Consider the following 72,089-nt stretch of genomic DNA (forward strand, 5'->3'; position numbering starts at 1 on the left):
ATGTATGGAATGTAGGTGATGGCAAAATTATAAATAACTAATATTAGTGAAAATAGAGAGACCAATAGATTTTATTTTTTTTTGTAAAAAATGAAATATTCTAGACATTAATGTAATATATATCTATTCTTAAAGCCTTTTATGTAGAAATTCCATAAAGCAATAATGCAAAACTTTTATTTCTACTAAAATTACAAATTAAGATATTAAGGGAAAAAAGCCACCAACGTATTTAGCAATAGTGATCCTTTATGCCAATTTTTCTATAGGAACTAATAATATTGTGAATGAGTGTTGTGCTTATGCCCATGTTTTCGAATTAAAATTAGAATACTTTTAACTCATTTAATAAAGTATATTTTAAAAAATAAATTTCATTAATATTGATATTAAAGGACTTTACTAATTTCAATAGTATTTATTGTTGAAGTTAGTAAATTTATCGAGAAATTATATCTTATCCTTTTATTCTCTTTTTCCCTTCAATATTTCCAATGACTCCACGATCACCATCGACAACCAACTCTAATGACAGTCATCATCAATGACATATACCAATGGACACCTCCAATACTCAACTTTGACAATAATCATTGTGGGCAACTACTATCTCCACACTCTGACGATTTACTTTGACGATCGAGACCAACCAACAACCAATTACGTTGACAACCACCTTCGGCGATGACCACCTTTGACAATCATTTCTAGTGACTACCTCTGACGTTCAACTCCACGTGATTAACACCTCTGGCAGCCAATTTTAATGATCTCCTCTGGTGACCAATTCTATTGATGATCTTCAACAACTAACTTTAATAATATTTTGTCTACCTCAAGTACAATAGTTAGATATAAAAAAAAAAATTGTAAAATATATGTAAAAATTTTAAGTTGACATCTCAATTGAGTATTAAAAATTTGAACAAATATGCATGTAATGGAAGGATTAAAGAAAAAGTTAAACAAATAAAAATAATCACAAAAAATTTATATTTTTTTGGATTATAAAAAAAAATTGCTTAATAACACAATTATGGATCCCAAATAAACTTTTTAACTCAACAATTTTATTACACCAAATTTCAAAACTGAACGCAGCATTTCAAGCCGTCCTTTAAAAAGCTTAAAAAAAACCTCTAATTTTAGAGAAAACTACTGAAAAAAAAAACACTACGGGTATAAAAAATTTTCAAGAAAAAGATGCTTTGGTTTTAGAAAAATGGAAGGTAAAAAAAAGAAATAATAAAACAGTACAAATGAGAATAAAATACAAATGAAAAGATAAAACATTATTAAATAAATTATAGAAAATATTAGACTTCTGTTTCTATTCTTAGAAGAGATTTTTATGCAAAAGAAAAAAAAAATCCTCTTTTACACCTTATATTTTACAAATATTTTTAAAATTTGAATTATTTCATTTTGAGTTTTTACCTATAATTTTGGATAAAATTAACATGTTCATTTTATTTTTTAAGAATTCAAAATTTATTTTTTTTCCTTACATCAGTCCGATTCTTTACTTTCTAAAGTGGTATTTATTAAATTCAATTTATATTCCATTAATACAAGATATTCCATAATACCATTACCTTGATTTTAAGAGTTTTTTTCAAGGACATATTTTTTATAATCAGTTACAAATTTTTCTTTTTTTTTTTTTTTTTCAGATTTCAAATTTAAATTAAATTTAAATTTAAAATTTTCAAAGGATTACATTTACTGCATAATTATGATTACAAATTTAATTTGCATCTATATTTCGTTTCGTAGGTATATATATATATATATATGAGGTTTATTCCAAATATAAATAGAACAAGTATAAATTTAAGATTGATATATAATATATACTCCATATTTTAATTTAATCTTGTTTCCATTGAGATATATATTTAACATATTTTGTCTTGTATACATATGTATATAAATTAAGATAGATGACATCTTTAGATTATTTGAATTAAACTCATATATATTTGAAATTGAAAGCAAAACATAGAAATAAACCTTATATACTATGTACTGTAGTAATTTGGATTTTAAAGATAAAACGGTTTTGGAAAGTCATTTAAGGCATGTGAATATGACATTTTTTACATATGTGTGGTTTAGTTGAGGTTTAAAATGTGGATTACAATGAAAATATCGAAGTCTTAATTTTACGTTGATGGAAATTTAAAACAAAAATTAAAAAATAAACTTAGATTAATAAATAAACATTTTATGATCTTTAAACAAATTAACATGTCTATTATTTATATTATAATTATATTAGTGATATTTTGTTGCTTATTTTTTCATGTTTTATGAATTTTCTACGACATAATGGAAATAGCAATACGTCGATGGAAATTTAATACTATAGTTTTAGCATTTCTAATTTTTTACTATTATTAAAAAGGGTCTTAAATTGGTGGAGGATGATATAGACATTTGCACCAGATTATTGTGTAATATTTTCACCCGTTGGGCCATTTGTGAGAAAATAAAGAGTATAAAACATTTTTGTAATTATGCCAATTTAATATTAGATGGTTTGGTGGGCCAAGCCCATTTTATAGCTCAAATGGATCACTGAAGCTTGGTAGGTCCAAGACCTTTTTTCACTAGGAGTTGGGCCTTCTAGACTGGAAATATAAAATGGGCTTTTGACATAAAAGGCCTTAAAATTAAGGGCTATTATGGATCTTAAATATTTCACTTTTTTACAAAAAAAAAAAAAAAAAAAAAAAAAAGGAAGGAAAGAAAAAGAAAAAGGAAAAAAAAAAAAAGAAAAGGTCTATTGAACTCTATCCATTAATGTTAGTGGTTATTTACAATTTGGTCCTACAAACAAGCATGCACACACCCGTGCGTGCACAAGCAAAGATATATATATATATATATATATATTTCATTCTCTCTCCCTCATGTATATATTCTGTCTCTCCCCCATGCTTGACGGCCATTTCTTCCTCCTCCTTCTATTTTCTCCTTCCTCTTCCCTCTCTTTTCTCCTTTCGGCGATGTGAGTTGCAGGGGAGAGACAGACGATGTGGGACAAGAAAATCCGATGACGTGAGAAGACGAGCATGAGGTGAATTGATGGCCTAACACGGGATGGCACAAACGGCATGGGACATATCAATGACGCGGACGGTGTGGGGAAAATCAACGGCGACGGGGCGAGCAAATTCGATCGACGGCACGGCGGGGTGAATAAATCTGATCGGCGGCGATAGTGCAAGCAAATCCGACTGACAGCGATGAGGTGAGCAAACTCCATCAACGGCATGGCGGGATGAGTAGATTCGGTCGACGGCGCGACAGGCTAAGTAGATTCGGTCGATGGCAGGCGGGGCAAGGCGAGTAGATATATATATATATATATATATTGTGGTATATATAACTGTTTATTTTATATAAACGAGGATGATTTTGTATTAGATTTCTTGTTTTATGATATGTACAAATGTATATGTTCTTTACTGAAATATACCATAGTTTATATTGTATTGTCATATGATACAATTATCTATTTTAGTATAATTTCATATATTGGTTAGTATATACAATGTTCTAAGGTATATTTAAAAATAACCATGAATTCGCTAGAAAAACCAATAAGTTGCCATGAAATCAGAGTTATATTTGAGTACATATCAAATATATTTACTGGTATATTTCATATATTTGTTGAAACATTTCCAAACAAACGATGGAATACATTATAGGCATGCAATATATGATATAATACTCAAAATAAACAATGGAATATAAAACATAATATCAAATATTAACATGAAAAATGAATAAAATCATATTAAATGTTATTTTCTCTCTCCAAATGAAAATGGAAAAAACTATATTAAATACATTTTCTCTCTCTAATTGAAAATGGAAAGAACTTTATTAAATACTTTTTATCTCCCATAATAAATATATTTCTCTCTCCATCATTAAGGGACTTTGAAAATAGGGAAAATAGATATAAAAAACGAATATAAATAAATGGAGAAAAAGGTATTTCTCTCTTATATTTATATTTTATGATATATACACTTATATATATGTTCTTTATTGAAATATACGTGGTTTTTATTGTAATGTCATATGAATACAATTATCTATTTCAGTATATTTAAATTTTATATATTGAATAGTATATATAATGTTCTAAGTTATATTTAAAAATAACCATGAATTCGTTAGAAAAACCAACAAGTTGCTATGAAACTAGAATTTTATTTGAGTATACATAAAAAATATTTATCAGTATATTTCAAATATTTGTTAGAACATTTCCAAATAAACGATGAAATATATTACATGTAGACGATATATCACCTAATACTCAAAAGAAACAATGAAATATATCACATAATATAAAAAATCAACATGAAAAACGAAATGAAAAATAAAATCATATTAAATGTCATTTTATGTTTTCAAATGAAAATGAAAAAAAATTATATTAAATGGATTTTCTCTCTCCAATTGAAAATGAGAAAAAAACCATATTAAGTTCATTTTCTCCATCCATAATAAATGTATTTCTCTGTTTATCATTAAGAGTATCAAAAATAGGAAAAATAAATATAAAAAACAAATTTAAATAAATGGAAAAAGTGTATTCATCTCTCCATAATAAATATATTTCTCACTTCATCATTATTGGAGCTTCGATAGGAAAAAATAATGTTATTTTAATATTTATTGACAAAAATAGGGTTGTTTTGAAAGTATTGACTAAAATAGGATTGTAAAATCGTAAATGAGATCCATGAGTATCGAATCAACAGATAAGTCGTCTACCTAATCCACGATTTAAGGTTAAATCATGAATGAGATTTGACTATTTTGGAAGGGACATTAATAAAAAGAAATAAATAGAAAAAAAATTAATATTTAAAAATTATTAATATCAAGCCATCTTAGCTCAGTGGTAGAGCGCGTGGTTTTTAACCACGTAGTCGTCGTGGGTTCGATCCCCACAGATGGCGCCCCATTGTTCTATATGACTTTGTTCAATTTCTGGTTCTTACCATTTAAAATAAACTAACATGAAATCAAGTTTTTTTTTCTTTTTTTTTAAGTAACAACCTGAATATAATGTTACATTAACAAATTCATTGGGTGAAGCAAATTTTAATTTTCGGACCTGAACAAAGATTGAATCTTTTGTTTCCAAAATTTCACCTCAAGATTTTTTTCATTCAATATATTATATATCTTTCATTAACATTTCATTTAATGCATATTAATATAATAGCGACATGTAATTAATCAAAATTTTCTCGAATTTTTTTATAAGGTAACTTATTAATATGAGAAATTATGAAAAAAAATAAAAAAATGGAAATCGTGGACCCCGTCCACGAGTTTAGTTTCAAATTTTTTATATGGAAACTTATTAATATGGGAAATTATGAAAATAATTAAAAAAAATAAAAAAAATGAAAATCGTGGATCCCATCCACAAGTTTGGTCTTCATTAACCAAGTCACATGTTGATATGGAGGTCACATGCCACAACAATAATCGTGTTCCGAGTACACGATTTTGCTACCATATCTTTGTCAATACTTTTCTCTTCCACCTTAGTTTTGTAATTTTTTTTCTGTATACACTATTTTTATCATTACTTTAAAAAATTACATTATTCTTAAACTTAATCATTTTTAAACATATGAAAAAAATGATTGTTTTCAAATCTCTATTATATGTATAAAAAAGCAAAGTGGAAAGAATGTTTACATTCACATTTTACTCCTCATTTTTAAACACATATCACATCTTTTACTTTAATGGTGAGTTAAAAAATCTATTTAAACTTTGCCATCAAAACCTTTCAAAACCTTCCCATAAATGACACATTTTCGATGAAGCATCGTTGTAGTAAAACACACGTTTTCATAAAAAAAAAACCCTATACTTCTATAAATATTTAATTAATGTGAATGGAGAGATTAGAGATTTTTGGGAGAGTCCATCTCTTCTCCAAATCGAAGGTAATCATCATTGATACATGTTTGTGTTTTTTCTCTTACTTTTTGTTTTTATTTTTGTCCGTTCTTTTCTAATTGTGCTTTTACTCGTAACATCTCCGAAGCATTTTCAATAAAATATTGTAAGTGCTTTTTTAAAAGCTTTATCTTCATCGATATATTTATGTTTATGACAATCATTTCTTCTTCAAAACCAAGATAATTATCATTGACATGTGTGTGTTTTTTCTTCTAATATAGGAAAATGAGTCTAACTTATTTACAAATATAAATATAGCAAAATGTCAATGATCAGTGACAATTTGTTATATTTAAAAATATTCCTAGAAGTTCTACCATTTAAAACAATTACCTAAAAAAAACTTATTATCTTTTTTAACAAACATTTTTTCATGGCTCCATAACTAAATTACTCATTCATCAACAATAATAACACCTATGAAAAGTTTGAAAAGTTGAGAACATACTATTACAGGGTTACAACTCTACTTTTGAGAATATGATTACAATTTTAGAAAATAATACCAGTTCTCGAATCGATCATATCGAACCGGAGTTTCGAGCTCGGTCCTGTGTTTCATGGTGGGGCAACTGGATGTTGATCTATCAAGTCAAAAAGTTCATCTCCAATCCCAAACCCAAGCATCCTAGCCATATTAGCTGTTTTCAATCTTGGCTTTGGAATCTCATGTTCCTTCAACCATGAATACACAATAAAAACTTTCTTCATCACAAACAACTCCAAAGCCTCAGGATTGAACACAATTCCCATTCTCATACTTATCTGCAATAGAAAAGATCCCAAAAAGTCAGTCTCTCACTCCTTAACATCAACATTTTCATAGCATTTCATCACTAGCATCACCTGGTGAGGGATGAGCATGGCTGCGTATCGAGCGAGCTCTCCCGCTCTCCAGTCCAACAGAACAGGTAGCCATGGATAGACTGAATCAAGCCTCACAAACCACAGCCTTATGTCAGGGTATTCGGATAATTCACGTCGATCGTAAGGATCTTCTCGGGTATAATTAATAGTAAAACCAATTGTACTTTCAAGGAATTGTTTTGGCTCAGCTGTAACAATACTAGGAAAGAGAACTCATCAGGGATCACAGAACTAATTTCAAAACGCTGATATAAACATATCAACCAACCCAAAAACTTACTAGCTAAAGGTGAAATTATTCCGGTTGTTTTCTGAAACGATGATAAGTCTAGACGACGAATTGCATCGTTATCTATAACCACGTCGAATCGACCTTCAGTGGGTGGCATTGGAGGTGCAACTTTAGGAGAATCTGTTCTTAACAATCAGTTAAAACTCATCAAAATTTCAAGAACTCCCTAGATATATATATATATAACCACCACAATTGTTCTTCCTTTTCTCTTGTTTCCATACCATTTCAAGGGAAAGTTAAGTAAAATCTTCCCTAACAGTTTATACTATCATTTTCTCCAAAGGACAGCAATGAATTTGAATATCATGATTCATCATCAAGAAGATGGCAGCTGAGCAACAAAGAACAGGGAAATTCTCTTTGAATGACTAATTAAAGCCCTATTCAAACAATCGAACTAGGCAATTTCATTCAATGGTGATAGATTGAAAATAAAATTTCCCCTCCCTTTCCCTTTTCCTCAATCCTCACAATTCTTATTTGAACTAACTCTGGAATGAACAAATCGAAATGGGTACAGAACAAATCTAGAAACTGAAGTAAGGGATAGTTTGAGGAGTTACCATCATCATCATCTTGCAAAGAGAGGTCGAAATTTCCGGAAGGATTGAAGGCAACGGAGGCGGATACTTGTCGTCGATGGCGAGAAGAGGTGGAAATAGGGAAAGAAGGCGAAGAATCTGAAATGGGTCTGCAAAAACTCCATGAAATGGGTGAGCGAGATGGGTGATTGAAGGAAGGAGGAAGTGGAAGTGAAGGTTTAATGGCGGAAGTGGACATGGAAACGATACCAAATGGTGGGAGGCGGAGGCGTTGTCTGGTTTATCTTCTTGCACCATCTTGTCTTACTTATCCAATTTAGTTCCAAGTTTTACTTCCTTTATTTTTTCAAAATTAGAGATAATTATATACAAGCCCTAGATAAGAGTCCAAAATGGATTTTATTCCCATCTTTAAAATTTAACAGCTATTTGGTATTTAATTTTTTTCTTTTTTTTGGAAAATTAAGCCTATAAACACTACTTCTAACTTTAAATTTTCTTTATTTGTTATCTATTTTTCTTATTAATGGTTTACAAAACTAAGCTGAATTTTGAAAACTAATAAAATAGCTTTTAAAAATTTGTTTAGTTTTTGGAATTTAGTTAAGAATTCAACCATTGTACTTAACAAAGAAGCTATTGTAAGAAATTTGAAGAAAATAGACTTAATTTTAAAAAATCAAAAGCCAAAAATGAAATCATTGCCAAATAGGGCCTAATTTTTTTTTTTTTTTCTCTTTGTTTACTTCATCATTACGAAAATACTCTTAATTTAATTTTGTTTGTAGTGGATGATTTTGGGCCTTTGACCCATAGCAAAAAGAAGAGAGAGAGAGAGAAAGTGGTAAGTTGTTCTACGTTGGAAGATTTTAATATGACTTTTATATACCAAGACTTACAAGGGAGCTTCCAAATTGTGGTTGGGGTAGAGTAGAAACTTTTCCCATATGGGTGAAAAAAATAACTTTTTATTACCTTTCTCTTTATCTTTTTAACCATTTTATTACCATTTTAAAATTAATTTATAAAATTAATTAGCAAATTTGAATTAATTATTGAATTAATCTTAGATGTAAAATGATTTCCTTTCCTTCTTCACAAGCTTTCAAAAATTTTGGTTTTGGGAGGAAACATTCATCTTCTTTCTGTCTTGATATATGTTTTTTGAGCATTTTTTTTCCGATTTCAATCCATTATCTGACGAGTGAACGTCTGACATCGAAAGTTGTGTTAATCTTAGAGAGCAACCGACTTCTGACATTTTAACATCAAGATTATACGGATTTTACTTTCAAGGCATGACACAACAATAGAAATCCAGAATTGATCTGTTCTACATTCCGTTTTATAATTTAAAAGTAAAATTTCGGAAGGTCCCTTTTCTGGAAATGACGAGAGAACCTTCATGACAGAGGGTACTACAGAACAGAAGCTTAAGCTCCACTCCACTCTAATCAAAATTGTCAGGAGATTTTTCCAACCATCTTGGGCTCTTCTCAATCATTTCATCTATGAAGGAGAGCTTCGTAAGCATTACAAATGAATAATGAGAGTTCCATTTATTGATTGTACTTTTGTTGATTCAAATGGTTGATTTGATTTGATTCGATTTTTTTATGAATTTAAAAGGTAACATGCGATTGAATTACTTTATTATTAGTCTACTTCGAATTTTTATTTCTTAGTCTCTAGCATATAACTATAACATAAATGGAATGTTCGGACACTATAGGAAAAAAGACCTACGATAGCTTTGAAAAAAACGCTATGATAGGTCTTTTATAATGTTTTATGCAAAGTCATGACAACCCACAATATAAAAAGTTTGGGGTTTTTTACGGTGTTTTTAAAACGCTAAAGAAAAGTTTGACTTTTTATAGCATTTTATTACATGCTATAAAAAGCATTCCTTCTATAGTAGTTAAACGATATGAAATGTGTAACTCTTTTTATAGCGTTTTGTAAATGCTATAAATACAATATTTGAAATAGCATATTTAATCTTTGTAAAATGTAAGATAGCATTTTAAAAAAGCTATAGAAGTATTTTTATAACAAGAATATGTGGTTGTCATATGTCTATTATAATATTTATTTATTGCTATAATTATTTATTTAAGGAAAGCTATAATAAACCTACAAATTTTTATAGCATTTTGTGTTAATAGCATTTATAAACTTTTTTATAACTTTAATGAATGTTATTATTACATCTTTTATAGCTTCTCAAATACGTTCATAATGTCATTGTTGTGTTTCATGCTACAAATTAGAAGTGATATAATCCACAAAATAAATATAATCAAAATGTATATATATCTAAATAAGCATTCATACAAGATTCATATGGTCTAATAAAAGAGACATGTAGTAATGAGTATTAGACTTGGAGATGAAACAAAATACAAACTTTATAAATTACAAAATATGTCTATATCAAAAATCTAAATAACTCCAACTTAATTGTGTTTGTGGTCAAGACATTGCATACATTGGTAATCCATCAACCTACAAAAAAAAAAGAAAAATATCAAGTAGAATAAAAACCTCAACTAAAATTATTGAAATAAAAAGATAAAGAAATAAAATAATCGATAGATCGATCTACGTACTAATTAAAATTTTATCACAAGGCCATGTAACTATACTACTGATCGTTAATTAGTAAGAAACTAGGCATGGGGTAGTTTAAATTCTTCCCTTCTCTGCAAGTTCATAATAAGAACTCATTTTTATAACTTTTAAATGTTGAAAATATGAAAGGCTTGAGATACCAAAACGGTAAAATCAAAGGCAACTATAAATATTATGGAGCTATCTAAAGGAAGTTTGTCTATTTTGGCTAGGTACAAACAACATTAAAATAAAATATCCAAACTAGCCAACATTAAATCCATGAACCTTTTAACATAATAATACTATCAAATGGTAACATTTTCATATGCTAGAGAGTAACAATAGACAATTTTCTTTCAAAAACAAAAGGGAAACATGTAGCACTTCAACACCATGGACCGTCCAACTAGAAACTGAAGACACATTACACACCAATCTTGTACAAAGAACTTCCAAACACATAAAAAATAGCATATGGAAAAAAACATCAAATCTCCAAATGAGGAAAAAAACACTCACCAAGACTGAAAAATAGCAACACTATAGAGTGACTAGCTAAATATTGAAGACATATTACATACCAATCTTGCTCAAAAAACATAGGAATACATAGATTGTTGGAGCTAGCATTCAATTAGTGGAAGCAATTATGATCTTAAACACTCTAATTTGATCAATTTTAGCATAGAAACATGCAAGTCCATAAACTAAAAATAGGGTTTTGAAGATATACCTTTGAAAAACTCTTCAATTTTCAAATCTAGCTTGAATCTTCACTCCAAATACTCCACCACTTGATCTTCCCTACCATCCTCTAGGACCTTAGATTAGATTGTGGGATGCAAAATGAGTTTGAATTCAAGGGAATTTTTATGGAGGAAAAGTGGTTTTTGTTCAAGTGATGAATAACTTCTTCGACCAAAAACTAGAAAATTCCAATTGCATGGCTTGAAATCTCAGTTGAATTTGACTCAGTTTTATTCAAGTCTCTCATACAATCTGATTGTATAATAGATTGACACCAAGTAGCTCAACCTATAGTGGGAATTTGAGTGTTTAAAGTGGGATAAATCCACAAAAATTGAAAATTTGATTTAAAATCAATTTTATTCAAATTTCATTTAAAAATCAATTTTTCATATTGTAATTTAGATTCCCAAAACTTAAATTAAAAAAAAATTGATTTTATTATTTCAATTTTCACAAAATTCAAAATTTCAATTTTAAGTAAAATTAATTCAAACAATTAATTCTAAATAAAATTTATTTAATTAATTAAAATAATTCAATATCTAATATTAAGATATTAAAACACCAGATCCATAACTATGAATTTCTATTCATGTATTTAATATTTAAATCAAATTTAAATATTACCTAATTCTCCAATTTCATTTAATTCGATAATTAAACGTGTAATTATATCATATATAGTTACTGATTCCCTAAATTTGAATTTGAACACTTTAAATTTACTCATCACAATATTCTAAGGTTTAATCCATTTGTGAACTAGTAAGGGGACCTAATGAACCTATAGATCATGGGCTCCAACAATCCTAGATTAACCGACTAAACTCTTTAACCTAATTAACCAACGTTCGTTAACTACCAGGTCACTCCACTAAAGTCTAGTAGTTGCATTCCCCTCATTGTAGATATATTTTTGTCTACTCGATATAACCATAATCAATAAGTCGACCATTCACAAGTTGTTTGTAATAATAGCTGGGTCAAAAGTTATTTTAACAGCTGGGTCAAAAGTTGTTTTACCCCCAAGATTACATCTTGTTCCTTAAGTCTCATTGATCCTTTAATGAACAATTAGTTTGTGATTCAATCACTAAACCGAGCCCCTCTCGAACCAATAAGAGGGTAAGACCTCTTGTTCAAGACCCGGAGTTAGCACTTAAGGGAACGACCTCTCTATTATCCCTAAAAGGGGTAGGAGTGAATTTCGTCTTGCACCCTATGTCCTCAGTAACTACTCGATCTTACCCTTGAAAATGGGAGGCTTACTGAGCCGACACTGTTAAGTCAACCCTCACTCATGCAAATCTAAGTATAATCCCAAATAAACAGGAGTTCATAGTTAGCTCAAAATTAAGATCAAGTTATCTAGGTCATCACTTTAAAATAGTCAGTCTTAAACAGTAAACAACGTTATAAAGTAAGAGTGACTTATTTCTTGGCCTAGTTTTATACAAACTCTTTCCATAGGACACCCTCACTCGCATGTCTCCACATGAACGAATCAGTATCACATTGTTTGTACTAAATACAAAGTGGGCCATCCGATAGTGTCCCCATAATAAGGTACCCACCATTATCCGTATACTATAGACTATTTTGGCTATCTACTCGAACTTGATCCACCTTACGTCTCCACATAAAGTCAAAGTACTCATGTAATAGTCATGGATCTTAGTTTATTAGATTTAGGTTTTTTCTAAAATGAAATGAGCAAATCATATATTTAATAATAACTTTATTGAATAACAGAATAAGTTTATTGTTTACAAACCATGAATTTTAGGACATAAAACTCAACATAAAAGATAACAGATGAGGAAGCATCGTTGTAAAGAGATGTAGAATATCAAAGCTTGCTATTCCAAAACTTTATTAGTAGTTATAAATTACATTTATCTTCCAAAGTTTACCAAAGCTTGCTAGAAATATAGAAAATAAGTCAAAGTTGTAAAGAGAAAATTATAATGAATCAATACCACAAGATCAAACAGAACGATCCAAAACCAAAACTAGTGACTACCAATCAAGATTCCACTTCCCATTCTCTTATAGCCAAACAAGTTAAGCACCAGTCATGGAGATTAAAAAAAACAAAGAAAGAAAATCAACTGAAAAAAAGATTCCATGGGTTAGGAACAAACCTAAAAAACACGTCGAATTAGAACAATGTTGTTGGAAGAGTATCCGAATATGTTTGAATCAATCAGAACCTACAAAGAAAGGTGTTTTCAAGATTATAGCCTAAGCTACAACACTTGAAAGTTTCCAAGAGAAATTTATAGCACTTTTGCCCACTGGATCTTACTCAAATGAGCTCAAATCCTTGCTGGAATGTGTCAAATATGCTTAATCTTGCAATAGTTAACAAAGTTAGGGATTGAGTAATGTAAATTTGAGGCTGCTAAATAGGGACGAGTCACTGCCAAACCTCACTTAAGAAGAAGATAGGGGTGTTTAACAACATTCTATATTGGATGATGAAAGTTGGCCATTGTCAACTTCAATTAAGTTTGCACCCAGACTTTAAAATTCTTTGTTCTAAAGAATCAACTTATCACCATTACAACACTTCATGAGATAGTAAGAAATGGCATATCAATTGTCATAAATGTCTGCAACTTGAAATTAATTTAGCTACAAATGTTAGATGAACATAAACCTTGAAGAAAATTGAACACAAGGATTTCCATGAGCAGTGAAATGAACTTTCCAAATTTCAATTATATGTAAACTTTACAATTACAATCACAAACAGAAACATGCGGTTATGCATAAAATAGAAATTACAACATTCTTTACTATAGATCAAGGGAAGAATCAACAAACTTTTGCAGACTCATCTTCAAGTTCCTTGATCATGAACACTCGATCACAGCAACACATGAACGTTTGTCCAACACGATTGCTACACTGCACGAACACCACGCACTCGAACTAAGCGATCGCCAAGGTCACGAACACCCTAAACACCACGAATGGCCTCCACAGAACCTCGACAGTGTCGAGTTGAGTATGACACGACCAAGAAGGTTACCTTGGTATTCTCAGTGTGAGGATCCAGAGGGTGGACTCTGTGTGGACTTGGTTTGAGGTAGAAAATCGGAGGTACCACAATCGTGTAAACAATTGAGCAAGTGGGAGATGGAACAACCTATCGTATAGGTCGATGCCCAATCGTTTAGGAAAAGCTATGCGATCATCTAGCAAAAGCTATGCAATCGTTTAGCTCATCGTTTAGCTGAGTGTCTATCGTGTAAGAACACTCCACGATTGTTTAGCTAACTCCAAGTTGTCGCTTAGTAAATCTAAATTACTTGACAACTATCCATGAGAATTTTCCAAGAATGGAATTTTCAAATTAACATTTTTCTCTTTCTTACTAAAATTAGGAAAATATTTTTCTTTTTATCACACGGTTACTATGAAACCTGTTGGGATTGGTGTCATAGTTCTCCCAGAGTCTCGTTATTTGTAATGATACATATTGTTTATGAATAAAATAATTGTTATTTCATTCTGGCATTTATTCATATCCAATAACTGTTATTTCACATTGGGCATTGACCTATACGATAGGTTCTTCAATCTCTCACTGGCTCAATCGCTTAAACGATTGTGGTTTCCTTTGTTTTTCTACCTCAAACCAAGTCCACACAGAGCCCACCCATTGGATTCTCACACCGAGAATACCAAGGTAGCCTTCTTGTTGGTGTCATACTCAACTCGACATTGGCGAGGTTCTGTGAAGACCGTTCGTGGTGTTCGGGGTGTTCATGACCTTGGCGATCACTTAGTTTGAGTGTGCGGTGTTCGTGCAGTGTAGTGGTCGTGTTAGACGAGCGTTCGTATGTTGCTGTGTAGCTGTGATCGAGCGTTCATGATCAAGGAGCTTGAAGATGAATCGACAAAAGTGTGTTGATTCTTGTCCTTGATTTTTTGTATAGCATGCTGAAATTTATGTATTTTAGCATAACCGTATATTTACGTTTGTGATTGTAATTGTAAAGTTCATATGCGATTGTAATTTGGAAGGATCCTTCCGCTGCTCATAGAAATCCTCATTTTTTATTTCCATCAATTGGTATTAGAGACAGGTTACGATCCTGTGACCTGTGGGTTATGGGCCCATCGAATCGCTACATGGATTTGACTGAAGCCCAAAACGTCATTTCGAATGATGGGGTCAAAGATCCGTTGTCTTTTAAGAAAGCAATGGAGGATGTTGACGAGGATGAATGGGTTAAAGCCATGAACCAGGAAATGTTCAATAACGTCTGGGAGCTTGTTGATCCGCTTGAGGGGGTAAGATCTATTGGGTGTAAGTGGATCTATAAGCGAAAGAGAGGTGTAGATGGAAAGGTGTAAACCTTTAAGGCTAGACTCGTAGTAAAGGGTTAAGATCTATTGGGTGTAAATGGATCTATAAGCGAAAGAAAGGTGTACCTTGAAGGCTAAACTCGTGGAAAAGGGTTATACCCAGGTTGAGGGAGTTGACTATGAGGAAACTTTCTCACATGTTGTCATGCTCAAGTCTATCCGGATACTCCTGTCCATAGCCACATTTTATGATTATGAAATATGGCAAATGGACGTCAAAACTGCCTTTCTTAATGGTAATCTTGAGGAGACCATCTATATGACTCAACTAGAGGGTTCATTGTTTCAGATCAAGAGCAAAAAGTTTGTAAGCTTAATAGGTCCATTTATGGGCTGAAACAAACATCTAGATCATGGAACATTTGGTCAAGTCGTTTGGCTTTGATTAGAACATTGATGAGCCTTGTGTCTACAAGAAAATCATCAACAACTCAGTAGCTTTCCTGGTACTGTATGTGGATGATATCCTTCTTATTGGGAATGATGTAGGATATGTGACTGATATTAAGAAATGGCTAGCTGCCTAATTCCAAATGAAAGATTTGTGTGAAACCCGGATTTCCATTATTCCTATTTAAGCAGGTGTTAAAAGGAACTAACTAAGTGAAAGTTAAATCCTATGTTGAAGTGAAGGAAATTTCTAAGTGTTAAGTAGATTTTCCTTGAGTAGCTTTGAGTTCAGCTTTAATTGATGAAAATTGACTAAGTGTTGGACTAGGCATTGCTATGCATTGGCCATAAGATCTTGGAGAGATTACTTGGGCAAAGGGAGAAGTTGAAGTAAAAGTGATGCATGCACTGCTCTTAGAGGTTAGACCAACGCATAGGCATGATGGATGAGTTGCATACGTTGGACGCGGTGGAATACGTTCATACGACTGAAGGAAGACAGCCAAGGGTGATGCGTTGGTATGGCGCGAGGGCACGAGGATGTGCACTGACGCGAGGGTCACGTTGGCCCCGATGGACGCGTTGGACTAGCCGACCGTCCTATGCGTCGATGCGGCCAAGCATCCCATGTGTCAATGCCTTGCGGTCGAGTGACCCATGCATCGATGCCTTGCGGTCGAGCGACCTATGCGTCGATGATGAGTGAGCTATATGTTGATGCTAAGCAACCGTCCTATACGTCGAGGCCGTGCGACCTTTCTATGCGTTGGAGGTTGACGATGGCTTGTGCGATGGATACGTTGGACATAGGCCATGCGATGAGCTAGGTTGGACGCATGGTGGTTGGCTCTTGCGGTTGTTAAGGCTTGCGATGACTGAGTAAGTTAGGTTGCTATGATGCTAAATTAAAAACCAAGGGGAAATAAGGGTTGCTATGCGTTGATAACCTACTATGCGTTGATGATTACACTATGCGTTGATACCTGAGGCTTGCAGTATGCATTAGGAAGGATTGTTGGTCATCACCCTAGTGAACGCATATTGAGTAGGATGGACGCATATGAGGGATGAGCTCATATGGGGGACGCCATCAGACATGTGGCTTGCTAGGAAGAAGTCTTAAGCCTTAAGGATTTGAGGTGAGTGCACGAGAAGACATGCAAAATTAAGCCCCATGCGTTGGCTATGTAGGAGAAGGACACTCAAAGTTGCGTTGATCAAAAGTTGCGTTGATGGTGTAAGGAAGAGACACTTGGACATGCGGCTAAGTAGGAGGTGTCGGTCTTAGAGCAATCTTGGACGCCTATAAATAGGGCCAAGGACTTCAGATGAGAACTCAATTCTCTTCAAAGGACATAAAGAAGAGTGTATTGGGAGGAGGCTATGCGTTGATGGTAAGACCATGCGTTGGTCAAGAGATTCCAAGAGGGGAGATGCTGTCGGATAGAAAGGTCAGAAAGTAGCTTCAACTTGGGAAGAAGAGTTCTCCCAAAATACTCGTGCATTTGATGTGATTCTAAAGCCATATGAAATCTAAAAGAGTCTAGTTTTCATGGTGAAGCTGCCGGAGAAGAAGCTCCAAGGAATCGGGCTGGAGAAGGAGGACAAGACCGATGGGTCGAGCTGTCGAATAAGCTAGTCTTGATGTTTTGATGTTTCCGGACAAACCACGAGGAGCTATGAGCTAAGATTTTGAGGTGAGCTTCCTGAGACATTTTAGAGCATATTTGTAAAAGAAAGTAACTCGAGATAAAGTATAGAACTATGAGTAATCTGAGCTTTAATATGAATCTGGACTTTAGGGTTTAAAAGAGGAGCCCGGGAAGATCAAGGAACTTCTAGAGAGAAAAGTTCCTAAACGACCAAGGTGAGTGGTACTTTCCTTTAAGTCTTAAAGCATATCTTTTAGAGTAAATTGTATATGCTTATGTTATGAATGAGTATCTAGCATGAGAATTAGATTATGTGATCGGGATGGTCAGGGGGTCAATAGACCTAGTTCCTGAGCCCGTAAACAAAACCTCACGGGATGGTTAGTGGGACACGAGAAGTTTAGTACCTGAGCCTGTGAGATAGAGAATCCTTGAAATGGGATAGTCAGGGGGTCTAAGGACCTAGAACTTGAGCCCAGAATGAATTCTCATAGGATGGTCAGGGGACTGAGGAGTCTAGTGCCTGAGCCTGTGGGATAGAGAATCCTTGAAATGGGTTGGTCAGAGGGCCGATGGGCCTAGTTTCTGAGCCCATTATAGGAAGAGCTATGTGTACATAGGCTGATGTTATGGTTATGATATTGTATGTTAAACATCTACCGTGTGTGTAGGTAGATAGCATATTCATTCTAGTTAGTTATCAGTTTAGCTATCTACCGTGCACGTAGATAGAAGTTGAGGCCATACTCGTTTAAGGTTGAGGTTTGATTGTAACCTCGTATTTGTGATATGCTTGTTATTTATGAGTTGAAATAGACTCTAGAAGTTGCTTACCACTCACTGAGCTTTGTGAAGCTCATTATATTATTTCATGTTTTTCTTCCCAGGTAGCGAAAGGGGAGGAGTTCCAGGGTGCTACTAAGGTCAAGGTCTGCCACGTGCCATAGTTACACTTCTGGAGGGTTTTATAGTTGTTGTTGTAGACTTTATTGTTAAGTCTTGGAGTTGTATAAATGTTACATTGTTGTAATTAAATGGACCTACTTAATCAGTTATTGTTTGCCTCCTCGACTTAATCAGTTGATTGTTGAATTTGTTCATTGGTATCAGAGTTATTTCCGCAAGAGTTATTAGGCAGTAAGTGTCAACAAAAGGGTTGATAACTGATGCAGTCACGCCCTTTCTCAGACTCAGAAGATAGTCTGGGATGGGGTGTGACAATTTGGGTGAGGCATAGTATGTTCTAGGATTCCAAATCATTTAGGAACATAAGAACAAACGGCTAGCCTTGTCTCAGGCATCGTACATCGATCAAATGTTGATCAGGTACAGAATGCATGATTCCAAGAGGGGTTTGTTACCCTTCAGGCATGGAATCGTTTTGTCTAAGGATTAATGTCCAAAGATACCTCAAGAGGTTGAGGAGATGAGACAGATTCCCTATGCTTCAGTTGTAGGAAGCTTAATGTATGCAATGTTGTGTACCAGACCTGACATTTGCTATGCAGTATAGATTATCAGTTGGTATTAGTCCAATCTAGGATTTGATCACTGGACGGCGGTCAAGACGATCCTCAGGTATCTTCGGAGAATGAAGGACTACATGCTCGTGTATGGAGATAAGGATCTGATCCTTACAAGATACACGAACTCTGACTTTCAAATCGATAGAGATTCTCGCAAATCGACATCGGGTTCAGTGTTCACTCTGAATGGAGAGGCTGTAGTGTGCGAAGTATCAAGTAAGGATGTATCACAGACTCCACTATGGAAGCCAAATACGTAGCCGCTTGTGAAGCAGCTAAGAAGACTGTTTAGTTGAGGAAATTTCTTTCAGATTTGGAAGTTGTTCCTGTTGGGGTTGATGCCCTAAAGTCTCGTGACCTATAGTTTGTAAACAGTTTGTATGAACACTTGTGATGTATAATATATGATATTTTATTTCACTTATTGATTTTGCTCAGTTGAATGTTTTATTTGCTTTACCACAAACCAATAAACTAAAATCCTTGGTTATCTTGATGTAACTTAAGCATGTATGTGGTGACATATAGGTGGATCATGTCTTAAGGGATAACCAAAATGGTCTGTAGTATATGGATATAGGAGGGAAACCTTATCCTGGTAAAGCTACGGATGCGGCCTACTTTGTGGAATAGTTACAAGTGTTGTAACTTGTCACAGATAGTCTGATCCTGATCATTCGTGTAGGGGACATGCGAGCGAGGGCGTCCTATACAAAGAGTCTGTATAAGACCTGACCACGAAGTGTTAATGTCTCGTTATATAACACCGTTCATGAGAGAGACTTCACTTCACTAGGATGACCATAGGTAACATGACCTCAATCCTGAGTGAGTTGGGAACTCCTGCCATTGGGGGCGGTTCTTTGATTTGCATGGGTGCGAGTGTCCAGTTCGCCGACTCAAACCTACCATTTTGTGGATTCGTCTGATTTGGGAGCTAGGAACTCAGCTACACAAGATGGAATTCACTCCTTCCTCGAAGCAAGGATAAGTAGATAGATAGCTCTCTTTAGGGCTGATTCCAAGGCTTGAACGATGTGGCACCACACACCTTCTCTTGGCCCGAGAGGTGTTCACACATAGTTGGACTATGTTGTATTGTTCATTAGAGGAATCAGTGGTACTTAAAGAGTGAGATGTAACTACAGGGGCAAAACGATAAATTGGTCCAACTCTACTCACGAGCATCTGTGAAGGGTCATTGTACTCATGATTGGTTATATCCCATGGACACAGAAATATATCTGTGGTACGAAGAGTTCAGCTATTGGTCTTTAGTGGAATGCCTGGCAGTTAACAGATGGTGGATCTTGTGGCTAAAGAATTTAATCAGTTATTCAAGTACTGTTGGAGCTTCAAGCCATAGGTCCATAAGGTCCCCTTGGTAGTTTGGATAAAGTTGAGAATCAGTTTTTGAGTCAGTTTGAAATGTTCAAATTGACAAGAGGGAGTTCGATTATATATGATATATTGACTAAATGTATGATACATTATTTTGGAGGAAATTGGATATAAATATGATTTATATCAAGTAGAGAAAAAATCACTATAGTTGTTATATGATATTAAACTATAGGTTAAGAATATAATATGATTATATTCATTATTTAATTAACTGGGTGGTTATGTGATAATTGGTCAAGTATTTCTCTGGATTTGTGCGAAAGTGGGAAGTTCGAATTCAGTTCTTATAACTGAAGAATAAAATGAAAATTATTTTCATTTTGCAAAAGTTACACGGGAGACGCAGAAAAATTAACTCACGGTGTGAAAGTATACGATCGCTTAGTGTTGAGAGCCTATACGATAGTGCCCATCTTTCTAAACGATCGCACACCCGTGTACTAAACGATCCCTCGTGATTTCTAAACGATCGCACACCCGTGTACTAAACGATCCCTCGTGATTTCTAAACGATCGCACACCCATGTACTAAACGATCGCTCGTGATTTCTAAATGATCACTGACGTTTACTATATGATCACTTAACGCGCCGAGTAGAACTAAACAATCGCTTACTATTTGATAGAAGACCGCAAAATCGTGTACCCCGACCTAAATGACAAGCACCCGACTATACGATAGTCTTCTACTATCTCCTACTTGCTTGTTCATACTACACGATCACTTTTCCTCCTTCCCTATACTATTTCCATCAAAGTTCACCCTTTGGATTCTCACTCCGAGAATACCGAGGGCTTCGAGTGGTGGTGTCGTCCCCGGTTGCACTACTGATCGTATAGACGGCCGTTGTGCTGCTAGGTGACTGTTTACTAGACGATAAAGAGCGCGAGGAGTTCGCTTCCGCTGGATCGAGTTCGATTGAAGAAATTCTTCAACTAGTACATTTACTCGATCTTTTGTATTTTATTTGTTAAAGCATGTCAGTATTTATTGTTACAATGCATATCTGTTTGTTAGAATGTATATGTGGTAATTCTGTCACAATGAAATCGGAAAGATCCACTTCCGCTCATGGATACTCTAGTTTAAGAGTTCCTTCAATTGGTATCAGAGTCAGGTTTTTGATATTTCAATTTCATTGCTGCAACGAATTGCATATACATTCACGGTAGGTGCTGCATGTCTGTCTTCGTTTTAATTGTTAAATCGTTTATGGAATGTGTGGATTAATGGAGTTTTCTGGGATGAAACCTCAGTTTGATTAATTCTTTTACGTTTTCGGTTAATTGTAAAAGCCCTTGCGTTTTTGCGCATAATTAATTGTTATCGAGTATGTAATTCGAAGTTAGTTTGAGTCTTGAGTCGTTCGTGAAGAAGTTCTGAGCAAGGGTTGTTGTTTTTCGAGGAAGAAGACGATCAAGAGTTGGTCAGATCGTGTACACGATGAGGTAGGTGATCGCTGAGTATCGAATGCTCGGGCATCGTTTAACGTGCATGTGCACTAGACGATCGTTTAGCTCAACAAGCTTTATTGCTTAGTACCTGACTAAACGATCATGAGTAAATCGCATGGTAAATTGTTTACCTCTTTGTGTGTTAAGCAATCGCCTAGACGATCAGGCTTCGCAGCCTCGTTGTTGTCTAAGTGATCATTTAGCATTTTCGTGCTAGCGTCTAGTGTACGCTAAGCGATCGTTTACCTGTGGCGTTTACTAAACGATGGAGCTTCACTTGGCGGTTCAAGACCCGGTTCGCCTGTGAACCGGTTTACAGATGAAAAATGTAATAGATAGAATTATTTCATTCCAGTTTTGTAAAGGTTCATCCCAGTCCATTAAGCTTTGGTTTATACATGAGATGTATGTTTATTTATATGTCATATGGTATGTACATATAGTAAATCTCACCTTAGGTTATGCATTAGTCAAGCGTCATCTCTTTATTATAGATGTTATAATTTAGAGTAGCATGATTTAAATTATGTAAGAGCATGCTCATGCATCATATAATATAAGAGTTATATTTATGCATGCATAAAAAACATTGACATGCATCATCTTTATATTATAATTGTTATAGTATAAGGGTGTATGGAAAACATGTTTGCTTGGTTATTACTTGTATATAAAAGTTATGTATAGTAATGACTAGACATTGCATGACACATGACACATAGGTTATTTTATAAGCGTTATAAATACCTCGTTGTGTGGCAATGTTTTAGTTGTTTCTTTTTAAAGGTCAAAGAGAAATTAGAACTAAAAGCATTAAGAAAGACATGCATGCTCACTTAAGTTTAATTCATGGTTTTAAAATGTTTAAAACTTGAATGACATAGACCTAAGTTCACGGTTCTAATATGATTAGTAACCCTTAGGCTTTAATCTTTTAATCAGTTTAATAGGATTAAATTGACTAATAAAAGGTTAAAGTGTAGCAAATCTATCTATAAGGAATCTTTTGTCTAAGGCGGGTTTTGGCTAGGCTTGGGTATTTAAGTTGACGGAAATGTAACACCCTTACCTGGGAACCTACTTAGATAGGTGAATTAGATAGATTTGATGCATGCATGCAAGTTAAGGATAATCCATTAAAGTGTTTAAATGTGACTACTTGAACTTGTTTATTTCATAGACAAAAGTTGTTTATGAGCGGACTTAAAAAGATGAATTAGACTAAAATCAGTAGTCGGATTGTCTAGGTTAATGAACCCCTAGGTAGAACATTCAGTGGGAAGTACTTGGGGCATATGATGCTTAATTTAAACCTTTCACGTTTCTTCTATATAGTCCACATCGTGGGATCTACCCTCGTCCTCGTGGCACCCTAAGAGTGTCGCCCTAAAGGATGGTGTTTGGGTAGGTCAATATCAAGGTGGATGGAGAGAGTGTTCCTAGTAAGAAGGAGCGGGAAGTGCGACAACATATCCCATGGTCTCCCTCATTGGATTGAATAAAGTTTCTACGCATCGCCTCAAGGCACCATGGGAGTGTCCCCCTATAGGATGGCAATTTTGCGCGTTTCTTTATTTGATCTCCTGTAAGAGGATAAGGTTACTTAATCTCTTGTCCTAATTTGCTTCTTCCCTACGGTGGGCTCATTAGGGCGGGACTCTGGCACTAAAAGCGAGGGGTCACACTTACGTGGAATTGTTAAGGGTTAACAGTTTTGGACCAAATAAATGGTGGCTGTTAGGTTCAGTTCCAATAGTTGGTTTTGCCTAATGGTTGAGAACGTCTCATCCCAGTGAAGGGGCATCTGATCACCCCACCGATGACGTTTGTCCTACCTCGCTTTTTCACTTAGGGTACTTGGAAACTGTTTTGCAAGATTAATGGGTTAAAATGTGGTTTAGCAAAATCTTATAAAGGTTTGTTTGTTTTTTAGCAACAAGTTTTTAAAATGGCTACAACCACTTTAGCATTACTTAGCGCCAAGAAACTTACTGGTGACAATTTTTCAACATGGAAACACATGATCACGACTATTCTAATCATCGAGGATCTCATGTTTGCCCTTACGGAGGCTTTTCCTTCTATTCCAACTCCCAAAGCCACTCGAAATATTTGGAAGGCATATGAGGGATAGACACGGGCAAATGAGAAGGCACGGGCCTATATCTTGCCAAGTCTTAGTGACGTCTTGGCTAAAAAGCATGAGCCCATGGTCTTAGCGCGTGAGATCATGGGGTCTCTGTGGGGGATGTTTGGACAACCGTCTGAATAGCTCAAGCACGAGGCTCTTAAGTATATATTCAACTCTAAAATGGAGGAATGCATCTCTTTTCGTGAACATGTGCTTAACATGATGGTCCACTTCAATGTGGCGGAATTGAATGGGTCTACTATCGATGAGGGCAGTCAGGTTAGCATAATCTTGCATTCTTTTTCGGAGAGCTTCCTACACTTTATTAGCAATGTGATTCTTAACAAAGTGAAATACACCCTTACAGCTCTCCTCAACGAGTTGCAGACATACCAATCTTTACTGAAAAGCAAGGACAGAAAGAGGGCTGAGGTAAATGTTGCTTCATCCTCAAGGATATTCCATCGAGGTTCGACCTCAGGAATGAATTCTGCACCTTCTACTTCTCACTCTGCAAAAGGGTCTGCAAAGGGAAAGAAGAAGAAGGGTGGTAAGGGGAAAGGAAAGGCGCCTGCTAACCCGCCACCTGTCGCCCCAAGAAAGCGTCCGCTGCTGGTTGAAAAGGGAAAATGTTTCCACTACAACCAGGATGGACACTCGAAGAGGAACTGTCCTCGCTAGTTGAAGGAAAGGAAGGCCACTAAGGCTAAGGCCAAGACAGATAAAGGTAAATATGATTTACTTGTACTTGAAACATGTTTAGTGGAGAATGATGATTCTGCCTGGATAATTGATTCGGACGCCACTAATCATGTTTACTCTTCTTTTCAGGGGATTAGATCATGGCGACAGTTGGAGGTTGGTGAGATGACGATGCGAGTAGGCACCGGGCACGTCATCTCAGCTACGAGAGTGGGAGGGATCCAGTTATCTTTACAGAATAGGTTTCTAGTTTTAAATGATGTATATGTTGTTCCTGAATTTAAGAGGAACCTTATTTCTGTAAAGTGTCTGTTGCAATGTAAATATACGCTTTCTTTTAATGTGGATAAAGTGTTTATTCATAAAGATGGTGTTAATATTTGTACAGCTTATTTGGAAAGTAACTTGTATGTGCTAAGACCATTAGCCTTAAGTTCCCTCTATAACACAGAGTTGTTTAAAACTGTCATAACTCAATCTAAACGTCAACAAATTTCTCCAAGAGAAAATGCCCACCTTTGGTTAGGGCACATCAATCTTAATAGGATTGAGAAATTAGTGAAGAATGGACTTCTAGGTGAGTTAGAAGAAAATTCTATATCGGTGTGCAAATCTTGCCTTGAGGATAAGATGACTAAAAGACCTTTTACTAGAAAAAGTTATCGAGCCAAAGAGCCTCTTGAGTTAGTACATGTGGTCCTATGAATGTGTGAGCCCGAGGTGGCTATGAGTATTTTATTAGTTTTACTAATGATTACTCTAGGTATGAGTATGTTTATCTTATGCAACGGAAGTTTGAATCATTTGAAAAGTTCAAAGAGTTCAAGGCTGAAGTTGAAAACACATTAGATAAACAGATTAAAATACTTCGATCGGATCGAAGTGGAGAGTTTTTGGACTCGGCATTCCAGGACTATTTGATAGAACATGGAATCGTTTTCCATCTCTCAGTGCCTAGGTACACCTCAGTAGAATAGCGTAGCGGAGAGGAGAAATAGAACCTTGTTGGACATGGTTCGTTCGATGATGAGTTACGCTTCCTTATCAGACTCGTTTTGGGGTTTTGTAGTGGAGACTGCGATTTACATACTCAACTATGTTCCTTCCAAGAGTGTTGCGAGAAGACCTCTAGAGTTGTGGAACGGGCATAAAGCTAGTTTACGTCACTTCCGCATTTGGGGTTGCCCTGCACATGTTCTTAAGGAAAATCCCAAGAAGTTAAAACCACGGTCGAGGTTATGCCTCTTTGTAGGCTACCCCAAAGGTACACGAGGGGGTTATTTTTATGATCCATTGAAAAATAGGGTGTTTGTTTCCACGAACGTTACTTTCCTGGAGGAAGATCATATTAAGGAGCACAGTCCACGTAGCAAAGTCGTGTTACGTAAGCTTTCCAATGAAACTACTGAAACTTCAACAGGAGTTGTTGAAGAGCCTGCCGAGCAGAACTAAACGATCGCTGACCATTTAATAGAAGATCACTTAGCTAAACATACACAATCATGTAGCCCGACCTAAACTACAAGTACCCGACTAAACGATAGTCTTCTACTATCTCTCATTTACTTATCCGTTCTACACGATCGCTTTTCCTCCTTCCCTCTACCATTTCCATCAAAATCCACCCTTTGGATTCTCACTCCGAGAATATCGAGGGCTTTGAGTGGTGATGTCGTCCCCGGTTGCTGTTTGTTCGTGTGCTATTGATTGTGTAGACGACCGTGGTGCTGCTAGGCTACTATTTGCTGGATGATAAGGAGCGTGAGGAGTTCGCTTTCGTTGGATCAAGTTCGATTGAAGAAAGTCTTCAGCTAGTATGTTTACTCAGTCTTTTGTATTTTATTTGTTAAATCTGTTTGTTAGAATATATGTATTGTAATTCTGTCACAATGAAATCGAAAAGATCCGTTTCCGCTCATAGATACTCTTGTTTAAAAGTTCCTTCAGTTCCAAATATTGATTTGTCTATTACTCTGTATCATGATAACAGCAGGGCTATGGAAAATTCGAAAGAGCCTCGGAGTCATCGTCGGGATAAGCACATAGAGCAGAAATACCAATTGATCAGGGAGATTGTGCATCGCGGTGGTATGATAGTCACAAAGATCGAGTCAGAGCACAACGTTGCTGATCCCCTTATAAAGGCTCTCACGGCTAAAGTGTTTGAGGGTCACCAAGAGAGTCTGGGTCTACGGGACATACGACACCTTGTCTAAGACAAGTGGGAGATGATACTGGGGTATGCCCTAGATTATTGTATACTGTACATGTTTTATATTGTATTGTACATTAGTCTCCTGGGGCATTAGGACAAGTAGGAGATTGTTGGGATTGGTGTCCTAATTCTCTCTGAGTTTCGTTGCTTGTAATGATACACATTGTTTATGAATAAATAACTGTTATTTCATTCTGGCATTTACTCACATCCAATAAACAAAGCTCCATGGTTATCTTATGTAAACTTAAGCATGTATATGTGATAGCTTGTAGAAATACAGCTATTGTAGCCTTTTACTTAGAATTATGAGGGCTAACAAGCAGAATATGCGTTGATAAAACTAAGAATTCATGTAAAAAGTGAGCTTGCGTCGATCAGTACTGAAAATTTCTGCTAACCCTATATTATGCGTTATTCTGCGTCAAAATGTCTATTTTTGTAGCTATCGCGGGAATCGGTTGCATGCGTTGATCCCAGACCATCGCAAAGTTGATCACATGCATTGATCTTCATGAAGACCAGTTCGTCGCATGAAATACCGCAGCTATAGAGTGATAACCGTGATAGAAGGTCGATCACAAAGTGAGTGAAATACGTTGATACTTCAGGAGAAACAAGCATGAACGCATACCTTTGGAGTATCAAAGAAATAAGATGATGTTGACATTTCACCTACCGCATCAGAAGTGGCAGTGATTTTGAGCGAGACCACCAATGCTGTCGGCGTTTGAGCTCTATAAATAGAGCCTTAGAGCCCAAATTCAAGGTATCCGAGCTTTTGCCTTAAGGCGGATCCTTGTGATCACAGATGACAGCATGAGCAGACACTCTTTGAGGATTCTCCACCTCCACAACCCCTTCCGAGTAATGACCAGAGTTTCGCCGGAGATAGAGCTCGAGAGAGACTTCTCCACCATCCATCCATGGCACCACCAGCAGCCTTGACGCATTTACGATGAAAAGAAAGAGATTGCTTGCATCTATCCTTCCGTCTCTCCTCTTATCTCTGTATTGTATTACATTTTCGCTTCAGACATTAATACATTTTGTAATCAATGCATCTATTAGTTCCTTTAGCTCCATCTTCTTCTCTTTTATCATCGTTTACATTCATCGTTTAGTTATCAAAGGTAGTCGCATACTCAATCGTGCAACCTAGAGATAGGATGCATGTTGCAACCCACCGAGAGATGTGTGTTGTGGGAGTATAGTGAGTTAATCTTCTTCGCTTGGTGTGAGGCGGTAGCAACACTTGTCTATGAACCATCGCAATTCTTGTCAATGAGCTGATTAGCCGCAACTTACTTCCTGAGAGGGTGAGTAGGAGAACACACTAAAGCAAAGTAAGCATTGTTCCTAGAGATAGACACGATTTTATGCTCGACGCAACCATGCATTATAGAGATATAGGCATGCAATTAGCCACTGAGAGGTGTGCAATGCGTTAGTGTGGTGAGCAGGGATTACTCGAGCAACCTAACATAATGAATATTATTATGCGTTAACAACTGCTACATCTCTACCAATTCTCATAGTTAAACTTCCATTGCTCAATTTTTTTAGTTAGGAGTAGGAGTAACGCATATTCCATTAACTTCTGTCTTTTTACTTTTATTCATTGCCTCAAATACATCACTTCACAAACATTATTGAGTACAAGTCCCTGTGTTCGACCTCGGATTATCCCGAGAAACTTACGTTCTCGTTATACTTGGCGAGAGAGCAAGAAAAATTGTGACAGGAACGCATGGTCATCGTATATGTTCTTAAACGCATATTTTCTAGTCCAACTCATTACCATCGACGCATGGAGATCAATGCATAGCATAAGACAAGCATATTTATTTTTTCCTATCTTCTTTTTCCAATGCATCAATATGTAATATATAAGTGGATCATGCCTTAAGTGATAACCTAAATAGGTCTGTAGTATAAGGATTAAGGTGAGATACCTGATCCTGGTGACACTATGGATACGACCTACTTTATAGAGGTTTACAAGTGTTGTAAACTATTACAGATGGTAGATCCTGATCATTCATGTGGACACATGCGATCGGGGGTGTCCTATACAAAGAGTTTGTATAAGATCTGGACCACGAGATGACTAGACTCTGTATATAACACCGTTGATACTGGAGACTTACATCTCACCTAAATGACCATAGGTGACACGACCTCAATCCTGAGTGTTTTGAGAACTAGCCTTTAAGGGCGGTCCTCTAATTAGTATGGATGAGAGTGACCAGATTGCTAACTCAACATGCCTACCTTTTTGGGGACTTATCTGATTTGGGAGCTGGGAACTCAATACACAAGATGGAATTCACTCCTTCCCCGAAGCAGGGGTAAGTAAAGAGATTTCTCCTTTCAGGACTGATTTCGGGACTTGAACATAGTGGCCACAACTTCTCTTTGAAAGAGAGGACTCAGTCATAGTAGAACTATGACTTATGTTCATTAGAGGATTTAGTGGTACTTAAGGAGTTAGATGTAACTACAGGGGAAAAACGGTTATTGGCCGAGCTGTACTTATGAGCAATCTGTGAAAGGTTGTTGCACTGTTGATTGGTTAAGATGGACAAATAATATAACTATGGTAAGGAGAGTTCAGCTGTCAGTCTTTAGTGGAGTGCCTGACAGTTAACGGATGGTGGATCCCGTGACTAAAGAGTTTAGTCAGTTATTCACGTACCGTTGGAGCTTCGAGCTACCGATCTATAAGGTCCCCTTGGTAGCTCAATGGTTTCAAGTTGAGGATCAGTTCTTGGTGTTGATTTGAAATGTTCAAATTGAGAAGAGGTAATTCGATTATATATGATATGATCGATATGGTGTATGAGATATATCAAGTGGAGGATTAATGTAAATGAGATTTACATTAAGTACCATGGAATAGAAAAAGAGTTATGGTTTGTATATTTCATGAGATAAAATATTAAAACTATAGATTATAAATATAGTATGATAAGTTGGTTATCATTTTTATTTATAATAATATTAATTATTGGATAATTATCTTTTTTTCTCTAATAACCAATTGAATGAGAGGTTATTGGTTATCATTTATAGTTCAAATACCTCTTGTCAATTTGAACATTTCAAATCAACAACAAGAACCGATCCTCGGCTTGAATCCATTGAGCTACCATGGGGACCTTATGAACCTGTAGCTCGAAGCTCTAATGGTACGTGAATAACTGACTAAACTCTTTAGTCACGGAATCCACCATCCGTTAACTTCCAAGCACTCCACTAAAGACCTACAACTGAACTCTCCTTACCACAGATATATTATGTGTCCATCTTAACCAATCAGTAGTGCGACAACCCTTCACAGATCACTCGTAAGTACAACTCGGCCAACAACCGTTATGTCCCTGTAGTTACATCTAACTCCTTAAGTACCACTGAATCCTCTAATGAACATAAGTCATAGTTCTACTATGACTGAGTCCTTTCTTCCAAAGAGAAGCTGTGACCACTATGTTCAAGCCCCGAAACAGCCCTTAAGGGAATAATCTATCTACTTATCCCTACTTTGGGGAATGAGTGAATTTCATCTTGTGTAAATGAGTTTCCAGCTCCCAGATCAGACAAGTCCCCAAAAAGGTAGGCATGTTGAGTTGGCAATCTGGCCACTCTCACTCATACTAATCAAATGACCGTCCTCAAAGGCAGAAGTTACCAAAACACTCAGGATTGAGGTCGTGTCACCTATGGTCGTTTAGGTGAGATGTAAGTTTCTAGTATTAACGGCATTATATACAGAGTCTAGTCATCTCGAGGTCCAATCTTATACAAACTCTTTGTATAGGACACCCCCGCTTGCATGTCTCCACATGAATGGTCAGGATCTACCATCTGTAGTTGTTTACAACACTTGCAAACCTCTACAAAGCGGGCCGTATCCGTAGTGTCACCAGAATCAGGTATCCCACTTTAATCCTTATACTACAGACCCATTTAGGTTATCACTTAAGGCATGATCCACTTTTATATCTCATATACATGCCTAAGTTTACATAAGATAACCATGGAGTTTTGTTTATTGGATATGAGTAAATGCCAGAATGAAATAACAATTATTTTATTTATAAAACAATGTGTATAATAACAAATAACAAGACTCCGGGAGAATTAGGACACCAATCCCAAAAAACCTTCCTTGTAGCAAGATGAATTGCAAAAATAAATAAAGTGGTCAAGCTGTATGTAAGAAATATGAGCAGTGAACTAATAAAAGAGTAGATGATTTTTTATAAAGCTAACAATAGCAAGTTTTGAAGAGAAATTTGAGTTTAGCAAGAAAGAGTTAATAAGGAGATAGACAAGTTTGCTCATATATTTTCAGATGTACATCTACTTGTGAGTTGAAGGCAATAGCAAAGAGAAAGAGAAAAAGAAAAAGAAAAAGAAAAACATGTCAATATTATCATTTCATACAACACAAATTAATAAGCAGCAAGCTGCTCAACATCAAATTTGAACAACACAAGAAGTATATCCTTCTATTGCAATCTAAGTTTCTCTCCTTCAAGAAGGATCTACAATAGTACAAGTATATTAATGGGATATTGTCATGATCAATTGACCAAACTAGTAAACTCATATTAACACAGAAAGATTTCAAGATACAAGCAAAGGAGGATAGGCAAATATTTTGTCATTTATGGTTAAAATGAACTAAAACAAACTTAGTACAAACCACAAACACTTTATCAACCGAAGCAACTAAAGCATATCAAAGACTAATAGCAATCAAATACATTTGGCAAAATGCATAAACATAAACAACAAAACTTACAAACACAAATAACTTAACAAATATATAAACTCAAGCAACTAAACTCAATTAGGTATCACAACTCATGAACTAAAACGAATTCAATAGATACCACAAATAACTTATCAACTCAAGCAACTAAAGATTATCAAAGTGGAAAAAAAAAAGAACTACCAACTTCCAACCAGAAAGAGAAAGTTTGTTCAATCTATACTACTAACTTCCAAAAAGAGGTGGTGAAATATTTAGATGGTGAGTTTATTTCCATGAAGAAACAGGGTTTCATTTCTTGTGAGATATTCTCCAAACTCTACCATTGGCAAAATCCACTAATGCTTAGGCATTTATGCTGATTCAGGAACTAGACTTTCCTTGTTGTGCTTCAATTTGTATATATATCTACCATGTATTCTTCATATGTAATATATAAATCCATTCAAGGAAATACCAAAAGCAACATGGTATGAAAACCACAAGGTAATTTTTCTCTCAGAAATCTACCTCGGAGAAGGACTAGTTGCTGCACGCCTTTGCTTTAGATCTATCGACTCGCTTCTACCAAGCTCTGTCTAAACCTCTGCCCGCTTGCCTTTGCCAAACCTCCATCAGATCTTTCTCATGGTTCCAACCTTCCATAGCGAAAACATAGAAGTTAAATATATCCATATTGGTTCTAACCCTCTGAGTCTCCGACGAACCATCCCCTGTTTTGCATCTATCTCGATAGTGAAACCCCCTAAAAACAACAGAAGAAAGAAGAAAAAAACCAAAATAAACCTCAGGAATTAAAAAAATAAACAAACCCCCCATCACATTTAAAAAACTTTTAAAGAAGTAAAAACGGTCAAAGTCAAGTGAAAGACATAATAGAGCCAACAAGGAGTTGAAAAGAAAATAGAGAAAATGGAGAGAATACCATCAATTTTCTGCAAGATTTTCTTCACCTTGTGCTTACATCCATCATAGTAAATGTTCACCTTCAAAGCATATTTTCGCATTCACAAGATAAAACACCTAAAGAGGGGAAAAAATCAACGAAATGAACAAATAGTGGAGACAACGTTGGAGAAATAGAATAGAAAGACAGAAAAAGAAAAACACAAGCTATCTCGAGTAAACAAAACACCTGGATCTTCAAAAACTCTTCTATGCTCATAGCTTCAAGTCAGACAAACAATATGAGAGAGAGAGAGATAAAGAGAGGAACAAAAGAAGAAAAAGAGAGGAAAGGGGAACAAATCTGGGAAATGAAACAAAAGAGAGAGTAATGGGTGTTAGTTGTCTTTTTTAGTGATTCTCTTGGAATTCAACGAAACAAACCCAAAAATTAAAACCCAAATAGATCTAGTCAATATCCTATCCCCAAAACTTATTGGAGTTGATGCCCTAAATCTCGTGCGTCTTATAATTTGTAATTGTAATATACAAATATTTTATTTATTTAATAAAATACGAGATGTTTTATTCAATATTTAGTAGCATTAACCCACATACCAATAAAACTAACATCAAAGGTTATCATCGTTAGCTTAAACATGAATGATGTGGATAATGTTTAAGAGATAACCCAAATGGTCTGTAGTAGATGGATAAAGCTGGGTACCTTATCCTAGTGACACTATAAATATGACCCGCTTTGTAGATGTTACAATTATTGTAAAGTGCTACAAATGACCTGATCCTGATCATTCATGTAGAGACATGTGAGCGGAGGTATTCTATACAAAGGAGTTTGTATAAGACCGAACCACGAAATGACAAGTCTCATTATGTAACACCTTCATAATAGAGACTTACATTTCACTAGGATGACCATAGGTGACATGACCTAAATCCTGAGTGAATTGTGAACTCTTGCCTACGAAACCGGTCCTTTCATTTGTATGGGTGAGAGTGGCTAGATCGCCAACTCAATAAGCCTACCATTTTGGGGATTCGTCTGATTAGAAATCTGGGAACATAGCTACACAAGATGAAATTCATTCATTCCCTAACATCTGGATAAGTAATAAATTGCTCCCTTAAGGGTTGATTTCGGGGCTTGAAAAATGTGGCGCCACTTCTTCTCTTGGCTCGAGAAGGGTTTGGTCATATTTGAACTATGACTTATTGTTCATTAGAGGGCTTGATTTCGGGGCTTGAAAAATGTGGCGCCACTCCTTCTCTTGGCTCGAGAAGGGTTTGGTCATATTTGAACTATGACTTATTGTTCATTAGAGGGCTCAGTGATACTTAAGGAGTTAGATGTAACTACAAGGGCAAAACGGTAATTTTGGCTCCGCTGTACCTACGAGCAATTTTTAAAAGGTTATCACATCGTTGATTGGTTATATTCAATGAACACAGAAATACATCTGTAGTATGAAGAGTGAGCTGTCGGTATTTAATGGAGTGACCTACAGTTAATGGATATTGAGTAATTTAATTAAAGGAGTTTAATTAATTATTCAAGTACCATTGAAGCTTCAATCTACAGGTCCATAAGGTCCCCTCTATAGCTCAACAGGGATTATTGAGAATTAATTTTGGATTAATTTGAATTATTCAAATTAATTGAGAGAATTAATTATATGTAATATAATTAAATTAATTAATTAATTAATTAATTATATGTGATATAATTAATATAATGTATTTGATACATTATATTTAATACAAAGTTTATTTGAGAGGAAATAAATATTTGAATATGATTTGAATATTAATTGTATGGATTCGATTCATAGAATTAAATTTAGTATAAATGTGATTTATATCAAATACCACAATTGATTGAGAGACTTAAAATTATATTATATTTGATACAATATAAAACTATATGTTATGTGTTATATTTGATATAACATATAGTTATATATACATCTAATAAGTTTTATATATATATATATATATATATTATTTTTTAAAATTCAAATTTCAAATTAAAGGGAGGGAGTTCCCTTTAACTATCTCAATTAACGTGGATGTGAGAAGTGTTTTTTCTTTTTCTTTTTTTTTTTCCGTAGAAGTTTTTTTTAACTGTCTTATCTTTTTCTTCATAGAGAAGAAAACTTGTGAAAGAGAAGGCTTCTGTAATTGTTTCTCCCAGAGGAACAAATTTCCCCCGCTCTTAAACTCTCCCCCTCTTCCAAAATTCTGCAAAGTCCATACCTTTTGCATATTCTCACCCTATCCCAAAAGAGAATATAAAAGATTATCTCTTGGTGGTGGCCATTTTGTTTTTCTTGATCGAGGTTTTCTTGTTCGTGGAGAAGAGGATTTCGTGAAGATTCGATTCATCAAGGGTATGAATTCTTTCTCCCTTCATCTTTATTTTATGCATGTTGTAAATTTGTCCAATTAATACATAAATTTCTGTTTTGGTTCTGTGAATTTCATTATTCTGTGAAACATTGAAAATTGGGCTGATCCCTACATCAGCTATGGAGCTTTATAGTTTCTTCAATTGGTATCAGAGTGATGGTTTTTTGTCCCAATTTTTCAATCTATTTTTTTCAGAATGTTTTTACAGAACTAGTGGATTTTTGCATTATGTATTTATTCATGATTGATGAATGTATGGAATGAATGGTTTATGATTATTGGATGTTTTCGGGATTGGACTCTTGTTTTATAGCTTTTAATTTTTACAAATATGATTTGTAAGGGCCCTTTGTTTTTTGGCATTATTTGTTATGAAGTCTGTAATATCAATGTCCTATGTCGTTTATGATAATTTCGATGAAATTCTGGAGAAAACGAGGCCAAATTCAGAGGAATTTCGAAGGAATTTGCAAATGTATAGTGGCTTTTGTATAGTAGCATTGCAACACTGGGCCCTAGCGTTGCAACACTGTGAATGGACGGAATGGGATATTCTTTCTGTAGCATTGCAACACTAGGTCACAATTTTATAATGCTCTAAGACAGAAAGAACGAACCGGTTCATGCGTGGTTCAGTTCGTGGCTCGACTGATTCGTGTTCGGTTCACTTGGTTCAAACGATTTGTGGCCGGTTCGATTCGTGCAGTTCAAGACCCGATTCACTTGCTTTGAATCGTTTGGCTATTAATTTTGTAATAATTAGATTTTTTATTAATTAAATTAATATAAGTGTTATATTTATTTAATTAATTGTTTAGGAGTCCAATCTCAGTCCAACAATTATTTTTAAATTATGCATATGGTGTATGATTTATTTTATATATTTATTGTTCATAATGTTTGCCATATAGTTAAATCCCACCATAGGTTATGCATTATTCATGCTTCATTTATATTATAGTTGCATGATTTAATTTATAGCATGCTCATGTATTATATAATATAAATGTTATAATATATGGTCGCATGTATTAATAACATAGCCATGCATCATTTATATTATAAGTGTTACAATATATAGTTTGAATGTATGGATGAATGTATGTTTTAATAATTTCATTACTTTATTGTATAAGTGTTATGTATGTTAAGTAATGAAATGGAATTGCATGAAGTGTGAAACCCGGATTTCCATTTTTCCTACTTAAGCAGGTGATCAAGGGAAATAACTAAGTGAAAGTTAAATCCTATGTTGAGGTGAAGGAAATTTCTAAGTGTTGGATAGATTTTCCTTGAGTAGTTTTGAGTTAATCCTTAAATAGTGAAATTTGGCTAAGTGTAAGGTCAAAAAGGACCCATGCGTTAAGTGTTAAGAGACATTAACGCATTAGATGAGAAAGGAACCATGCATTTGTAAGGTTGGGCGCATGATTGGGCGAAGTATTGGCAAGATGCGTTGCCAAGAGTTACTCATACGTCAGATATTGTAAGCGAAAGCAGAGGAAGCAAGAGGCTAAACACAAGGCACTGGACAAACAATCGTGTAGCAAATAAGCAGCGCTACACGAAGAGATAGACAATCGTTTAGTAAGTGAGCAGCGCTATAGGATGAGGTAGGTGATCGTGTAGGCGGGCACTGGACGATCATGTAGAAAAGTGGGGAGCTACACGATGAGATAGGCGATTGTGTAGGCGGGCGCTGGACGATCGGGCTATACAATAGGCAAAGTACTAAATGATCAGTGTAAGCGCTAGACGATAAGCGTGGAAGCTAGACGATAGCGCTAAATGATAGCACTAGACGATAGCGTTAAGCGTTAGACGATGACGCTAGGCGATGGCGCTATGTGATGGACGTGTGCACTAGAAGATAGCCGTGCTTCGCTAGACGATAAGGTGTCAGCGCTAAATGATGGAGGTAAACGACATTCACAGTAGCCAAGCGATAAGCTATGCGCGAGATCGTTGAGAGCGAGATCGTTGAAAGCAAGATCGTTTAGAGCAAGATCGTTGAGAGCGAGGTCAGCGAGATCGTTTAGAGCGAGATCGTTGAGAGAGAGATCGTTTGCTAAACGATTGAGCTACACGATGGGCTGTTGGAGCTAGACGATAGAAGCAGGAACTAAATGATGGGGCGGTGCTGAAGATTGCGTTACGCAAGATTGATGAACTCATCTGGACAAATGGCTGTACCGAGAGATGGGTAGACTTGAGTTAGTAGAAGCTGGACGAATTAAGTTTCATGCAAAGAAAGTATTATGCATGAGGAGGACAACTTAAGTAGGTATGCGACATGGAAGTAGGTGAATGTCAAGGGAGTAGGTGGTGGCAAAACATGGTGCAAACACTTCAAGAGTAGGAGGTGTCTTGGTAAAGATGAGAATGATCATTTCCTTAAGCCTATAAATACCACCACAAGCCTTCTTTTGAGTACATAATCCAAAATCCACTTGAAATACAGTAGGAAGAGTGTTTAAGAGCAGTTTTGGAGATAGCTATACGTTGGTCATGAAGTTCCAAGAGAAGAAGATGCTGTTGGATAGTGAAGTCTAGAAGTAGCATCAATTTGAGACAAAGATATCTCCCAGAATACTCATACGTTTAAAGTGATTCTAAAGCCACCTGGAAGCTAAAAGAATCTAGTTTTCAGGGTAGGGCTTTTGAAGAAGAAACTCCAAGGAATCGGGCTAGAGAATGAGGAAAAGGCATAACAGTCGAGCTGTCGGGTAAGCTGGACCAGTCTTGATATTTTGAAGATTCTGGCCAAACCACGAGAAGTTCTAAGCTAAGAGTTTGAGGTAATCTTCCTGAGACATTTTAGAGCATATTTGTAGAAGGAAGTAACTCGAGATAAATGCTAAAACTATGAGTAATCCGAGCTTTAATTTGAATCTGAAATTTAGGGTTCAAAAGAGGAGCTCGAAAAGATCAAGGAACTTCTAAGAGAAAGATTCCTATCCTTACCAAGGTGAGTGGTAATTTTCTTTAAGTCTTAAAGTATATTTGTTAGAGTAAATTGTATAAATTAAGTCGTAAAGCATATCTTTTAGAGTAAATTGTATATGCTTATGTTATGAATGAGTATCTAGCATGAGAATGGAATTATGTGATCAGGATGGTCAGGGGATCAATAAACCTAGTTCTTGAGCCTGAAAGCAAAACCTCACGGGATGGTCAGGGGACCGAGAGGTCTAGTTCCTGGGCCTGTGGGAGGATCCTCGTATGGGATGGTCAGAAGACTGACAGGCCTAGCTTCTGAGCCCATGAGCAAGAGCTATGTGAACATAGGAAACATTGGGATCAAAAAGGGAGCAGCGGAGTAAGCGTTCATGATTAGTTAACTATCTACTGTGTGTATAGGTAAACAACATACTTATTCTAAGTAGTTATTGGTTTAGCTATCTACTGTGCGTGTAGATAGAGTTGAGAACAGACCTATTCGAAGCTGAGGTTTGAATGTAACCTCGTATTTATGATATGCTTGTTTTTATGAGTTGAAATAGACTCTAAAAGTTTCTTACCACTCACTGAGCTTTGTGAAGCTCATTCTTTTCTTTCATGTTTTCCTTCCCAAGTAGCAAAAGGTGAGGAGTTCTAGGGTGCTGTTAAGGTCAAGGTGTGCCACAAGCCATAGTTACACTTTCGGAGGGTTTTAAGAATAGTTGTTGTAAACTTTGTAATTAAGGTCTTGGAGTTGTATGATCATTACATTGTAGTAATAAAATGGGCCTACTAAATGAGTTGTTGTTATCTCCTTGACTCAGTTTATTGAGTGTAGTAAAGAGGTTCAATTGGACAGTAGGTATCACAAAAGGGTGGTATCTGTGGTCCCTCACGCCTCTCCACGGGCTCAAGAGTGCGGGCTCAGGACGGGGTGTGACAACTTGGTATTAGAGCATAAGTTTAGTTTGGTATCAAAGTATATGTTCTTGGAAACTAGAGGGTTGAGTTAGAAAAAACTGAGGTTTGAGTGCAGTAAAACCAGAGGGAAGTGTGATAGAATAAAGGTTTAAAGAGAAACCTAAGAGTTAAGCAAAGAAGACTAAGAGGAATAGTAGAAGTGGCATGACCTAGCAGGCAACCGGAGCTGGAACTCACAATGCTACCTGAAGATCTATCGAGGAAGGTAAGTATGAACTTAAGTTATTCTCATTTAAAGTTTGAGATAGAAAATTTATTTTGTAGATAGTTTGGTTCAATGACTAGCTGAAAAATGGCTAGATGGGGTATCGTTGGATAAAATAAGAAAGTTGATATCAGAGTAGCGTAGTGGAAGTGTGGTAATAGATAAGGTTATAAGAGTTTGCAACAGAGGGTGTTGTGAAACCTTAAAACCAGAGTTAGTTCGAGTAAATTTTGAGGACAAATTTTCTTAAGGGGGAAGTAAATGTGAAACCCGGATTTTCATTTTTCCTACTTAAGCAGGTGATTAAAGGAAATAACTAAGTGAAAGTTAAATCCTATGTTGAGGTGAAGGAAATTTCTAAATGTTGGATAGATTTTCCTTGAGTAGTTTTGAGTTAATCCTTAAATGGTGAAATTTGGCTAAGTGTAAGGTCAAAAAGGACCCATGCGTTAAGTGTTAGGAGACATTAACGCATTAGATGAAAAGGCAACCATGCGTTTGTAAGGATGGATGCATGATTGGCCGAAGTATTGGCAAGAGGCATTGCCAAGAGTTGCTCATACGTCGGGTATGTGTAAGCGAAAGTAAAGGAAGCAACAGGCTAAATGCAAGGCATTGGGCAGACAATTGTGTAGCAAATAAGCAGTGCTGCAAGGAGAGGTAGACGATCGTTTAGTAAGTGAGTAGCGCTACACGATGAGATAGGTGATCATGTAGGCGGGCGCTAGACCATTGTGTAGCAAAGTAGGGAGCTACATGATGAGATAGGCGATCGTGTAGCCGAGCACTGGACGATCGGGCTATATGATAAGAAAAGTACTATACGATCAGTGTAAGCGCTAAACGATAAGCGTGGAAGCTAGGCGATAGCACTAAATGATAACGTTAAGCGTTAGATGATGACACTAGGCGATGGCGCTATGCGATGAGTGTGTGCACTAGACGATAAGGCGTCAGCGCTAAACGATGGAGGTAAACAACGCTCGCAGTAGCCAAGCGATAGGCTATGCGCGAGATTGCTGAGAGTGAGATCAGCAAGATCGTTGAGAGCGAGATCATTAAGAGCGAGATAGTTGAAAGCGAGATCGTTTGCTAAACAATTGAGCTACATGATGGGCTGTTGGAGCTAGACGATAGAAGCAGGAACTAAATTATGGGGCGGTGCTGAGGACTGTGTTACGCAAGATTGATGAACTCATCTAGAAAAAAGGCTGTACTGAGAGATGAGTAGACTTGAGTTAGTAGGAGCTGGACGAATTAAGTTTCATGCAAAGGAAGTATTATACATGAGGAGGACAACTCAAATAGGTATGTGGCATAGAAGTAGGTGAATGTGAAGGGAGTAGGTGGTGGCAAAACATAGTGCAAACACTTCAAGAGTAGGAGGTGTCTTGCATTGGAGGCTTGGTAAAGATGAGAAGGATCATTTCCTTAAGCCTATAAATACCACCACAAATCTTCTTTTGAGTACATAATCCAAAATCCCCTTGAAATACAATAGAAAGAGTGTTTAAGAGCAGTTTCGGAGATAGCTATGCGTTGGTCATGAAGTTCCAAGAGAAGGAGATATTGTCAGATAGTAAAGTCTGAAAGTAGCATCAACTTGAGACAAGGATATCTCCCAGAATATTCGTGCATTTGAAGTGATTTCAAAGCCATCTGAAAGCTAAAAGAATCTAGTTTTCAGGGTAGGGCTTCTGAAGAAGAAGCTCCAAGGAATCGGGCTGGAGAATGAGGAAAAGACAGAAGGGTCGAGCTATCGGGTAAGCTAGGCTAGTCTTGATATTTTGAAGATTCTGGCCAAAGCACGAGAATTTCTAAGCTAATATTTTGAGATAAGCTTCCTGAGACATTTTAGAGCATATTTATACAAGGAAGTAACTTGAGATAAAGGCTAGAACTATGAGTAATCTGAGCTTTAAGTTGAATCTGGAATTTGGGGTTCAAAAGAGGAGCCTGAGAAGATCAAGGAACTTCTAAGAGAAAGATTCCTATCCTTACCAAGGTGAGTGGTAATTTCCTTTAAGTCTTAAAGCATATCTGTTAGAGTAAATTGTATAAATTAAGTCTTAAAGTATATCTTTTAGAGTAAATATTATATGCTTATGTTATGAATGAGTATCTAGCATGAGAATGAGATTATGTGATCGGGATGGTCAGGGGGTCAATAGACCTAGTTCCTGAGCCCGAAAGCAAAACCTCACGGGATGGTCAGGGGACTGAGAGGTCTAGTTCCTGAGCCTGTGGGAGGATTCTCGTATGGGATGGTCAGAGGGCCGGTGGGCCTAGCTTCTGAGCCCATGAGCAGGAGCTATGTGCACATATGAAACATTAGGATCAAAAGGGGAGCATAGCGAAGTAAGTGTTCATGATTAGTTAACTATCTATTGTGTGTGTAGGTAGACAGCATACTCATTCTAAGTAATTATTGGTTTAGCTATCTACCGTGCATGTAGATAGAGTTGAGAACAGATCCATTTGAAGCTGAGGTTTGAATGTAACCTCGTATTTATGATATGCTTGTTTTTATGAGTTGAAATAGACTCTAAAAGTTTCTTACCACTCATTTAGCTTTGTGAAACTCATTCTTTTCTTTCATGTTTTCCTTCCCAGGTAGCGAGGAGTTTCAGGGTGCTGCTAAGGTCAAGGTCTGCCACAAGCCATAGTTACACTTCTGGAGGGTTTTAAGAATGGTTGTTGTAAACTTTGTAATTAAGGTCTTGGAGTTGTATGAACATTACATTACATTGTAGTAATAAAATGGGCCTACTAAATGAGTTGTTTTTATCTCCTTGACTTAGTTTATTGAGTGTAGTAAAGAGGTTCAGTTGGACAGTAGGTATCACAAAAAGGTGGTATCTGTGGTCCCTCACGCCTCTCCTCGGGCTCAAGAGTGCAGACTCGGGGCGGGGTGTGACATGAAGTATGTCACTACCTTAGGTTATTTTATAATTGTTATAATATACCTAAATTATGCGTTCACATGCAATAATTGATTTTAAGTTATTTCATTTCTTTTATGAAAGTTATAATTAAATGAAATCATAATTAAAATCAATAATTCAGAATTGCATGCAAACCTTTGGTTAAAATCATTTTTTTAAAATAGTTTTAAAACATGATTCACATAGACCTAAGGTTACATTTCTAATGATATTAAAAATTAATTTAATATGATTGAATTATTTTTAATCAAAAGATTAATTTGCAGCAAATGTATCTATAAGGAACCTTTTGTCTAAGGCTAGTTCTGACTAGGCTGGGGTATTTAAGCTAATGAAAATGAAACACCCCTACCTGGGAACTAATCTGGAAAGATGAATTAGATAGATTTGCTACAAGCATGCAATTCTTGATTAAGTTTATTAAAGTGTTTAATGAACATTAATCAAAGTTGTTTAACAATCCAAAGTAAGTGTTACTTCTGGGCAAATTTAAACAATCACTTAGTAAAATAATTAGCCGTATTTTTCTATAGGTAAATATTCAATGGGAGGAAAATGGGGCATAATGATACTTCATTTTCCCTTTTCACGTATCTCCCTAAAAGTTCACATTATGAGATTTATACTCGGCCTCGAGGCACCTTTGCTTATGTCCCCCTATGGGTAGTGTTTGTATAGGTCAATACAAGGTGAATGGAGAGAGGATTTATAGTGACTGAAAGCAAGACGTGTGACAACACATCCCTCAGTTTCTCTCATTAGTTTGTAGTAAATTTTCATGCTCGGCCTCGAAACACCTTTGCTTGTATCCTTTTACGAATGACATTTGCATGACCTTTTACTCAAACTCCAAAAATAGATGGGATTTCTTTAGTTTTTTCCCAATCGATTTTTTCCCTACGGTTGGCTCATTAGGGTGGAACTCTAGAATCTAAAATGAGGGATTACACTTACAAGAAAATGTTAAGCAGGTTAACCATTTCTGGACCGAACAATGGTGATTGATATTTATCGTAGCAAGGAATTGTTCCGTATATGGGTTGAGACAGTCTCATTTTAGTGAAGGGGTACCTGATCACCCTACTGTGGTTTTTATCTTGTCTCACTAAAACATCATTGCAAAATAGATGTCACATAGTGTGCATTATATTATTTTGCTAAATTTGATTAGTTTTTCAAATGGGTAATGCTAGAATTCTAATATAAATAACTTGTATGTTTTAGCAAATTTGTTATGAATTCCACAACATTAAATATACTTGTTACCGACAAACTTATTCGCGAATACTACACAACTTGGAAAAACACAATCAACACAATTTTAATCATTGATGACCTAAGTTTGTCTGATGGAGGATTGTCCTCATGTTCCTACTCAAAATGCTTCTCGAAATGTTTGGGAGGCATATGAGCATTGGAAAAGGGCAAATGAAAAGACCCAAACGTATATCTTGACCTTTCTGAAGTCTTGGCCAAGAAGCATGAGTCCACAATCACTGTCCGTGAGATCATGGAGCCCTGCGAGGAATGTTCGGATAACCATCCACAAAACTAAGGCATGACGCTCTGAAAAACATCTTAAATGCCCGTATGCGAGAAGGAGCATTTGTTAGAGAACATATTTTCAACATGATGGTCCACTTCAACGTAGCAGAGATGAATGAGTCTGTCATCAATGAAGCCAGTTAGGTTAGCTTCATATTGGAATCTTATCCGAAAAGTTTCCTGCAGTTCCATAGCAATGCTATTATGAACAGGATTGACTACAACCTGACCACTTTGCTCAATGAGCTATAGACTTTCAAATCCTTGATGAAAACCAAAGAACGAAAGGGTGAAATAAATGTTGATTCATCTTCTAAGAAGTTCTATAGAGGTTTGACCTTTGGAACTAAGTCTGTGTCTTCTTTTTCTGGCACTAAAAAGTGGAAGAAGAAGAAAGCTTGTGCCTTCTCCTTCCGGCACCATTAATATGAAGTTCTTGTATAAAAATTTGAACTTCAAAAGAAACATACCTACACAAGAAATTCGTCAAAGGGGTTGCTTTCACATCTTCAACAACAATGTAAAACTTACACTACTAGTTAGCCAAAAATGTAATTTAAACTTTTTGAAAAACTAAATGGAAAAATCACCCTCTCCAAGAAAATGTACTTTCTTGCTATATCATCTTCCGTCAAGGATGTATCAAAACCATTTCATTTGAAAGTACATAATCATTCAAATACTTTGCAAAAACGAGAGAACAAATAATAATGTCAAATGCAAATCAATAACAGTGAAAGATAAAGAAATGTAACCAAAATCCTTGTTTTCTAAAATCCCACTATGAAAAAAATAAAAAGTTGCATGAAGTTTTTCCTGACTTATTAACATGAAGTTTTGCAACATCAAGGAATCGATATATTCATTATGCATACTCAGTTGATATCTTGTTCCTAATCTTAATCCACTCTTTATATATTCTTAATAATATATACGATAAATTGAACCTGTATGATTTTGACAATTAATTTTATTAGAACATATAATTCCAATTTCTAAGTTTTAATTTCATTTCATTTACTTCTTGTTCGTGATTTAGAATGATAAAAAGTACGTTTAAGTGTGATTTTGAAAATGTTTAGCTCCATATATGCATGAAGTATTGTAGTTTAACAACTACAAAATGATAAAATCAATGTTCAAAGACCCAGACAAAATTATCTAAGATTGTATCACAAAGAATAGAAACATTTTTTACTAAATAAACCATAGGAGTAACGGAGGGAGATTCCTCAAACAACAAAATATAGAAATACAAATAAAGAAAGAATAAAGGAGAAACTAAAGAATACAGAAAACATCCCCTATTCTCAATGCTAAACTATTCTATAGAGTTAATCAAATCACCCCATAAACTAACTTGGATATCAAAAGTTATTGACACAATTCATTTAGTGAGAAATCTAGCAAGAAAAAAAACTACCATAGTCCATTGGCTATCTATAAAAACAGAGCAAGTCACATGATACGGAATTGAATTGTTCTTTAGCAAACAGAGTACCCTCATTCTATGATCCACAACAAATCTACATGACAATCAACCATCTAATAGACAAAAACTCAACATCCAATTCCAACCAATTTATTTCTACTTAACAAATCACTAACATCATTAACTTCTCTTGTTTTAGAATCACAACAAATCTACATTACAAGTAATTTGTTTATGGCAGTACTCAATACCAAGAATATCAAGTAAATAAGTAAAAAAGGGTTACCTTTCTGGCAAGGGGGAAATCGGAGATGGTGGTGGACGACGAGACAATAAACCAACAAGCGAGATGGGGAACCAACAGACGGCGTACCAACGGACAGTCGGCAACGGACGACGAGAGGGGAACGACTGCCAGAGGAAATGAACAGATGGTGAGGGGACGAACAGACGGCCAGGAAATGAACGGACGGTTGCTAGAGGAAACAAATGGACGAAAACAGTTGCTAGAGGAGACGAATGGACAGCGAGAGGGGAACGAATGGTGGCAGATGGCGAGAGGAGGAGAAGGAAGAAGAAGAAGAAGAAGAATCAACGAGAGAGGGAAAAAGAAGAATCAGGATTTTAAATCGTATTTTTCCCGACGGTTGTCTGCAACCGTTGAGATATGTGTAAGCAATCCCGACGGTCACTTCCAAACTGTCGGCCAAACTTACCAAGCTCGACGGTTTTCTGACACGACCGTCGGTAGAAAATCACCAATTCCCAAAAGGAAAATAAGAATCCTTGACGGTTGACCGAACACCATCAAGAATACAATAACAACCGACAGTTGCTCAAAACTGTCGGGCGAACGAGGCATGCCCGATGGTTTCCTGACACCATTCTCAGAGGAACCTTCCCAAATTCTCAAAAAAGTATTTTTATATTTCTTAGAACTCTTGACGGTTGACTAAACACCATCGGGAGTTCAATGTATCCCGACGGTTCTTGTCTCACCGTCGGCCAATGATTCCCCAATTCACATAAAAACTTTTCAATATTTATATTAGAACTTAGAATCTCGACGGTTGCATGGAGTCGTCGGTCTTTATAATGAAAATTCGACGCTTTCGCGCTTTCCGTCGGGTGAGCTTAACAAATCACAATAGATTCTGCACATCACGCCCAACGATCGAGTAGTAACCGTCGGGTTTAAACCAGAATGTCCAACAGTGTTTTCTTACCGTCGGGAGAGATTAAAAAGCCTGACGGTCTGTTCGTGAACCGTCGGGCAAATTCAAATTCCAACGGTCTGTTCGTGGACCATCGGGATTAATCTTTTATCCTGACCCCTTGTCTGGACCATCGGGAATGGTCGAAACAATCGATGATTTTTTGGTCGTTGAAAATTACCAAAATTCTTGTAGTGTCCGACAATGGCTTACGTTGGCCTATAATAACACGATCTCTCTCCTTCACACACAAGCAACGAGATATATGAGTAGGAATGTTGAAGTGCTATTTAATACACAAATAACTTAATTTTGTGTTCTAATAAATTTATATAAAATTAAGAATACATTATGAATACAAGAAATGAAACAAAAAAAAAATAAAAAATCAACACCATGACCATCTAAAATCAATTATAAAACAAGACCACCCAATGGTCAAAATCAATTAAATGAACAAGATATATAAACCAAAATTCTACACAAGTTCAAAGCATTCGTTTAAGATGCTAGAACTCCCAGAGAAAGGTTCTGGTGTATTAATAAATAAAATTATTGTAAAAAATTCCAACATTATTGATAAAAATGCAGTATGAGATGTCACAGGATTATAGAATCACACATTCAAGTTACACTAAATATATCACCATGGTTGATATAAATAAAAGAAATCATATTGAGTCGTTTTAATTATTTCGAAGCTATCTAACTTTATCAATACATTGTTTTCACTTGCCAACATAATATTACTTCCAAATTCATACATAATGGAATTATAGTTAAACAACTTATTCATTTAACATTGAAATAATGCTTGCAAGTTGTTGATCTAAAATTTGTAGATATCAATTCTTTGAATTAATTTTGTGAATTAGTAATTACATAGAACTTACAGGAAATACTTCATTGGCCACTGCAAGCACTTCAACGTTATGTTCAACAAAAGACAATAGAAAAACCCTGCTAAAAAATCCATCTCAGTCGTGCGAAAACACCATAACTTTTGTAGGCTATCAGATCGACACCACAAGCTCCTTCAAACTTGGTAGATATGTCAAACAACACTGCACCAACCCCTATTAAAATAAGTTTTGTTTGAAAATGTCAAGTTACATGTCTACATGTAATTTGATTTGGGGTTTGTTAAGCTATGGGTTGTGGTTGAACGTTGTTAATCAGCCGAGAAGCGCATTAACCCTGCGATTCAAGGGGTGTTTGTCGCATATCTTCTCATGGGGCGTGTTGCTATAGCTCGTCAAACTAAACATTGTTGTTGTTCGCTGCTGCCTGTGGCTGTCGTCGTGTGGGTTTCTTTGAAAAGAACATAGTCTATGTCATCGATTTTTCATTATGATGTTACTCGTATAACAATGGATTTAGGAAAATATCAGGAGAGGAATAAATCAGGCGTCGAAGAAAACAAATTCGACAGGGGCTTGAATGCATGACGCAAGGGAGAGAAAAATAAGAGAGAAAAGAAAGGAAAATTAGGGCTTTGCAAAAATGTAAGTGAGAGCTGAAGGTCTGAGATGGGAGATTAAGGGATACGAGAAAAAATGAAAAGAAGTGAGATGGAAGTGCGCGAAAATGAAGGAAATTTTTCTTTTCAGCAAAATTTTAAATTGGCGCTAATATGTTTGCCAATTTTCTTTTATCTTTCGCCTTTTTTTAATAGCATTTTGTAGAAGTGCTACAAATAAAAGCAATTATATCCCTAATGTGTTGTAGTTGGAGTTCTATTGAATATAGATTTTAAATTTTGGAAACGTGTTAGATATAAAATTGTAAGTTCGGAGTCTATTTAATATAAAATTAAATGTTTTGAATATAGATTTTAAATTTTGGAAACGTATAATAATTTTGAAAGTTAATTAAATTTGTAATTGAAATTCATTCGCCATAATTTTTATGGTTGGATTGAATCATGACATCTCTAAGAGTATAACTTTAAAAGTTTTAAAATTTCATATGTGCATGTCTAGTAGCATATTGACAAAAAGCTTGAAATTTGTGGGTTTTGGAGTGTTATTTGATAACTAGATAGTCTATTTTGTGCATGGATTATATTTAATTTGGTGTACAACTTGGATAAAATTAGCGCATGAATTAGCAAAAATAAAATCATAAAAATCGCAGCACTTTGTTCGAGTCTAACGTTTAATTGATGAAATTTAAATAACAGACATATGATTTAGATGTTGAATTAGAATGATTTGTATAAAGAAGCCCGGTGCGTGATATATGGATCAAAACTAGTCCAAATAAGTCTAGGTATTTTATTTTATTTTTAAACAAGTACAAACTCAAGAAATCAAATCATGAAATCATATCACTATTCACTAATGTTGTTAACCAATTTGGAAATGGAATAATTGCACAAATGACCTATTTTAGAGATTCATAATGAAAAATATCCCATTTTTTGAAAGTAAGTTAACTGACTTTCTACTGATGCTATGGACGAATAAAGTTATAAATTTGTTCTTCAGATTTCTTTCTTTCTCTTTTCCTCTTTCCTTCTTTTTCTCTGGCACGACCACAACTTTTTCGACAGACCAACTTCAATGAAAGCTTTTTTTTTTCTCTTTCCTTCTTCTTCTTCTCCTTCTCCTTCTTTGACGTGATGAACTATGATAAAACCATGCACTAGCTTTGGCTATGAAAGAGGAGAGTGATATGTGATGAGGAAACGAAGAGCAAGAGCGAGAGAGGAGATTGATCTATGAGTGAGAAAATGAAGAGAGAGGGAGAGAGTCAGAGCCAGAGAGTGAGAGCGGGATAGGTTTTTTCGTGTGCGCGAATACATGTTGGTAATTTCACCCGAATTTGATGTCAGTAAAGAATAAAAAACCTCGTTTTCAAAAAACGGAGCAATTTTCATTTTCCTCTCAAAATTTAGGTCATTCGTACAAAAATCCCTACGAAAATCTAGAAATCCAAGTTTGGGTCCTAAACGCCTAAAATCCCCAATTTGCTAAAGCATCGACAATCTCATTTTGCAAACATGAGATAATGCTCGAAGTATCGAACATTTTTGTAAGAGATGCTAATCGAAAGACTTTACTTCTTACATAAAAGTATAGAAAACGAAAATAACTGATAAAATATACATATATAAAAGATAAAAGCATAATTACTTCACATCTTTCTTTGGAAGAATGCCCATTAGACCTAGCTTAATTTGCTTCCATAGCTTCCCAGCAAGTGATACATGTGATATCATTCCCCTTTGTTTTGTGGTTCCTTTGGTGGTGTCAATTTTTCCTGTATATAACTCAATTAGTTAAAACATACCTCTTGGACTTCAAATACCCGTGTTCAAGTTGAACTTTTAAAAGATATTGAAATAAAACAAAACGATCACCTGTTTGATACCATATGATCTTCTTAGTTGAATTTATGCTATCTTTATAAATTTCATTCAAACGTTGACGATAAAATGGAGAATTGATCAAATGGTTTGATAAAACACTGGGACTGAAATGAGTGGCTTTGTTGAGGTGACCAATCATAGCCTTGAACTCTTGATAGTCATATAGATTGCTATGACCATATTTTGAAGCTCTTGATTGTTGTTCTTCTTCCATGGAAATTGCTTGCTTTTCTTTTGGAATTGTGAAGCTTTTCAGAACTTCAGAACTCTTTCTTCCATGGAAGTTGCTTGTTTTCTTTTGGATTTATTAATCCTTTTGACAACTGTTTTCAATGGCGATTCTTCCATGGAATAAATAGCTTAATTTTCTCTATTTTGGAATTGTAAATTTGTTTTTTGTTTTTTTGTTTTTTTGTTCTGTATAGAGTAAATAAAAAATAAATATTTTTGTGGCTTGTTAGTATCGTAAGAATGGTACTTATTTCAATAGAGAACTCATTTTTCTTTGTTTTCAACGTTAATATATTGTTCATATTTTGACATGTAAGGATTCGAATTTTGTAGATAAAGTAAAAGCATATTCTATAATAGAATGGGGTATGGTTTGTTAATTATCCTTTCAATATTGAGGTTAATAAATTTGAACCTGTGATAAACTATTATTACTTAGAGAATTATATAAATAGTTGACTTCAAGATATAGACTATTATTTATTTATGTTTTTTTTGGAAAAAATAAGGTTAAATTTTAATATATTACCATGGTTTAAATTGTGAGAATAGAGCATGAAAGCTATAGAGATAGGAACATGTTTTGAGCATTATCACAAGTGCATAATTACAATATATGATGGTGGTTGGTACATTGATTTAGTGGTACATGCAAAATTGGATATAATATGTTGTAGATACATAATAATCTATTCATATAATTTAATCTCTCTCTCATATATTGTGTTATATATTAATTACATATGATTGCTAACATGCTATGTCTCGCAAAAACGAGTGCATGGTATGTGAAATTTGGATCAAATTAATAACATAAAGTTCATCCATTAAATTAAACTCACAATAAAAAGGATTGAACGACATGAATTTGGTTGGAACTCTAAAATAAACAAAATAAAAACATGGAAGAAATAGCATAGTTCAATTAACATAAAATTTATATTATCGACATCAGACATTCGATTTTCCTATGGTTCAACAAAAAAAAAAACCTTAAATTTTAATACCTAAATTAAAGTACTTTTCTTAGTCCCTTTAAATATGAGTCTCATGCTATGTTTAGAGTGTCAAAATCCCTTCCTCTCTTGTAAAAAATAAATAAATAAAATAAAATAAAATAAAATAAAATCTTTTTATGTAATATTGGTATTTGATGGCGAAATTAGATTTTTGAAAAATTAGTCGAAAATACCAAAATTGCCCCTATATTTATGAAGACAATTTCTCTCTCACCATTATTGCATCTTGATGCACGTTTCGTTGTACTGGCGCTTGCTTATTTGGGTTTTTTTTTTCTTTTTTTTTTAAAAAAAAAAAAAATTTTAAATTTAGGAAATTAAGGTATGTCTTCCATGGAAGAGGAAGATGAGGAGGGAAGGTTGTGGAGGGAGGAGAGTAGAGAGAGGAGTGAGAAGTTATCATTTATTTTTTGTAATAAAAAAAATATTATTTAAAGTATTTAAAATAATAATAATTTATAATTGAAGCAGAAAATAAAAATAGGGATCTCTTAAATTTATTCTACAAAATTGATGGACTCGATTAGCCCATATTGAAAGTGGACCAAATGCACTTAGTGACTAAGAAGTATTTTGGGATTTCTACCTAAAAGACCTAATGAATAGACAAATATTACATTAATGTGTGAACATTTTATTTTTTACAAAAAAAAAAAAAAAAAAAATCTATTGGTCTCCCTATTTTCAATAATATTAGTGGCTATTTACAATTTAGCCCTCACCTACGTTATATATATATATATACACATTTGACGAGAATTTGACGCTAAAAAATCTATTAACTCTTAGCCATGCAAAAGTTGGCATTTCCCACTCACAAATGTTGAATTTTTCCACTAACTTGATCAAAGTTTAACTCTCAAAGTCCAAAGTCAACAAATTTGACTTTTCAACTTTCAAAAATAAAAAATCAACAATTTGACTTTTATTGCATTTTTGATCTAGTCAACAATTTGACTTTTAATGCAATTTTGACCAATTCCATTTAATTTCAAAATTAATTCTAATAATCAATTTTAAAATTAAATTAATATTAAATAATTAATTATACAATTTAATTAATATCAAATCCAACAATAATCCCAATGAATATGAATTGCTATTCATAGTCTTCATATTTAAATCTTATTTAAATATCTCCTATTTTCTCTCTCTTTATGTTTAATTCACAATTAAATATTAGGTTGAATATATTGTATATATTTAACGTTTTGCTCCAAAAAAACTAAATTTGAACACTTCAAATTCGTTCGTCACACTGTTCTAAGGTTTAGTTCGATATGAGCTATTAGGGGGACCTCATAGACCTATAGATCATGGGCTCCAACGATCCGCAATTAACCGGCTAAATTCTTTAACCTAATTAACCACCATTCGTTAACTATCAAGTCACTCCACTAAAACTCAGTAGTTGCACTCCTCTCACTGTAGATATATTATGTCCACTTGATATAACCATGATTAGTAAGTCAATCCTTTTACCGGTTGTTTGTAATAACTGCTGGGTCAAAAGCTGTTTTACCCCTAAAATTACATCTTGCTCCTTAAGTCCCATTGATCCTCTAATGAACAAGTGGTTTGTGATCTAATCATTAAACCGAGTCCATCTCGGGCCAGTGAGAGAGTGGGGCCCTTATTCAAGACCCGGAGTCAGCACTTAAGGGAACAACCTCTCTACTATCCCTAAAAGCGGGCAGAGGTGAATTTTGTCTTACACCCTATGTCCCCAGTTATCTACCTGATCTTACCCCTGAAATAGAAGGCTTATTGAGCCAGCGCTGTTGAGCCAACCCTCACCCATGCAAATCTAAAGATAATCTCGAATAAACAGGAGTTCATAGTTAGCTCAAGATTAAGGTCAAGTTACCTAGGTCATCGCTTTGAAATAGTTGGTCTTAAACTGTAAACAACGTTATAAAATAAGAGTGACTTAATTCTTGGTCCGATCTTATGCAAACTCATTGCATAGGACACCCCCACTCCTCATGTCAATACATGAATAAATCAGAATCACTTTGTTTATAGCACTTTACAACAAATTATATCAACTACAAAATGGGCCACACCCGATAGTGTTACCAGAATAAGGTACCCAACCTTATTCATATACTATAGACCGTTTTGGCTATATATATATATATATATATATATTTACTTATCTATTTATTTATTTCTCTCTCCTCCATGCATTCTCTCTCCCTCATGCATATTCTCTCTCCCATGCATATTATCTCTTCCCCATGCATATATTCTCTCCCCCCAATAATATATTTCATATATTCTCTCCCCCATAATTCACACCCATTTCTTCCTCATCCCTCTCTTTTCTCCTTCCCTTTCCCTTTCTTTTCTCCTTTCGGCTGGCACGAGCAATTCCAGCGCGGGCTCGAGCAGAGGACAACGTGGTTGCAGACAGATGGCATGAGACAACGTGGTGCGAGGCAAAGCTTCTGGCACCGGGCGCAAGCAAATCCGATGTGGACTTGGGTAGATCCAGTCAACGGTGGGGCTGGCTCGAGCAAACGGGCGACATGAGACGACGTGACGAAGCTTCTGAAGATCTGCGCGCGGACTCGGGTAGATCCAGTCGACGGAGCTAGGCACGAAGATCTGGTCGATAGTGGGGATTTAATATAAACGATGATGATATATACTGTGATATATATAATCATTTATTTTAAATAAACAATGAAGATTTTTTGTATTTAGATTTCTTGTTTTGTGATATATACGCTTATATATATATGTTCTATGTTGAACATCAAGTCCATCTGTGATTTATATACTATGGTAGATATTTTTTGTTGATTTTTGACTACTTTGAATTTATGATATATGATATATACACATTTGTATATATATTCTAAAATTTATGTTCTAAGGTATATTTAAAAATAACCATGAATATTTGAGTAGATATCATATGTTCTAAGGTAAATTTAAAAATAGTCATGAATATTCGAATAGATATCAAATATATTTCATATATATTTTTAGAATGTTTCCATATAAACAACGTAATATATTACATGTACAAGTGAACAAACAATGAAATATTTCAGATAATAACAAAAATGAACATGGAAAACGAAATGGAAAATAAAATAAAATTATATGTTATATCAAATGCATTTTATCTCTACAATCGAAAAAAGAAAAAAAATCATAATAAATATTTTTCTCTCTCCATAATAAATGTATTATATAGTGATTAATATCAAACATTGAATTTATATACTGTGGTATATTTCATATATTGGTTAGAATATTTTCAAATACCTAATAAAATATTCTAAGGTATATTTTAAATAACCATGAATCTGAAAAAAAAAAAAAACATGAAACCAACGAGAATATAATTTTTTTTCATTAAATGTATTTTCTTTCTTCAATTAAATTAAATAAAGGAAAAAATATCAACAAATAAATGCATTTTCTCTCTATTTGAAAATATGAAAAAAAAAACATATTAAATGAATCTTCTTTCTTCATAATAAATGCAGTTTCTCTCTCCATCACTAAGAAAGTTTTGAAAATAGAAAAATATATATAAAAATCAGGAATAAAAATAATAAAAAAGTTTAAATTTGTCCAAAAATAATATCAAAAGCCTTTCTTGAAAAAATTCAAATTTAAAGACATTTTTGAAATATAGAGTCTAAAGATGAGTTCTTATGTAAATATCTCAAGTATTTTTTCTTAAAATATAATAATTGAGAGGCCACTTGGAGCACCGATTACAAGTTGTTGGAGTGGACTATTATAACCCATTCCATGTTGGGCACCAAATATAATCATGTTGCGTACAACTATTTATAACCTACAATTGAGTATAGTAAATACTCTTTCAAAACTTCTTCTTGCTATAATATTTGCTATTTACTACAATATTACTATTTTCACTCATCCTCGCTTTTCTTCTTTGTTATAATGTTTATTATTCCCTACCTAAACAAAAATAGTTTGTATCCGAAATATAAGCTATTATAATACAGACTAAAATAATATTCACTCAAAACACTAACTATTATAATCCATCGACTATTATAACTCACCAACTATAATAATCACTGACTATAATAACTAACTTAACGTCCCAAACACCCCTAAAGTTTTATTTGGTGTAAATGATGGTAGAGAAATATTGTAGGTTAGGTATGTTTGAAACCAATATTTTATTTATTTATTTATTTAAATCATTGATCAAATGATGGCGGGCACTGGCTATCATTAGAATTTAATTTTCCTTATGCTTCTTATTACTTAATAGGCGATAAAGTTGTCGACTATCAAATTTTCATTAGTTAACCTTTGACATCACGTTTTGGCTTTAACAACCCCTAATCTCTTATGGGGTTGATTAGGAGGGTAAAAACAAATATTTAACAATAGACATTCATATTCTTTTTATCTTTTTTTTTTTTTAATGAGAAACAAAAATATATTATTTAAACAACGTAAGGGCCAAGGAAATAGACATTCATCTTAAGTACAATTAAAATAACATTTGGTGTTCAGAAAAATAGATGACGAACGATACATCGTATGCATCATTTTCCTTTCAAAAGACGAGTGAAGATTTCTTGTGTATCAATGAAACTTCATAATTTTATAAGATTTCATTCTACAATTTACTTTGAGTTCAAGTCTTATGGCTCTCATGAAGATTTTTTTCCCTCAAGTGAAGGAATTGAATTCCCACGGAAACGTGTGAGCGCCTTGCATTTAGATATTCGATTTTTATAGAAACGAAAATAGTAAATAAAACATGCATTTATAGAATAAACATTCAAATAAAATTATAAGCATATGTTTGCCAACCTGAAACATCAACAAAAGAAAGAATGAGTATGAAATACTCAGTAAGTAACCCCACCATTAGGGTCAGGCTAGGCATCTATGTCCTCTAGATACCCACCTATGGTACATAAATACATGTAACATATAAGAGACTGAGTCCTATCCTATTGTAGTTAAGTATGCCCACAAAACTGGTGAATCCCGAAGGAAACACAAACTGGTGAATCCCAAAGGAAACACAAACTAGTGATCCCGAAGGAAACAAAAACTGGTGAATCCCGAAGGAACCACAAAGCTGGTGAATCCCGAAGGAAACACAAACTGGTGAATCCTGAAGGAAACACAAAACTGGTGAATCCGAAGGAAACACAAACTGGTGAATCCCGAAGGAAACACAAACTGGTGAATCCTGAAGGAAACACAAACTGGTGAGTATCTAACTAATCAATGAGGATATTCACATAGTCTTAATGTACTGTGCCACAACCTTCCCACGACTACTGCAATCTCTGCCCTCTCCAGTTCCCTGCATAGGTGAGTCTGTCCGGTAATGAGAGCTGCGGAATGGGCCACCTTTCTGCTTAAAGCATCTGCCACTACATTTGCTTTTCCCGGGTGGTACAAAATTTCACAGTCATAATCCTTTACTAGCTCCAACCACCTTCTTTGCCTCATGTTTAGCTTCTTCTGAGTGAAAAAGTACTTCAAACTCTTGTGGTCAGTGAAGATCTATATCTTTTCTCCATACAAGTAATGTCTCCAGATCTTAAGAGCAAAAACCATCAGTTACCTGAAACATCAAAACTAAACATTAAGGGAAACATGAAAAGAACTCTAAGTCTCATGATGCGGAAGCTAAAAACTAGTCCAAGTGGCTCGATCATGAATTCCGCTGTGCCATCGCCGGTGCATCTCTACCCTTACCTGAAATATCAATAAAAGAAAGAATGAGTATGTAATACTCAGTAAGTAACCCCACAATTGGGGTCAGGCTAGGCATCTATATCCTCTAGATACCCGCCTATGGCACATAAATACATCTAACATATAAGAGACTGAGTCCTATCCTATTGTAGTTAAATATGCCCACAAAACTGGTGAATCCCGAAGGAGACACAAAACTGGTGAATCCCGAAGGAAACACAAAATTGGTGGATCCCGAAGGAATCACAAACTGGTGAATCCCGAAGGAACCACAAAACTGGTGAATCCCGAAGGAAACACAAACTGGTGAATCCCGAAGGAAACACAAACTAGTGAATCCCGAAGGAAACACAAACTGTTGAATCCCGAAGGAAACACAAATTGGTGAATCCAAAAGGAAACACAAACTAGTGAGCATCTAACTAATCAATGAGGATATTCACATAGTCTTAACGTGCTAAGATTCAACATTGTACGGTTCTAAAGCATACATAAAAATCCTTAATACCATGGCCGCATCACATACCCATAATTCTTAACAACATATTATACATCATCCATGTATAAATTATATCATAAAGCAACAACATACAAGTATGGCTCAATGCCAGCAGATCAGATATCGACATATGAAAACACATACTATCACATATAATGATCAGGCACTTAGGTGTGTATGTAAACAAATCAGAATTTGTGCCAAAACATACTTTGATTCAAGTCATACTGTCAATCAACATGCTAACATTTACCATAACATACACTTATCATGCTAGCATACAACTAGAGCCTGGCCCATGGGCAGTTCCAGTGATAAGATTACTTACCTTTACTCGCAAACTCTAGAAACTAGCAAGCTCAACCTCTTCCTTGTCCAACGAAACCGAAAGCCCAAAGGATCAAACTTAAAATCACCCAAAACAAAGACATTAGGACACCTCAAGATCCAAACCTAACATCCAACATCATGGTAAATTATTTTAGGCCGCAGTCCATGGTTCAGTCAAACTTAAATCGAGAAATTCATAAACATACAACATGCTTAACAACCCACATAAGTTTAGAGCCTTACTCTTCACCAAGATTCATCGACTACCCCTTTACTCGGCTGGACGACGACTTCAGCAACCTAAAATTTTGCCCTACATCCAAAACATGACGTGTACCAACAATTTAAGGCCAAACTCTAGTGACTGCTCAAAATCCTCAAGGAATCTAGTCAAAAAAATTTACATTTACCCTTAATCCAAGATTTCGACAAAGACCAAAGCGAACCCAAAGCGGCAGGGACGATGGCGACCGGCAGTGGTGAGGCTGGGGTGGCGAACGCGCGGCTAGAGGGAATTTGGACGAGCGGCCTTGTTGGACGGAGGCTCACGGAAACGGCTGGAGAGCTTCTGGTTGCTCGCGAACGGAACGAACGGCTGAAAGGGACGACACGACGGCGAGTGGCGTGGTCTGACCGGCGGGATCTGGTCGGCCGAAACCCACGAATGGTGAACAACGCAGTTGGATGGAGGTCGACGGCTGGGCGACTGGTGGCATGCGGGGGGCTAGATCCAGTGGTGCGACCAGTTGAAAGCGGACGTGCGGCGCTTCGAGGTCGATGAACGGTGGTCGGGTGGAGGTGCACGGCTACTGGGGGTGTGGCGGCTGGGTGTGCGGCAAGGAAGAAGAAAACGAAGGGGGCTCGCGTGGGTGAGGGAGGAGGTGAGGGGGGGGGGGGCTTTTTATTTTAAAAAATATACTAATAATAATAATGATAATAAAAAATAAAATAAAAAAATAATAATAATAATAATAAAAGGAAAATAGTATAACTCTAATTAGATCTTTTCCTTAACCCACTTTATACTATTTAATTCCTTTCCTTTTTTCAAAAATAATTAATTCCTGCCATAACTTTTTAAATTGAATAATTTTTGAATAAATTACATGACAACACTTAAATCCTCGCATTTATACTTTAAATTCAGAATTCCAAACATGTCCTTCAACTAAGGACAATTATTGAAAAGGGAAAAGTTTTACATTATAAATAAATAAATAAAAAGTTGTGGGATGTTACAACTAACCATTGTGCAGATTTGACAGTCTGATTGCATAACAGAAGGAATATTTATTCCTCCATCTTCAGAATTTCCATAACAATAAGTGGGGTCCACAAGCCAAGAGTCAAAGCTTTTCACCTATAAATACCCCCATAGAATTCAGGGAAGATATACTTGATACGAGGGCTAATTGATGCTAGATTATTGAGAGAAAGGCTCAGCTGAGTATTGATCGGAAGAAATCCGGGAAGAGAAGAGACAAGGCCGAGAGGTGAGTCTTAGTGCAATTCTGCCAGATCCCCGCCATGAAGCTCTGTGCTTAGATCCCTGCTATTGGTTGAGCAAGCCTGAGAGAGAAGCTCATCCATCCATTCACTCCATCCACATCGGCAAGCAAATCTCCATCCAGATCAGCGCCAAGACATTGGTGCTTAATTGTATTTGTTTCTAACTCTATTTTATCAATTGTATTTCATTCTCTTAATCTCTTCATTCACAAATCATGTATCAGACGCTAAATAGTTTTATTAAATGTCTCGATCATTTCCGTTTCCACTCTTCTGTCTATCTTTGTTCTTCCATTAATCGTTTTCTCTATGAAGTTTTGTTAATACCTTGGTAATTAATATGGATTAAACGAGTAACTCAATCTGTGCTAAAGAGATAAATGCGTTTAGCTAAGGCATGCTAGACGACATCTTTACCTGTGAGAGCAAAAGTGAAGATGCCATTCTGATCTGGCGAGAGAAGGTCAGAAGAATGCGTTGACTAAAGCTAGTAGTACTTCCAGAGATGGAAGCAACCTTGCGTTCATTACATTCGTCCCTGTTTCACCACAGATATGTGAGAACGCGGCCGATCACCGAGAGGTGTAAGCCAAGGGAAAAGCGGAACCGTACTTATATCTTTAATACAATTAAGGAACTTGCACTGTTCATATTAATTATCTTTTCTCTTTCTGCTTCACACATAAGACTTACCACCGTATAACACGATCTTTGTATAATCTTCACAGCCAGCCTTGACCTCAGTATCTTGTATCATGAAACCTGTATCTTGTATCATCTTAGTTTAGGTTTATTTTATCGCAATTTATTTTATTACCACATTTTTACCGCTTTACTTTATTTTATCGCATATTTAATTACTTATACACAAAACCTTTTTTATAAATTGAAAAACCCTTAGTCGTATGTATCACAAACATAACACAATAACTTTAAACAGTCCCTGTGTTTAACCTCGGATCACACCGAGAAACTTGTGGTGGAATTATTATACTTGGTTCCAACGCAAGAAAACTTGTGACAACGCACAACATACTACAAGAGCATTCATTATTAATGCATATCTAGAAGTAGTATCGCATGGACTTGAACTTTGCTTGTAGATTGTTTAAGACTAAAATTTTGCGTTACAATTACCAGAGTAAGGCACCCAACCTTATTCATAAAAGATCTCTTACCAAAGAGTTCCATAAGCGCATTCGGATCGCTTCGATCTCAAAGTGACCGAAATACAACATTATACATTCATACGAACAGTTATGCAAACAAACACTAATTATCGGCATGCTATGAACAACAAAATAACAAGAGAGAGAGTTCCATACCAGTTGAAGACAATCTTTAATCTTCGGAACTCAATGCAGTAGAACCCTCCAAGCGATCTACCAACACCCAGCAACAACGTCAACAACAGTAGCACGAACAACCGCAAACTCACGACCGCAGTGGGGATGACACCACCAGTAAAGAGCCTCAGGTATTTTCGAAGTGAAAACCCAAAGGATGGTCTTTGGTGAATTTGGTAGAGGAAGGAGGAAACACGAATCGTGTAGGTGATAAGCAAGTGGGAGGGGAAAAAATGCTATCGCATAGCAGAATGCTTATCGTTTAGGAGAAGCTACACGATCGTGCAGGTTTTACTGAACGATCATTTAGGAAATGGTATATGATCGTTTAGTAAAATCGACATACTATACAATCGTTTAGAGAAGCTATCCGATCGTGTAGGAACAAGTGTGCGATCGTTTAGGCGCGAGGTGGACGATTATTTAGGCGCGAGGCAACTATTGTATAGGCTCTCGATTCTTTAATCGATCGTTTTCTTTTCACCAACGTGCGCTTTCTTTATCTCTTTGGAGCCATTTATCAAAATGAAAACTATTTTCATTTTAACTCATCGGTTACAATAACCGATATTGTCCCACGCTAACCCACGTCCAAACGTGAATTTTGGATTAATTATCATATATAATCATATTATACTTATATCCTTAGTTTGATATCATATATCTATTATAGTATTTTCTCCTCTACTTGATATAAATCATATTTATACTAATTTTCTCCAAAATAATGTATCTCATACATTTAGCCAATTATGTCACATATAATTAACTAGTCCAATTATATCATATATAATAGAACTTCCTCTTGTCACTTTGAACATTTCAAATTAACCCAAACATTGGTTCTCGACTTTATCCAAGCTACCCAGGGGACCTAATGGACCTGTGGCTTGAAGCTCCAACGGTCCGTGAATAGTTAACTAAACTCTTTAGCTACGAGATCCACCATCCGTTAACTGTCAGGAATTCCACTAAAGACCAACAGTTGAACTCTTCTTACCACAAATATATTTCTGTGTCCATCAGATATAACCAATCATGAGTACGATGACCCTTCACAGATGCTCGTAAGTACAGCTAGGCCATATTACTGTTTTTCCCCTGTAGTTACATCTCACTCCTTAAGTACCACTGATTCCTCTAATGAACAATACAACATAGTCCAACTATGTATGAACACCTCTCAAACCAAGAGAAGATGTGTAGCACCACATCATTCAAGCCCCGAAATCAGCCTATAAGGGAGCTAACTATCTACTTACCCCTACCTCGGGGAAGGAGTGAATTCCATCTTGTGTAGCTGAGTTCCCAGCTCCCAAATCAGACGAATCCCCAAAATGGTAGGTCTGAATCGGCAACCTGGCCACTTTCACCCATACAAATCAAAGGATCACCCTCAATGTCAGAAGTTCCCAACTCACTCAAGATTGAGGTCATGTTACCTATGGTCATCCTAGTGAAGTGAAGTCCCTGTCATGAATGGTGTTATATAACGAGACATTAACACTTCATGGTCAGGTTTTATACAAACTCTTTGTATAGGACGCCCCCGCTCACATGTCCCCAACACGAATGATCAAGATCAGACCATCTGTGGCAAGTCACAACACTTGTGACCAATCCACAAAGTGGGCCGCATTCGTAGCGTTACCAGGATAAGGTTTCCCTCCTATATCCATATACTACAGACTATTTTGGTTATCACTCAAGACGATCCACTTGTATGTCACCACAAACATGCTTGAGTCACATACAGATAAACAGGGATTTTATGTTTATTGGTTTGTGGTAAAGCAAATAAAACAAGTAACCGAACAAAAATACAAGATGTGAAGTAAATATTATATATTAACAACACAAGCGTTCGTACAAACTGTTTACAAACTACAAGACACAAGACTTTAGGGCATCAACCTCAGCAGTTCATATACTATAGATCATTTTGACTATTTACTCGAACATGATCAACTTTTATGTCTCCATATAAAGTTCAAGTACTCATGTAATAGTCAAGGGACTTTTAGGTTTATTGGATTTCTAATAAGTAAAACATCTATTCAATAACAACTTATTGAATTTTAAGAATTAGTTCTATTGTTTACAAACCATGAGTTTTAGGACATAAAACCCAACATCTCGAAGCACAATGTTGTTGATATATTTACAAAAACTCTCACAGCTAAAGTGTTTAAGGGTTACCTAGAGAGTTTAGGTCTACAAGATATGAGTCACCTAAATTAAGTCAAGCGGGAGATGTTGGGTATATTGTATGCCTTAGTTTATTGTATTGTATTTGATACTGTGCATCCCTTTTTTTGTATTTAATACTTTATACTCCATTTATTCATTGTATTGTATTTGATATAGTACATCCCACTCGGTTTAGGACAAGTAGGAGATTGTTGGAGTTAGTGTTCTAAATCAAGTGTATCTTGTAGTTTGTAAAGAAAAATTATATACTTAATAAATAAGAGGTATTTTATTAATATTTACACTGCATTAAATCAATCCAACAAACAAAGATCCAAGGTTATTTTATGAAACTTAAACATGTATATGGAGACATACAGGTAGATCACGTTTAAATGATAATCTAAGTGATCTGTAATAGATGGATAAGGTTGGGTACCTTATCTTGGTGACATTACGAATATAACCTTCTTTCTAAATGTTACAATTGTTGTAAAGTGCTACAAATGATCTGGTCTTGATTGTTCATGTGGAGACATGCGAGTGGGGATATTCTATACAAAGAGTTTGTATAAGATCAGACCACGAAATGACTAGTCTCTCTACATAACACCATTGCTAGAAGAGACTTACATTTCACTAGGATGACCATAGGTGACTTGACCTTAATCCTGAATGAGTTGTGAACTCTTGTCTATGAGGGCAATCCTTTGATTTGCATGAGTAAGAGTGGCCTTGTTAACCGACTCAACAAGCCTACTATTTTGGGCACTTGTCCGAGTAGGGAGCTGAAAACACAACTACACAAGATGGAATTCACTCTTTTCCCGATCTTAGGGAAAATAGATAAATTGCGCTCTTAATAGCTGATTCTAGGTCTTGAACATTGAGGCTTCAACCTCTTACTAGCCCGAGAGGTGTTAGTTTATAGTTGGACGCATTAGAGGGATCAATTGTATTTAAGAAGTTAGATGAAATTATAGAGGTAAAATGATATTTTGACCCAGTTATAGTTATGAGCAATTTGTGAAGGATCAACTCATAAATAAATCTACAGTACTAAGAGTGCAGCTATCGATCTTTAGTGAAGTGATCAGTACTTAATGAAAATTAATTAATTTAATTAAAGAGTCTAAATAATTAATCTTATATCATTGAAACTTCTAATCTGTAGGTTCATAAGGTCCCATTGTTAGTTGACTAAAGAACATATAAGAGGGATGATTTGAATTGTTCAAATCAATTGCATATTAATGAAATTAATATAATATGGTTAATCATGAATGTGATCTATAATTAAGAGAGAAAAATATTTGAATAAGATTCAAATATTAAAGACATGTATACATATAAATATGTAATAATTATATGTTGATTAATTCTATGATAAATATGATTTAATATAGTCGTTTAATTGATCAATTAATAGTCAATTAATTAAGTAATTAATTTTGAGAAGTATACATAAATAAATATGTGATGTTTATTTATTAATTAATTATATATATATATATATATATTAAATTGGATTTAATATATATGGTTATTTAATCATTGAACTAATTAATTAAATAAAAGTTATTTAATTAAATTAGAACTAGAGTAGAAATAGAAATGACTAGGAGAAGGGGGTCACCCCTCCTCTCTATAAATAGGTCTTCATGGCCTATGTTTGTGACATAGTTGAATTGGAAATTCTAAATCCTAGTCTCCTACTACTTCTCTTAAAATCTCTCTTCTTTTCTCTACTACTTTTTCTTCCTCTTCCAAGCCTTAGAGACCACACATCCAATTCTTGGGATCCTAGAGAATAACAAGATTTCATTTACAGTGGTGTCCCTTGATCATTAAAGAGATGTTTCAGAGAAGAACGGAAGGAATCATGAAGAATTTGGGAATCTACAAAGGTATGTTTTAGCTCTTCCCTCTTTTCTTCTCTTAAATGCATGCTAATCTTGATTGTTTATCCGTTATGTTGTTATTTTTATATCGTTTTTGATTTATATCGTATTTTGTTTATGTAAAATCAAAAACGAAATTGCAAGGCGATCACACGTTTCCGCTTAGGATTCGATCCCTTCATGTTACACTATTAGTATACAACTGATACACTTGATACACTATTGATAGACACTTGATACACTTAATATACTATTGGTAGACCGGTTGAAAATGACTAGTTATTTAAGTGTTTAAAAAAAATCATAAAGATGACTTTTTGAAAAACACTTTTTTCTCTAGTTATTCCAAACACACCCCAATTGTCAAAATGAGTATACTGAACTGCGGGTTAGTGAGTTTTAGGTTGAATCTCTCTAGCATATTATACATTTGTACTTAAAAATGAAAGAAACCACATCATTTAAAAAGGAAAAAGGAACTATAAAATGGATAAAAAAATATAACAAATACAAAAATTAAAGTGACTCATATTACTACAAACAAAAAATAGAGAAACAAATCAATAGGAAAAATACACAACTGATATACTTTAAATGTGGTATATTAGTTGTACGAAATGAGTGGATTTTTAAATTTGAGAATTTTTCCATATCTACAAATTTTGTATATGTTGAAGACATGTCCTTAATTATACATTTTGGTCATGATATCACTACAAATTTCCATTAAAAATATGATATTTAATTTTCTAATTAATTAATTATTAATTGATTATATATATTAAATTTGATTTTATATAACTAATTTTATCCCTTCTCTCACATATTGGGGGAGGGGAGTTGTAACTCTTCCTCCAACCAATTCTATCCTCTCTCTCACTGGTTTTTCAGAGAGGAGTTCTATGATTTTTATGTACATAGAAGAAGAGTTCTTCTGAAGATCTTAGCTCTCTCACACACTATATCTCTCTCAAAGGTTTTATAGAAAAGTTCTATGTAAAACCTCTTCCCTTTCAAATGTGAGATCTTACCATCTCGATTCTTGTCAGAGAATAGCAAGGAAGCCAAGTGGTAGTGTCCAGTATGTTACTGTACATGGCTATTCATATGATTGCAAAGAATGATTTCTTGAAGAAAGTCTTCAAGGGTAAGTCTTCTCTTCTAAAAAATACATGCTTGTACAAATATGTTTATCCTCTGGTTTGTTTGTTTCTCTGTTTTTCATGAACTTTCAAAATGACTTTCAAGACACTCGCCCATTTGCTTCCGCTAAAGAATTTGATTCCTTCAATTTTATCTAGAGAATTAAATTTTAAAGATGATTTATTTAAATTATCACTACTCCTACTCTTAAGTCCTAACTAAGTGGAGACAACATTTAGAGATAAAGTTTAAGATAGGATTCATGTAATGGAATAATAAACTTAACTAATTAAAAGATTATTTTTATCATGCAACAAACATAAGTCAAAAAGATACTATCATTATTAACTTCCTCCGTCGAGCTAAATTAATTCTCATGCTTAGAGTTAAAACCTAACATTTCTTTATGATTAAGCAAAGCATTACAAATCTTCTATTAATTATTGTAAAAGTATCCCTAGTCTATCGCCCTGTCACTATAAGTAGACCGTTCTTCGTTGTTGCCCAAGAACCAGACCTTCCTTTAAAAGTAATCAACAACTTGCATTAGAAAATTTACACTCTCATGCAAGACCTCACTAATAGTCATGATTTGTTGTTCTAATCTAAATTCTACTCTTCCGAGTTAAAACTTAAATCAATAGAACAACCTTTTAAGATTAAGAGTATTAAACACACAAACATGTGAATGAATTATTGCATAATATATGCCTTTTGGTTAAATTAAGAATTAAATATTCAAGACAAACATGCAATTTTCTTAGGTCAAGAAGATAAAAGTATTTGAGAGGCTCTTCCAAACTCAAATAAGTATCATGCTCAGAGTTAAAACCTAACATTCCTGTATGATTTTTAAAGATCAAGCAAGCATTGGGCTCCTTCTCTAAATGGCCATTAAATGAACCATATACTTATGCATGCTAGACTAGTGTCTGAACATACATATATAATCAAAGAACGGTAGAGATTGTAAATAAAAAGTCTTAATGTTTTGCTTAATTATCTAATTCCAACATATTAGTAATTAGTAATTAGGTGAAAGAAAAGATTTACTTCAAGAGGAGCAATCCAAATGAAAGACTTCTAAATCTAGGTGTTGTGTTAATTTATTCAAGAGTTAAAACTATTGAGATTAGTAGACGCGTTGATGAAATCTACTCCTTAGGGCATCTCATTGTTGAAAATCTCCATATTTTATCTTTTATTACTTTCTTAGATTAGTTTACTTTACTTATATCTCTGAATAACTAAAAGATTATGAAACTAATTCCCTGAGAATGTACTCGACCAATACTGCTTTAACTATGTTATGATTTCATATGTGCGCTTGTGCGACATCGATGGCAAGCATCATGCCGGTGTAAAAGTTTTCTCTTTTGGCCACGTTCCTCTCCCCTTCAAATAAATTTATTGTTGTTATCACTGAAGGTCAGTTGCACTTGCTCGTTTTGGTTATTTTTTTAAAAATGCGATATTAATCTTATTTTCCCTATAGTTTTTTTTTTAATTATACCTTTAAAATGTGCTTCATTGTCATTTTTACCATCTTTATCATTGTAGCTTTAAAAGATCACAACTTTGTCTATTTAAGTGACGAATGTCATCGCATTGATAATGACGTAAGCGTATTAGATATTTATGAGAAGTACTTTGCCTCTTTTTACACAACCATAGTGCTTAAGAAATCTTTTGTTATTCTTCAAAAAGAAAAGGAAAAAAAAACAAAGAAATCTTTTGTTAAACATTTAAATGGCCTAAACAAATACTGTTCGTATTAAAAGGCAAAAAAAAATAATAATAATAATAAATAAATAAATAAATAAAAAAGAAAAAAAAGAGAAAGAAACCTTCTTTAATTGGCCATAAGTTAGAACAAAAGTTAGTATTGTTATGAAGTAAAAAATGCAAATGTCGTATGTGTGCGCGCGCACGTGTGTTTAATACTATTTTAAACCTTTAATTTACTCTTAATTTCTTCTCTTTATTGTATGTTATTCAGATGTGTTAATTATAGTCCAAATATTATGCAAACCTTAATGTATAATCTCTACATTTCATTATCTAAATATTGTAAAGGGGTACTTTTGATATATTACTTTTCTTCAAGGGTAAATGATTAAACAAGACTTTATTTATGAAAAATGAAATAGGCCCATCCTCCATTATATGTTCAAAACTTGAAGACCAATAGCTGCAAGTGAATTGGGCTCTCCAGGCTCAATCAAGTTAGGTCCCAATTTGCTATGAAGCAAATCTATTTTTTTTTTTTTTCAGATATTTGAAAAAGAGGAGGACAAAAGGGAATATTTTTAGAAATGGGTTAACTTAGTAAAATAATTGGTTAATTCAATCGATATTATCTAAAAAGTGTCATAAGAAAAATTTTGATTTTCCTTTTTGCCCATTTTAAGTGATGGAGGTGATTCTAGGAAATTTCACATTTAAAATATTAAATAAATTTCTCCCCTAATTTTTTCCACTCACACATTGAATTAATAAAAGAAAAATCCCTAGTTTTTGGCATTTCCACTTAAATGATGATAGATTTTTTTTTTTCACATTTATATTACAAAAGATATGAAAAATAAAAAATATAAAATTAAAAAATAAAAATATATATACTATTAAAAAATCACAAAAACTCATGTTAAAAAAAAGATAAAATCTTATAAATAAAAAAGTCCAAAAAATATTTACACTTTATAGCAAAAAATTCCAAAAGTGCTTTGTACGTTTGGAACTTTTTGTTATAAAGTGTAAATATTTTTAAATATTTTTTATATTTAAAAAAACCGAAAAACATAAATAAAAAGTAAAGAATCTAATATTATCTAAATCTAAAATCTAAAAGGGATATGAAAAAAAATTAAAAATACAAAAAAAAAAAATCTACATACTATTAAAAATCATAAAAGTCATCTTAAAAATAAATAATAAAAAAACTATTTACTATCTAAATCTAATCTAGAATGTGAAAGGGTCTATGAAAAAAATATTGATATTTATCTATGAAGCACAGACACAGATACGGGTACACGATAGGATACGGCGATTCGTCAATTTCTAAAAAAACTACGATACGGATTCGTCTAAGGATATGTCATTTTTTATATTTTTTTAATATATATATTTCTAAAAAACAAGGATATTGATACATTGAAAATACATTTTTTTTTCTTAAAAAAATCTAGGAATAGATAAATTTAACAAACAAGTTAATAACAACAGTACAAAATAGCATACAAATACTGAAATACAATACAATACAAACAAAAAAAAAAAAATTAAGATGTAGTACAATAGTTAATAAAATGAAATAAAAAAGTGATCATATTACAAAGAAGAAGAAGAAGATTAGAGGGAGAAGTATGAAGATAAACGAAGAACTTTTTCGTTGAATTGTTGAAGATATCCAAATGATTTATATTTTGGTGGACTTTGTGGGAAATCAAATGTGAAGATAAAGATTAGATGATTCTAAGGTTTGGTCTTTTATTTATTTATTTTTCCCTTTTAGTTATAGACTCGAGTAGTGAGCTTTTCAAATAGGTTGTCTAGTTTTAGATTGGGAAAGATTAGATGTGTTAGTTGTCTTTTTTCTCCAAAAAAAAGGTACGCGTAGAAATAGATATGTCAAATTGTGTATCAGATACGTATCTGGAAAGTATCTGGAAGTATCGGTATCCTATACGTGTCTAATGCGGATTCTTTGCCTCACATGAAATATCATACTTCATAGATATCTATCTATTTTTTTGGCATTCACGTTGAAGTGAGATTGTTGAAGTGAAAATATATATTTTTTAAAAAAAATTATCTAAAAAATAATCCATGTTAACAAAATATAAGTTTTAATAAAAGAAATCTAGATTTAAATTATATATATAATCTCTTGTTTTCTAAAAACGTCGGGAGTGAAAATCTCATTTTATCTAAAAATAATAATAATTGAGGTTAAAAAAATTTTCAAAAAAAAAAAAAAAAAGAAAACACTAATATCATTTTATCTAAATAATTATTTCTAATAGTTTTATAATTTTAAAAATATATTTGATTTCAATGAAAAGAAAATATAATCATGATTTGAAACTATATTTTCTCTACAAATAGCTAAATTAAACCTCTTTCAATTTAACTCCTCTCTTTTCTTTTTTTCTCTTTTTAAATTAATTTTTATTAACTCGCTATCCTAATTTTTTTTTAGAAATTTGGTTGGTAGCATTATGTTTTTTTTTTTTTTTTAATTTCGTTAATGGTAATATCGTTCCCAACATTTATTTTTTTCTTCTTTAAGCTTTAACTTTAGAGTAGACATTACCTTAAAATTTTTTGCATCAAGTATCTTTCTTCAGTTCTATGTCTAAAAGAAGATATCACATTTGCCTCTCTCTTTTGTTTAGCATATGTCATTTTCTTCTTTTTTTTGTTGAACATATATTCTCTTTTTCAGTGATGATTTAATATTATTGTAAATTTTTATATGCCTTTGTAGCTCTTTTTTCTATACTCACAAATTCACCTATTGATTTTCACATATTGAAAAGGTGGAGAAGACGACCTTGTTTTTGAGGTTCGAGAAACTTGTCGAGGTTCAAGCAATTTAGAGATCGGCAGATTGACAAAGTAGAGAATGTTTGATTGTTTTATTTTGTAGTTTGTTTCGTTTTTTAACTTTTGTAAATGCACACCAATGAGTGAGTGTGTAATAATTTACTATTTTTTATATGTTTTTGTACATTTTTTTTATTCACTTTTCGAATATGTTGTAAATACATATACCAATTCATCTTTGTATAATTTTGAAATTATTTAAAAATAAAAATAAAGTTTACAATTAGGAGGAAGTCATTGTAAATCTACAAAGAAAAAAAGAATTAGTTTTAGTAACATTTAATAAAATTGATGTATTTTTCAAAGACTTTCTAAAAACTTTCGATAAATGTATATTTTCTTCAAAGGTTTTAATAATCTTCGATAAAATATGGTTGAAATAGTCCAACTTTATTGTAGTGATTATATTTATTTTAAAACACACACATATATATAATCTTTTGTACTCATAATATTTATATATAATTTTTTTTAGTATAAAAATTGTATATGAATTTGTTGGGGTTTATACCCTAAATCTTGTAGTTTATAATGTATAAATAAAATTTATTTATTTAATAAAATAAAGAGAAATTTTATTTGTCCTTTAGACTTATGTAACTCAATCCAATAAACTACAAGATTTAATATATAAGGTTGGGTACAATATCCAAGTAACACTATGGATACGACCCACTTTGTAAGTGTTTCAAATAATGTAAGTGTTACACATGACTTGATCCAATTCGTGTTGGGATTGATGTCCTAAATCTCGTAGAGTCCTATAATTGTAACATTTTATTTATGTAATAAAATATTTGATGTTTTATTTCAAAATTAGTTGCATTAACCACAAACCAATAAACTAACATCCAAGGTTATCTTGTAGCTTAAATATGTAAGTAGAGACATACGGGTGGATTATGTTTAAGTGATAACCTAAATGGTCTATAGTAGATGGATAAGGCTGGATACCTTATCCTGTTGACACTACGAGTATGACCCGTTTTGTAGATGTTACAATTGTTGTAAAGTGCTACAAATGATCTGATCCTGATCATTCATATGAAGACATATGAGCGGGGATATTTTATACAAAGGAGATTGTATAAGACCGGACCACGAAATGTTTAGTCTCATTATATAACATCGTTCATAATAGAGACTTACATTTCACTAGGATGACCATAGGTAACATGACTTGAATTCTGAGTTAGTTGTGAACTGAGCCTACGAAGGCGATCTTTTGATTTGTATGGGTCAGAATGGCCAGATTGCCAACTTAACAAGCCTACCATTTTGAGGATTCATCTGATTGGGAAGCTGAGAATACAACTACACAAGTAGGAATTCACTCATTCCCCAAGGTCGGGGTAAGTAGATAAATTGTTCCCTTAATGACTGATTCCGGGGCTTGAATAATGTGGTGTCACACCCTCTCCTGGCTGGAGAGGGGTTTGTCATAGTTAGACTATGATTTATTGTTAATTAGAGGGAATCAGTGGTACTTAAGAAGTTAGATGTAACTACAGGGGCAAAACGATATTTTTTGCCTAGCTGTACTTGCAAGCAATTTGTGAAAGGTTATCGTACTGTTGATTGGTTATATCCAATTGAAGAAAATCAAACATGAGGATTTCCATGAGCAGTGGAAGATCGTTCCAAATTCCATTTGAATGAACACAATCAATTACAGTCTAAGAACGGAAACTAACAGGTCATGCAAAACTAGAAATGACAACATGCTTTAAGATGATATAAGGGATAGAGGATGCATACCTTTGAAGAACCATTCTTCACGAATCTCTCGATCAATCTCCAAGCGTCCAAGAACAGCAACTCTCGAATGCAACAAATAGACTGCTACCAACAACATGAACACAGCCTCCATGAAACCAATCGATCCACGAACTGAGTGAGGACACCACCACAATGGCTATCTT

At 34.5% G+C, this 72,089-nt stretch overlaps 1 protein-coding gene, 1 long non-coding RNA gene and 1 other non-coding gene across 3 annotated transcripts; 1 reads left to right on the top strand and 2 right to left on the bottom strand.

The window, feature by feature from the left end:
* The first annotated feature begins 4,913 nt into the window (after positions 1–4,913).
* TRNAK-UUU (transfer RNA lysine (anticodon UUU)) lies at positions 4,914–4,988 on the top strand. Its single transcript has one exon. It is a non-coding gene; the product is annotated as a tRNA-Lys (tRNA).
* Positions 4,989–6,022: 1,034 nt separating this feature from the next.
* CRR6 (chlororespiratory reduction 6) lies at positions 6,023–8,050 on the bottom strand. The gene is made up of 4 exons (XM_039020974.2): positions 7,738–8,050; positions 7,160–7,291; positions 6,859–7,067; positions 6,023–6,777 (listed from the first exon to the last, which is right to left on the bottom strand). Exons 1-4 carry the CDS (start codon positions 7,952–7,954, stop codon positions 6,571–6,573), a joined length of 765 nt encoding a protein of 254 aa, XP_038876902.1. The 5' UTR covers positions 7,955–8,050; the 3' UTR covers positions 6,023–6,570.
* Positions 8,051–9,997: 1,947 nt separating this feature from the next.
* LOC120069248 (uncharacterized) lies at positions 9,998–33,011 on the bottom strand. Its single transcript, XR_005479484.2, has 5 exons — positions 32,853–33,011; positions 32,643–32,740; positions 32,228–32,462; positions 11,066–11,153; positions 9,998–10,224 (listed from the first exon to the last, which is right to left on the bottom strand). It is a non-coding gene; the product is annotated as an uncharacterized LOC120069248 (long non-coding RNA).
* Between the last annotated feature and the right edge of the window lie 39,078 nt (positions 33,012–72,089).

The sequence above is a fragment of the Benincasa hispida genome, chromosome 2 (assembly GCF_027475165.1).
Source record: "Benincasa hispida cultivar pf3 chromosome 2, pf3_genome.v1.1, whole genome shotgun sequence".
Lineage (NCBI taxonomy): Eukaryota > Viridiplantae > Streptophyta > Magnoliopsida > Cucurbitales > Cucurbitaceae > Benincasa > Benincasa hispida.

Excerpts from the sequence above, each read along its gene's own strand:
- CRR6 (XM_039020974.2), bottom strand. The coding sequence starts at position 7,954 with ATGTCCACTTCCGCCATTAAACCTTCACTTCCACTTCCTCCTTCCTTC. Across the intron at positions 7,292-7,737 it reads TTTGCAAGATGATGATGATG|ATTCTCCTAAAGTTGCACCT; the intron begins GTAACTCCTCAA and ends TGTTAAGAACAG. Across the intron at positions 7,068-7,159 it reads AATAATTTCACCTTTAGCTA|CTGAGCCAAAACAATTCCTT; the intron begins GTAAGTTTTTGG and ends GTATTGTTACAG.